Source organism: Brachyhypopomus gauderio, chromosome 1 (assembly GCF_052324685.1).
Source record: "Brachyhypopomus gauderio isolate BG-103 chromosome 1, BGAUD_0.2, whole genome shotgun sequence".
Taxonomy (NCBI): Eukaryota; Metazoa; Chordata; class Actinopteri; order Gymnotiformes; family Hypopomidae; genus Brachyhypopomus; species Brachyhypopomus gauderio.
This window is the reverse complement of record NC_135211.1, coordinates 53,267,800-53,335,094: the sequence shown is the minus strand read 5'-3', so window position 1 is coordinate 53,335,094 and position 67,295 is coordinate 53,267,800. Positions and strand designations below refer to the sequence as shown.

The following is a 67,295-nucleotide window of genomic DNA, read 5'->3' as shown; positions in this document are numbered from 1 at the left end:
AAGTTCAGCTTTTTTGTCTTTGTGTCTTCTTCGAAGAGAGTTGTATTTTGTAATGAGCTCAGCCATCTTTGTTCCTGCCTTTCCCTCAGCCATCTCTGCAAACTTGTCGGCATCAACTTCAAGGGAATCGCACACAGACATGAGTACCCGCCGCTGGTTCCGGAGGTCCTCCAGCTCTTTCTCTACTTCTTTCCTCTTCAGCTCTTGTGTGGCGCTCTCCTTCTTTTTTCGCTCATTTTCCAGGTATAGCCTGTACTGTGACCTCGCTGTAGCAGCAGAGGCCAGGAGCTCCTTGGTCAAAGGGACTTTAAGAATCCCACCACAGGCAATTACCTCATCACAGACTAACCTGAGAGCTTCAAGAGAATCATCAAGGAGGTTGCACGATTCTACCTCCTTGTTCACAGAGAAGCCTCTTTCCACTGTGGCTTGGCCATGGGACAAGAGGAGAACCCTTTGGCAGAATCTAAGCAGGTCAGGGTGGGACTTGTGCAGTTTTGAGTGGAGAGAGACATCCAGACGCTGCCTCAGGGGTTGAAAGGACACAAAATCTTCTTCTCTGGCCTCAGAGAGAAAGGATATGAATTGCTGAATGTTGACATCACCTACAATATTGAAAAGAAAATTAGGATGATATTCATGTCATTAAACATTCTTGTCAACCACTTCCATTCATTTGACCAAGTACATACATCACAGATACACATAACACTATCTACATTGAGAGCTACGAGTCGATATACATTTTTCAGATCTCAATAGTGAAATTTGGCAAAAGCCAAAGACACGCTCTAACCTCCCAGAGTAAAGAAAAGGTAGACAACTACAAAAGAGATTCCAAATCCTAGCTCAAGACCATACTAAATTTGAATAACCTATCCACTTCTACTGTCCCTATACTATATTTTCTTACCAGCTGCAATGCCACCTGCCAGCTGCTTTCCCTGGATGAATGTCTGCACTAAATTTTTCATCTGAGTGATGCACCACTCAGGGTCCCTGTTCATCCTTGTCGGGTCCAAACAGGCAGTCTGCCTAACCACAGGAAATTTTAAGGGGGATTTGTCCTGCAGTTTTCTAACAACCTTCACAAGGCACTGCAAACACTCTCTCCTGAAGTTCAGAACAGAGAGTTCCCCTATCTTGCTTCCTGTTTTGCCCTGAAGTGCCTATCAAGGAACAATAAGGAACATTCACATCAATGCTTAGAAATAAAATGTTTGCCGAATTTCTTATGATAATAGTAACACCAAACAAATTATATTATGATTGATTTGTGCAGGCACCTAAATAAACTAGAACAAAATTACCTTGACAGCAGATTCAGCGCCTAAGCCTATGTCAAGACTTTTGAGGGAGACCCAGCTCTTCTCCTCAGAGATGTCCATGTTGATGTCCATCAGCTGCAAGGGCATTCGGTCCTGTAGGAGTTCCCTTTTGATGAACCGCCGCAGTAAACTCTAATGATGACAACAGACAATTAAAACCAGAGTCATTCCTATCGATTAATACTTTATAGTGATAATTACCATCAGAAGCTCAGTTAGGTCTTTTGCCAAAAAGGCAACACTGGCTCGTCTGTCTGGTATTTCTGTAAAAATGGATCAAAACATCTTGCAATTGAAAGGAAGAATTCCAGTTTTGGGATGATGAGAGGATCCCCTCGTGCTGCCAAGATGGAATCATATGACGCCGTGTTGGGTTTTTGGACACTCTTATCTTCTGCAGCATCCACATATTTTTGAATCATGGGCCAAATCTCGATTGCTCCCTCTGCCACCGGAACATTCTCCACCCATCTATGGCCGCAGAAGGAGAGGGGAAAGCAAGAGGAGCTGGTGAGCTCCGTGAAGTCCTCTCTCCGGGGAGGAACATTGTGGAACAGAAAATGCATCGCTCGCAGAAGTTTTTCAAGTTGCCAGGCTATAAAGCCTGCCTTCATGGCATTGTGGAGGGTATGTAGTCCACAGCTCCCAACCATGATCACTTGAGCACCTCCATGAAGCTCAGCATGCTCCTTTTGAAGGAGATCTAAAAATTTTAAATTGACATTCGGGCCATCCATTCCGACTGACAGAAGCTGCCTCATGTTCAATTGTGCAACACATTCCTGTGAATCATCACACAGAAGAAAGATTTACTTATTGTTTACTTATTGTTGAAGTAAACTGCATATACAGACAAACAGTAATGTGTGCTTCAAATTGAACAAATTGATTTAGACAACATTAGCCTATACTTACAAGAATAATTATCCTTAAGTAAAACATGAGCCAGGTGTTGGGTAACATTTGACAGAGATGGAAATGTCAGAACAAGGCTTGGGCGGTATACATTTTTTCATAGCGCGGTGTATGCCGGTATTTACGTTTACCATGACTGTCTTATGTTGTAGAATGGCATACTTTGAGGTGAGAGTGCAATATCGATGTATTGCCATCTCTAACACAGCCATTTTTGTAAGAGGATACAGCTACGGTCTCCCGAACAGGAGTGCTAGATGTCCTAATATTTACTTAGTAGTAAATATTATTTAGTTAATATTATTTATTTATAATAAATAATATTAATAATACATAATATATATAATATAATATAATATAATATAATAATAAAAATAATAATTTATTTAACGATTAGTTAATAGTTACTTATTTAGTTAATATTTACTTACTTACTTACTTAGGACTTCACCTTGCATATTGTTTCAAACGAGCGTGAGATCGAACATCTCTCTGTTCTCTACGGGATGCTTGAATTTCCCTATGGGGATGAATAAAGTACTATCTTATCTGACTTCTTTCTTTCTGGGTTTCAATTAACTTAAAAGAAAGTTAAAAGCTCCAAAGTCTCCACTCAAATAAGAGTTGGAAATGCATTGGGGAGATGGTGTAAATTCCTACAAATTCCCTATTCCTGCAGTAATTCCCCGTTACATTTAGTTGCTATTCTGTGTGACTCATGTGAATCAGGCTGCATTTTCTCGGAGACACTGCGGTTTACCCAAATTACCACCAGGTAAAAAAAATATATATGTAAAAATAAATATATTTTGTCATACCGTGGTACAAGGCATTTTCTCCATATCGCCCAAGCCTACTCAGTAATGATTAATAAAAAAATATGTATGTCCATCTGTTTTTTTTTTTGAGGATTGGTTGAGGCTCTCGTCAAACATTAGAAAGAACTGCCCAGCTTCATTTATGGTCTTCACCAGTTGCTTCTTGAAACATGTCGCAATACCAAATTTGATAAAGTAAGCGGCTTTATCCTTGCCTAACGCGAAGGATTTCACTATGTCGGAGTCTGGAAACAAATTGCGAAAAAGCTCTCCAATGCCTTCGTTAGAATTGAAAGAGTGGTGTTTCGTTGCAAGGTTCAAACACCACAGCACCTCAGCTCGCAACGTAGCGGCAGTGGTGATGGGACATTGGGTTTGCTGCTGTCTGGTATCTGAGCACCTGTTGACGATGCTATCGTTTGGAAAACTGCTGGCAGTATTCCGGGTAGGGAGAGCAGCTGATGGCAAAGCAGTAGCGGTTGATGTCGGTGATGTACAGGCGAACATTGAAATTGAAAGCTGCTCCCCACGCCTGTGTATCCTCCTTTGGTGGTTAGCAGACTCCATATGTGATTTTACCGCATTCAACCCCATACAGATTATTTTGATGGTCTTCTTGCAAACGTGGCAAAAAGCCTCTCGGTTGTTTCCAACCACTGGCCTTAGCCAGTCTTTAAACCTTGGATCCTCAAGCCAGACGTCCGAAAACTTGCACTTTCCCATAGTGTTTCGGTGGCAACATTTTTGGCGGCAAACCAGCCGGTATTTAGGTGACTGGCGCATGCGCGAACAAACATTACGTCACGTCAAATCATATAAATAAATCTAATTTAATTAATTTTAGGAGAAAGGCCTGCATTTAACACACATTCAAAAATGTCTAGGCAGTTGGATGAGCGTTTGAAAATGTAATACCTCGTCAGATGAAGTTTAATACTTTTTAATACTTTTTAATGGCCTTAATTTTGGCCAACTGAATTTACTACCTTTTAATACTTTTTACAACCCCGCGGACACCCTGGATGCTTCAAAACTACTGCCGCAGTTTGTTCTCTTCTTAAAGGTGAGTGCAGGTCATTGGCATTGTAACGAGTGTTGATAACGGAGTTTATCCAGTTTTTACCTAGAAAACAACAGTTACATACATAACAGAGCTCGTAGTGTGCGTGCACGCATGCATGAGCAACCTCGCCATGCCGTGGCCCACCTCCTCCAACCGTGCCAAAGACCTGAAGCACATCACGCCTTATGTTTATATTATCGCAGCTAGTGGTTATGTTTTTTTTTAATGTACTGTTCGCTTAGTTTGAGTCCACCCTGGTATTTTCATCAAACGCGCATGTGCGTGAGATGAAAACACTGCCAAGCTTCCCAGTCAGGACAAGATAATTTTGATAAACAACCACAGCTAAACAAAAATATGAACAGAGGACATTTTTTAATAGTGTGTAACACAGTAAAAAAAAGTGGCTCTTGGTCTCTGACGGGTTGGCCACCCCTGCCTTATTGAGTCTTTTAGCTAGGCTATAATAATTTGATTTAATGCCGGAGTTGCTGCCACTCTCCAGAAATGTTTAAATTTCATCTGTCCCGCATATGATTCCATATAAGGCTCCTGAAAATCATTTCAGGTGACTACCTCTTGAAGCTCATTCAGAGAATGCCAAGAGTGTGCAAATCAGTAATCAGAATATGTTTTCAGTTATTTCACCTTTTTTTAAGTACATAACTCCACGTGTTCATTTATCGTTTTGATGCCTTCAGTGAATCTACAATGTAAATAATCATGGAAATAAAGAAAACACACTGAATGAGAATGTGTCCAAACTTTTGGCCTGTACTGTATATCCTGTTTTTATTGTTAAAAAATAAAGGCTGAGCACGAAGACCAGCACAACGTCTCTCTTAACCATAGATTTCCAGAGAAACCTGCACCCAAACAATGATGCTGAGATTTTAGGCAGTTGGCCTGTCAGGATAAAATAGATGCCAAGGTTCAGATTGGCTTGATTTAATAGATTAGATAGATGCAATGGTTCATCCTTTAACATCATTAACATTTCAATAACATCAAATGGTGATCTGGGCCCGTATTTATCAAACTTCTTAGAGTGGAATTTTGGACTAAAGTGCTGAAAAATTCTTAGATTTGCTCATACTCACAGAGTTAAGTGTAAGTGCCAGTTATCAAAACTCTCAAGTATAAGAATCACTCTTACTCTCCCGAAAAGTTAAGACTGCTCCAGAGGACTCATAAGTTGTTAAGAGTTGCCACCAGGGGGCTGAGATGGCACTGAGAAGACAGAGACGCGTGCCTTCATTTTAGGTACACATTTCAATTTTATGTATAAATATGCACAATAATTAGGCATTAAGATAAGCATGGGTTTTAATTTTTTTTGTTCTTCCTTTCATTTTTTTCGTGCAAGAGTGTAATATTCATGCTGCGATTTTAATACTTTAATTTTAAGCTTTGACGTCTGCCTTGTCAGTTATTGTATGTCATTTGGGAGTGAGTCCTCTGCCAGACGTCCATCAGACGCCCACTCTTCCTCCGGTCATTCATGACTGGAGGTGTTTGAAAGCGCTGTCAGAGAGGGAGGGGCAGATGGAGAATCTGCACTAAAGACAGCAGGGTCGGGAGCACGAGCAACTTCTTTATTACTGACAGATGCAATAATTTTGAAGTGACAATTTAGCATCACAGTGTTTGTGTGCAAATCTAAATAAATGATAAAAACCTTGTCTTTGAGATATGTTTTAGAATTTCATTAATGCAGGATCCTGACCCCCCTCCACTCCACAGATCACCACAGTGTCTCCCCCCATGATACGCTGCACCACCTCACAAACTGCGCTAAGAGGCTTGCCCGGTGGTCCTCCGCCTGAATGCGATTTGGTTAGAATGTATGCAGTATCCAAAATAAATCAGAGAAAATATATGAATAACAAAAGAAAGAAGGGAAAATTATACATACCAGTGTGTGTCACATAGGACTTAAAGGTAGATATGAAATCTCTTTTTATTAGGATTATTTATTAACTACGTAAATACGCTGTGTTATTTCACAAAATTATGACTGCAACATCATTAAGTTAAATGTTAAAGGTATTTCAACATTTTCTGGATTTTATCTTGACATTTCTCAGGAAATATTATTGAACATGAAATCCGATCCAGTGAGCTTTGCGGCACAGCCAGGTGTCTTAGACTGACACTTAAGAATTGCTCCTACACTTCGCTTAAAGTGAGACTGAGAGGCTTGATAACTCACTTTTAGTCTCAGCTTTTAACTAAGAATTATTTTAGACATAAGTCAATTCTTAGCAGCATTCTTAGGAGTAATTCTAAGAAGTTTGATAAATACGGGCCCTGGATTTCAACATTACTGGTATTTCAAAAAAATCTGGTTGAACAATCCATTTGATAAAGTCGGTTATCTTATACTGGCTTTGTCATCTACTGTTACTAAAAGTATGTCACATGTAGGGTTGCCACCTAGGTCTGACAAAAAACAAGGACACTCTGTTGTTGACTGGGGGGGGTTGAACGTAAAATGTTACCGGGGGCGGGTGTAAAATGGACACTGCGAGAAAAAAAGACGGATTTTAAGTGTGCAGAAACAGTCTAAATTGTCGTTTGAACTAACCTAGTGAAAACTGGGACATTAAATGATTTTTTTGCCGGGATCGAATATTAAAAAGAAGGAAAACCGGGACAAACCGGGACAGCCCGGGAAAACCGGGACAGCGACGTGAAAACCGGGACAGTCCCGGGACAGGTGGCAACCCTAGTCGCATGTCTGGACAATATTTCCTGATGGTTAAGATCAACAACATACCCATCCTACTGAATCACACTATCAACATTTTTTTTACTAGTAAGGATAAATGCATTTATATTTACATTTACCAGACTCTCTTATGCAGAGCGACTTACAAAGTGCTTTGCATTAGCTGATGTTTCAATCTAAACCAGGGGTGCCCAACCTTTTTTTAACCAAGATCTACTTTTGAAGTTGATGGCATGCCGAGATCTACCAAGTAAAACACAATGGCCGGGCGATAATTTAAACAAGAAACCCCAATCACAGTTCAAATGTAGTTGTTTTTTTTATTTGCACAGGTGGAGAAAGCAGTAAATCCAACAAATGAGGAAATGGTCAAAACCTATCAAAAATAGGTTGTCAAAACAGAACAAGAATCTCACAAGAACTTCACACCATCTCTATCTCTCTTAGCCACACACACACACACACACACACACACACATCCATACACATAATAACTTTAGAAAAGATAACTTCAAAGAAGGAAGGAGGAGAAAATAAGTCAGAGAAGATAATATTTAAGAATGCTAAAATTCACTGGGCAGTGGCACTAGCAGGGAAAACGGCAGATGGATTTAAATTCAACTGGAAAACAGATAAAAATCGGAACATACTTTTCTAAGTATATGGATATGAATATGTGTAATTCAAGATAGTAACGTACTCTTCTAACGTACAGTATATGGATATGAATAGGCCTATGCCTAATTCAAGATGAGAATAATAAAAAAACACTTCTCTACCTTAGTGGGACTTCTGGCACTGGGAGGAGTCAGCTAGCTTCTCATAATCCGGGCAGTAGGAGCTGAGCGCCAGCCTTAAACAGGCAGCTTTACTCCTATTAACAGGTCTCGTGATCACTGCCTGCTTTGCTGCTAGCTGTTTCCTCAGTTCATTTACCTTTTTGGTTCATAGAGCTTATTCATCAATGATGACAAACTCAGTTTAAGAAAAATTGAGGCCTGTGTAAGAGATATTAAATGCTGGATGTCTCTAAACTTCCTCCAACTTAATGAGGACAAAACAGAAGTTCTCCTTCTGGGCCCTAAGGCCTCAAAACAGAAAATTCCAGATCTAATGCTTAATCTCGCAGGCTACCCCATTACACCTGGCACAGTAGCCAAAAACCTAGGCGTCATACTCGACTCCGACCTATCATTTGATAAATACATAGATAATACTACTAGGATAGCTTTTCTACATCTCCGTAACATTGCTAAATTAAGAAATGCATTATCACAGGATGATGCGGAAAAATTGGTGCACGCCTTTGTTAGCTCTAGATTAGACTACTGCAATGCACTACTGTCAGGATGTTCAAATAGGAATCTAAATAAACTTCAAATAGTTCAAAATGCCGCAGCCAGGGTTCTGACCAGAACTAGAAAATTTCAGCATATCAGTCCAGTCCTATCAGCCCTGCATTGGCTCCCAGTTAAATTCCGTATTGACTTAAAAATTCTTTTATTAACTTATAAAGCATTGCACGGGCTTGCTCCTGAGTACCTTCAGGAACTTATTTCCTATTACGAACCCCCACGCCCACTAAGATCACAGGGTGCTGGTCTTTTATTAGTTCCAAAAATTAACAAGGTAACAGCAGGGGGAAGAGCCTTTTCTTGTAAGGCCCCCCAGCTTTGGAATAATCTTCCTAAATGCGTCCGGGACTCCGACACAGTCACAATCTTTAAGTCTAGGTTGAAAACCCACTTATTTAGTTTAGCGTTTGATAATTAATATCCCCCCTTAGATAAAGATACAGATCCAGGGGTTCATAGACGAAGGGTTTTACGGTAGACTGGGGCGCTGGTGCTGTCGTCCTGTCACTGCTCGTGGTCACTCAAGTTTGTTGACAGTGCAGTGGACGGATGCCATTGTCTCAGAATGCCCCCAAGCCTATGTTACCTTCTGGTTCTGCCTTTTTAGCTAGGCTGTAATAATTTAACTTAATGCCGGAGTTGCTGCCACACTCCGGAAATGTTTATAATTTCACCTGTCCTGTATATGTCCTCATACAGAGCTAATTTTCCCTGTTTCATTTCTCCACATGGCTGCCCGCCTGCTTGAGGAATAATGAGATGAGGAGACCAGCGATCCATCCTGGGCCAGCCACCTCCTGCCTAACCGGATGCATACATCATGATGGACATTATTACATATTTTTTCTTTTCTTTCTCTTCTTTCTGTCTAAATTGTTGTTGTTGTCATGGTGACCGGTGTCGGCCAGAGGAGGATGGGTTCCCCCCCTGAGTCTTGGTTCCTCTCAAGGTTTCTTCCTCATGCAAAAAAAAAAAACTAGGGAGTTTTTCCTTGCCACTGTCGCCTTTGGCTTGCTCACTGAGGGCTAGGACTCGGCACTTGTAAAGCTGCTTTGTGACAACAACTGTTGTAAAAAGCGCTATATAAATAAAATTTGATTGATTGACTGATTCATTAGCATTAGGGTTGCCACCTAGGTCTGACAAAAAACAAGGACACTGTCATACACAGGGTGGCAAGTGTAATCTGTTGGGGGGGGTGTGACCGCAAGTTGTTGAGCGGGGGGGGGGGTGGCGAACGTAAAACGTTACCGGAGGGGTTTAAAATGGACACAGCGAAAAGAAAACAGATTTAAAGTGTGCAGAAACAGTCTGAATCGTGGTTTGAACTAACCTAGTTTTTTTGCAGACTTTTTTACTTTAAATTTGAATAAGTAAAAAAGTAGTCCTCTTCCCACTCGGGATGAAAGTGATAATTTTTAGCTTTTTTGTCTTCCGCCATTATCTTTTCAGCTGCCACCATTCTGGCTTCTTCGTCTTCGCGCTTTAGAGTCCCTGGTTACAACCTAGCAACCGTGGCAAACCATACCCAGCATTCATCAGAAAAGCAGAAAAGGTTGTGTAAATAATTAATTTTATTTTTGTATCTTATTATTATGAAAATACATACTGGCCTCTCATGAATGATTGTTTGATTAGTTTTTTTTTCTTTCTTTCTTCAGAGCCTTAAATACATGGCTACATGGTAACATTTCTCACGATCGACTGAAACTCTGCCCGCGATCAACTGGTAGACTCTGCGATCGACTGGTTGGGCACCCCTGATCTAAACTATGTTGTTGCGAAGCTACTAATGTGGAGAGTTAAAGTTAACCCTGACCCTAACGCTGACCAGTTACACTATATTAACAATTATTAACCATAACCTTAGATATATAGTGAATGCACAGAGTCCTTAGCTTCTTTATTTTGTGTGTTTTAGGGAGGCTACATACTGCATATACCATTTACCATTATGACACAATGTTACAATGAACACACAGCAGTCAGACAAAGTGTTAATTCTCAAGGTCCATGCCCACCAGAGTTGACTTCTAGGCTTTAAAGCACACATCTCATGTTGACGGCTGAGTACACCGTGTACTGTGGTTCATGTATCTGTAAAATAAAATCATCTTTGCACACACACACACACACACACACACACACACACACACACACACACACACACACACACACACACACACACACACACACACACACACACAATATTCTGAAATACATGGTTTATTTTTATGACAAACAGTGTTGTGATGTGAAAGCAGCACATTATATACAACTCAACACAAAAAGAGAAACAGTTCAACAAGCCCAAGCACACTCAGGGTTTTTTTTTTTTACTTTGCAATGTCTTGATAACACAAAAGCAAGACCATGCTAATACTGGGTATTAGGACCCTCTGTTACTCTATGGTAGGATTGTCACTCTATGGTTTGACTCTATCAGCTGAAGAAGCTGTCAAACTTACTGTCAGGCTCATGGAACCAGAAGCTTAATGACATTTTGTTGGATGTGCCATTATAAGAGACGTGAGTGGTCAACAACATTACTCACATAGACTGTGACATTCAAACCATGCTTGACTGGTGATACTGGGTCCACTGAACAGTTCACAGGTCAGATCAGTAGATTCATGCTGTTTACAACAAATCCTGACCTACCACTTGTGTTTCTCAGCAGGAAGTGAAATTACTCAGACCAAACTGTTTTGAAATATTCATCTGTTCATTTTTGCTGATTCTGCATCCACAGTTGACTCCAATTTCTGTTCCTGGCTGACAGCAGTGGAACCTGATGTGATCTGATGTTGTAGCACAGCAGAAGACCACATCAGGGTTAGGGTTATCCCTAACTCTAACTCTAACTCTACCCTGAAGTTTGACACCAAGGTAATTTTATGCTTACCAGAAAAATTACTTATTTGAGTATACTGTATATATCCTGTTAGTTTGAACCATTTGGTCCATAACCTCAAATTCTCTATTCTACATGACACATCTGCTCTGACTCCACTGAGATTTAGTGGTTAGTTTTTCTCCCATTATGCATAAACTGTTGTGTGAATATCAAGCCGGTCATGGTCAGAGTCAGTCAGGTCACAATTTTCCACATTCTGATGCTGCTAGGGTTAGAGTTGGGGTTAGGGTTAGGGTTGGGGTTGGGTTCAGAGTTGGGGTTAGGGTTAGGAATCAGCTAACCCTGCTAGGAATCAATGGCTTCATAAGAATTATTGCTCAAATTCAACAGGGTGGAAGAACCATATGAACATGTACCAAAGTTAAATCATAAAGTATATAAAGTAACATCATCCAAGGTCAGTTGGTCGTGATATCAGAGAAAATTGTGACGCTGACTCTTTTACCTTAACCATGTTAAAGCTGCTGTCTGTGTACATATATCTTAAACCATGTTAAAACTGCTATCTGTGTACATATATATATCCTAAACCAGTGATGCACATTTACAGTTCACATATGCAATCATTCTAGCGAGCAAAGCAACTCGCTAGAATGTACTATTATGAATACAGACACACATGTATCTCACATACGACCTTTTCCAGACGTATTGGAGACATATATGTGCTATCACGGTCTTTTGAGCATCAGACTTTATATCAGCTGTGATGTGCAACTCTCTGCAGGAATTAAGACAACTGCTTAAAACATACTTACTGTGTTTTGCCTTTGTGAATTTCCAGTAGTGAACAAGAATTACAACCAGCAGTAGTAGAATTACAGGTATAATGGTGAAAACAATTAGCTGATGTCCTGTAAAGACAACATATAATTACTCTTACAGGTACAGTAAGTTTTGGGGGGGGGGGGGGGCGTACCATGAGAGGGTAAACAAGTACATTCCTGTTTGCACATACAGTGGTGTGAAAAAGTTTTTGCCCCCTGCCTGATTTTTTCCATGTTTGTCACACTTAAATGTTTCGGAACATCAAACCAATTTAAATATTAGTCAAAGACAACACAGGTAAACACAAAATGCTATTTATAAATGAAGGTGTTTATTATTAAGGGAGAAAAAATATCCAAACCTACATGGCCCTGTGTGAAAAAGTGATTGCCGCCTTGTTAAAACGTACTGTCACTGTGGTTTCTGACACCTGAGTTCACTGTCTCTAGCCACACCCAGGCCTGATTATTGCCACATCTGTTCTCAATCAAGACATCACTTAAATAGGACCTGCCTGACACAGTGAATTCCACCAAAAAATTCTTAAAAGCTATGCATCATGCCGAGATCCAAAGAAATTCAGGAACAATTGAGAAAGAAGGTAATTGAAATCTATCAGTCTGGAAAGTTATAAAGCCATTTCCAAAGCTTTGAGAATCCAGTGAACCACAGTGAGAGCCATTGTCCACAAATGGCGAAGACATGGAACAGTGGTGAACCTTCTCAGGAGTGACTGGCCGCCTAAAATTACCGCAAGAGCGCAGCGACAACTCATCCAAGAGGTCACAAAAGACCCCACAACAACATCCAAAGAACTGGAGGCCTCACTTGCCTTAGTTAAGGTCAGTGTTCATGCCTCCACCATCAGAGAGAGACTGGGCAAAAATGGCCTACATGGCAGAGTTCCTAGATGAAAACCACTGCTGAGCAAAATGAACATTAAAAGCTCATCACAATTTTCCAAAACATATCTTGATGATCCCCAAGATGATTGGGAAAACATTCTGTGGACCGATGAGACAAAAGTTGAACTCTTTGGAAGGTGTCTGTCCCAGTACATCTGGTGTAAAAGAAACACTGCATTCCAGAAAAAGAACATTATACCAACAGTAAAATATGGTGGTGGTGGTGGTGGTGGTGGTGGTGGTGTGATGGTCTGGGGCTGTTTTGCTGCGTCAGGGCCTGAAAGACTTGCTGTGATAAATGGAACTAATGAATTCTCCTGTCTACCAAGATCCTGAAGGAGAATATCTTGCCTTACCTTACCAAAATTCCTCCACAATGCTGTAAAAGACTCATTGCAAGTTATCGCAAACGCTTGGTTGCAGTTGTTTCTGCTAAGGGTGGCTTGACCAGCTATTAGGTTTAGGGGGCAATCACTTTTTCACACAGGGCCATGTAGGTTTGGATATTTTTTCTCCCTTAATAATAAACACCCTCATTTAAAAATAGCATTTTGTGTTTACCTGTGTTGTCTTTGACTAATATTTAAATTGGTTTGATGTTCCGACACTTATAAGTGTGACAAACATGAAAAAAATCAGGAAATCAGGAAGGGGGCAAAAACTTTCACACCACTGTATAATGCTGGTTCACTTCCTCTTGGCAAAGTGTTGCTGACAGTTCAGCATAATGTTATCAACTTAGACTGTTACTGTGATATTTGGTTTTTGCTTAGTTATTATCTGTTTTCAGACCTCTGTAGTGTTACAAAAACTCACCCAGTACAACATGGTTGGTGGCCAACGCTCATACCACTCACTACAATTCATCTTTCATTTCAAACTATATTCATTTATCTTTCATGGAGACTTCAGAGCATAAGTATATGTGATCTGCTAACATACCTGACACAGGCGGACAGACACTGGTTCTGTTGAATTGTGCTGTCTGGTTGCTGACAGGGTTGGCTGCTACACAGTTATAGGTGTTGTTATCATCATATCCAACTTCCAGAGACAGAAGTGGGGTGCTGCTATTAGAATCACTGAAAGTGGAGATTACTTGGTCGCCTTTGTACCAGGAGAGTGTTGTTGAAGTCGTCCTCCCCACAGAACACAATACCAGACAGGTCAGAGATTCAGAGCTTTTTGTTTCTGTATGTGATGAACGTGTGATGTAGGGGACAGGCAGCGTCGCTGGAGGAGAAAACGAAAGACGAATTTATTTTTTGGTATTTATGTATAATATGCAATGAGAATTTAATGGTTTTTACCACAAACATGATAATAATGGTAAATGTTTGCTAATATATTGGTTAGTTCTGAACATGTAAGATATTTTAAAATTCTAAACGACAAAGACTTACCATAAACAATGACACTGAATTGCTTGGTTAAGACCTCATCGCTAAGCAGGGATGCTTTATAAACTCCAGTGTGTGTGATGCTGATGTTTCTGATGGTCAGAGATCCACTCTGTTTGTTCAGCTGCAGTCTGTTTCTGAATAGCTCCTGTTTATCGAAGGAAGGTACGTAGTTAACTAGCTGTGCTATGCGAGACTCTTTAGTTCCAAATGCCCACCATATTACATCATTATTCTCCACTCCAGTGAAAGGAAACTGTAGAGTAACTGTGTCTCCCTCTGTAGCTTGTACTGTCTCCACATGTTCTGCAGAAGGTCTCACATCTGGAAAACACAGTAATTCATATGTGAAATAAGGAGTGTGTGTGTGTGTGTGTGTGTGTGTGTGTGTGTGTGTGTGTGTGTGTGTGTGTGTGCGCGCGCAGTCTCCACTGAACTTAAAGGGTATGCTAATAATCTAAGATAAAAATGTATTTAGGATTTATGATAAAAGCAAAAATAAACACAACCCTAACCCTAATATACTGTACATAATAATATCAATATATACATAAGCATTAGCACTTTTTTTGTACTTTATTCTACCTTGCCAAGTTCATAGTAGGTTTGTGTTAGGGTAAGTGTTAGGGGTGTTTAGTTTTTTGATTGGTGGTAAAGGAGGTGTTGAGCTCTTGGATTAGTGGTTTTTCAGTTGAAGATGATTAATGTGAAGCAAGATGCAAATGTGACTTGACTTTACTGAAGGTAAAATGCAAATATGTAAGGTAAAACCATAGTTTAAAAAAACAACTAAATTAATTATCTAACTATTTATACCTGTAGTCCAGCACAAGTCTGTCTGTACAAGTTCTGTCATCTCAAACTAATGTCCTCACTATGCATGTAGGTAAATCACAGAACACTTGTACTTGAACACTTACAGGCAGCTAACCTCTAACCCCTAAACCCTAACCCCTGACGCATCATTCTAGCCTGTGATGTGTTTTTTCCTTATTTGTCTTGTTTGTCATGTGCTGTAATTATAGAACCTACTGGTGACTTACTAAGTGAGATTTGCACAGTAGATGGCAATATTTTACCACATGCACACACGCATACAAATATGCAAGTCGAGGCAATAATGATCAGACATACAGGCCCAACATACAGCGTACAAGATTAAACACATCTGGCATACAAGATCAAGAACATCAACCTTTGTTATTTTTAGACACGACTACTGTACATCAGCAGGTCTCTAAACCATTCCAAACTTTTCACATAGAAAATCTGAAGTAGCCTAAATGTGCATTGCAAAGTACTCTACACTGGTTTTAAAGAATACCACAAAGTAAATATTAAATATGCAATATGAATATTAATCAATATAATTTATTAATGATTATAAAAAAATGAAATGTTAATGAACATATCTACAGGTTTCTAGAGGTAGATAAGGCTTTTTAATAGAAGTCTACTGTCACGTTGAGGACCCCGGCCCCTCCCTTTTGGGCGTGTGTAAACGTTGTCCACGTGCTTTGTCTGCGTCCGTGTGTATACGTGGTTAGGGTTTTGTTGTGTGATTAATAAGTCTCACCTGTGAATTGTCTCGTGATCACGTGGGGCTAATGTGGTTTGTCTATTTAATGTGCGCTCGCGCAGTGTCCTGTGCTCGTCGTTGTCTATGTCTGCACGTTGTGCTGATTGTGTGAGTGTTTATCGTGCGCTATTGCGCAATACACGTCTCTATTAAAGTTACGTTTGCTCTGCAACCCGAGGATTCTGTGTCTCGTCCTTGGCTGCGCCCGAACGTCACAGAACGACGAGCCGTCCTGAGACACCAAGATCATGCCTGGCTACGCCACCCGGCAGAAGAAGGCAAAGCGCCCAAGCAAGCGACATCACCATGCTTCGTCCTCCCTCTCGCGCCGCTGCTCTACGCCGACTCTGGCACAGAGAAAGCGGGAGGAGGACACCCCCCCGTGCCAAGAGGCCACACTGTCGGTCGAGGAGCTGGAGAAGGACCCAGTGTGTGCCTACCAACTGGCCACAGCCCGGGGGCTCGAGCGAAAGGACCCCGAGCTGGCGGAGATGCTCCGCGAGGGGGTGGTGCATATATGGAGGGAGCGACACCTTGCTCCTTCTTGCGCCATCTCGCCGCTGCAGGTAGGCGTATTCGCGTCCACCCCGGAGGTGGAATTCGGGGAGGAGGATTCTGAGGGGGAGGAGCAGGAAGAAGAGGAGGCGTATTCCCCTTCGGTAGGCGAGGCCTCCACCATTGACTACGGTGGCGAGGAGGAGGAAGCCTACCCCCCCTCGGATTACGACGCCTCCACCATTGACTACGGTGGCGAGGAGGAGGAGGCCTACCCCTCTTCGGATGACGACGCCTCCACCGTTGACTACGTGGGCGAGGAGGAGGAGGCCCACCACCCCTCGGTATGCGACGCGGTTCCCGAGGACTACGGCGAGGAGGAGGAGGAGGAGTCTGAGGAGGAGGACTACCTTCCTCCGCCCGTAGGTCTCTCTCCCACCGTAGAGGAAGACGGGGAGGAGGAGGAATGCTCCGATTCGGAGGGAGAGGAGGAGAGTCCGCTTCCCTCTGAGAGAGCATCCGGGACTAGGAAAGGGGGTTCGGTGAGGTGTCCATCCTCCGACCGCTCCGGCGAAAGTGCAATGGACTGCTCCCGAGGTGGCAGCCCGGAGCAGTCCATGGAGTGGAGCCGGGGCACAGAGGAGATGGACACAGAGGAGGAGCTCCCTTGCGGCCCACAGGGCGCGTACGACAGACGCGCTGCACCGGACGCGTCCGCCAGCCACGCTGCACCCAGCGGAGGGTCCGCAGCGAATGGGGCTAATGTGGTTTGTCTATTTAATGTGCGCTCGCGCAGTGTCCTGTGCTCGTCGTTGTCTATGTCTGCACGTTGTGCTGATTGTGTGAGTGTTTATCGTGCGCTATTGCGCAATACACGTCTCGCATGGGCCCCACATGGGATTTAACTGGGCAGTATGGGTATTATCTGGGCATGGGCTTAGAGTGGGCTTTTTGAAGGGTTCTATGCGGGCCCCAGTTGAGTTACATTTGTGGGCCCCATTGGGGTTATAAATCCTGGCCCCAGTTGGGTTATAGTTGGGACCCATGTGGGACTGATTTTTAAAACAGCCCAATATTTTTAAAACAGACTTTTAAAATATCATTTACAAACCAGCCATTTTTACATAGTACATGATTTTATACCATAGCTCAAGCAAATGATGGTAGAACTGGATATTTCTCTGGCACACAAACAAATTGCATGCTGATATAGTTTAACTTCAGAAGCAGTTTTAATAACTAAATTAATTTAAAAATATTAACATAAAGCTAAAACAACAAAGTTAATGTACCTGCTTCAGATTTATGGAAACCATTGCCTCGCCTCCTCTCGTGCGCCCCCGCCCCCAACAAAAGTCTAGAACCTTCTCCCGCCTGACTGAAAGCGTCCTTTAATCCGTTGGAGATTCACTGGCATTCACTGAGGTAAGAAATTAACGTTTCCTTTAGTTAACTTTTCCATTTTGCTATAAATGTGCAAAAGACCAAATATACAAAAAAGAAAAATATAATGCCTGACGTTATCTTTAATTCAAACCTAGTTAGCTAGCTAGCTTGATACTAGCTAGAACAACCGGTAGCCGTTAAGGTTGAAATGTAGAACGCAAGCCGTTCATTTGTTATGGCTAAAAAGAATAATCTGTGGGGAAAATATACACATTTTAAACACTATGTTTACACATTTTCGATGTAACCCACCTAGATTTAGTTAATTAATTTTCCTATATTAGCTAAGCCATACCTGCAAATTTTCGATGTTGCTAAGCTAGCTAACCTAAGGTAGGTTAACTCACTAGCTTATAGGGTTGCCACCTGTCCCGGTTTTCACGTCGCTGTCCCGGTTTGTCCCGGTTTTCCTTCTTTTTAATATGCGGTCCCGGCAACAACAACAAAAAAAAATACATTTAATGTCCCGGTTTTCACTGGGTTAGTTCAAACGACTATTTAGACTGTTTCTGCACACTTTAAATCCGTCTTTTTTTTACTCGCTGTGTCTAACCCCCCCCCCCCCCCCCAACAATTTGCGTTCGCGTATGACGGTGTCCTTGTTTTTTGTCAGACCTAGGTGGCAACCCTACTAGCTTAGCAAACACTAGGACTAAGTGGTCATCTTGGTTAGCTAACTAACTAGTTAGTTAGGTTTAGAGAATGTTTGCTGAACGTATTGGTAGAAAAGATTAAGTGATAAACCTTTACAGTTAATAATAAGTCGTGTCCTGAACAGACCAGGCACCTTAATTGTGACCATATACCTTGTGCTATATTTAATGGAATAACGTGCATACTGTTTCAATTAAACTTGTAATCCAGAGCAATTATGTTACCTAGGCTAGTTAACCGGTTGGTTATTCAGTTGAGAATGTGAACCATTTACATTATAGAGCCAGCCTCATATTTGTATATATGAAATACCCACTCCTATATAAAAAAATATAAATTTTTGTTAAATTTCAGATTATTTTCCTGATAAAATGAGTGAGGACTGCTCACAACGAACAAAACTACGAAGAATTAAGTCTAAAGTTGCAGAACACTTACGACTAATTGAGGAATCTGTTGCATCACATACTACGGAAGGCATTTCTCACAGCCCAGTAGAGGATTTAAATGAAATTTACTATGATTCTCTGGAAACCGTTGAGGATTTGCTGAATTCTGATGTAACCAACATTTTGCCATCAGCACCTGAGGAACAACTTATTAGTAACTCATTTAATTTCAATGGTGCCTCACATATATGTACTGAGAGTGACACTGATCATTTGGTATACTCCTGCCCAGTTCTGAATCTGGATGACAGCAGTGACCATTATTCTTATGTTTCTGACCATAGAGAGCACTTTGCTGAATGGGCAACGAGGTTTAATATTTCACATTCTGCCCTGTCAGCTTTACAGAAAATATTAAGAAGAGAGGGTCTTAACATTCCACTGGATCCCAGGACATTGCTTTCCACTGATAAGGAATGCCACGTTAAATATATTGCAGGTGGCTGCTACTACCATTTTGGAGTTGCAAATGCAATATTGGCAGAGTTGACCAATTCAAGAGATAATGTGAATGAAATGATTGATATTCTTACACTTCACATTAATATAGATGGCTTACCCTTATTTAGAAGTTCTAATGTTAGTTTATGGCCCATTCTTGGTAGGATAAAAGAGTTACCTAATTCAAATGTGTTTTTGATTGGATTGTATTCAGGTTCAACCAAACCTTGTTCGTTGCATGAATACCTAAAAGAATTTGTTGAGGATTTAAAATTAGTCACTCAAGAGGGAATACGTTTTAATGGCAAACACTACACAATCGCACCACCTGAGGCCTTTATTTGTGATGCACCTGCAAGGGCATTCCTTAAGTGTATTAAAGGTCATTCAGGCTACAATGCGTGTGAGCGCTGTACACAGACGGGTGTGTATGTAAAAGGAAGAATGACATATCCAGACATGTCAGCAGAACTTAGAACAGATTCTCACTTTGAAGAAATGGTTGATGAAGGGCACCACACTGGTGTTTCCCCTCTCAGTGAGTTGGGTGTTGGGTTAGTGACCAGCTTTGTTCTGGATTACATGCATTTAGTATGTTTGGGTGTTGTAAGAAAGCTTATTTTTCTTTGGATTAAAGGTCCATTTAAGTGTAGAATATCAGCAGGTATTCTTTCAGCAATTTCTCAGTACATGACTTCAGCCAGACAGCATTTACCTAGGACCTTCTCTAGAAAGCCCAGATCTCTGTTTGAAGTTCGTATGTGGAAAGCCACAGAGTTCAGGCTTTTTCTTTTATATGTAGGTCCTGTTGTGTTGAAAAGTAATTTACCAAGGAATGTATATAGGAACTTCATGCTGCTGTCTGTGTCAATGAGGATTTTGCTCAGTCCAGGTTTATGTTCAGAATTTTGTGAATATGCTGGTCAGTTACTGAAAACCTTTGTGGAGGATTTTGCTGTAATATACGGCCCTGAGTTTGTTGTGTATAATGTTCATTCTTTGATTCATCTAGCTCAGGATGCACAGAAATATGGGCCTCTCGACACCATTTCATGTTTTCCATATGAAAACTATTTAGTTAAAATAAAAAAGATGGTAAGAAGACCACTTCATCCCATTCAACAAATAGTAAAGCGAATTAATGAAAAACAGAAAGTGAAGTCAAATAAACAGAGTGAAACACTACAGTGCTGCCACAAAAAATCCCATCTCTCTGGACCAGTGCCTCAGGGATTTGAAACGTGCAGACAGTACAAGCAGTTCTCTGGGCAAAATGCCTTCATTTCCTGTTCATCAGGAGACAATTGCTTTGAAGTGAATGGTCAGATTGCCCTTGTGAAGAATGTCTTACATTCGTTGTCTGGGGACACCTATGTTGTTTGTGAATTTTTTGGAAACATGGAAGCATTTTATGACTATCCCATTGACTCTTCTGCTGTGGGAATTAGACTTGTATATGGAATATCTGGACAACTGCAAGTGATTCCTCTATCTAACTTTACCAAAAAAATGGTCCTTTTGCCATTTAATGAATTTTTTGTGGCCTTGCCCCTGTTGCATAACTGCTGACATTCTGACTTTTCTCAGAACAATGCTACCCTTTTCAGTAGTGGAATTTGTGGAATGTGGAACAGTTGCCATTGTTCCAAGAAACTGGTTTTCTGGGCCAGATGAGCAGCAGTGCTTTTGGCCACCTTCAAGTACTGTCAACATTGATCGGGCCGTTAAAGAGGGATCAAGCCCACAAGAAGACTGGCCAGTGTTCCAAGTTCGTGTCTTGGGAAAGGCTGGTAAGTTGAAAAAATTGTGTGGCTTATGCATTCTTATTCTTGAACCAGTTTATGTCTAACTGTTACAATTAATTGTATGCACTTTTAATGCACTTTTTTAATGCATGATATTTAACTGTTATGTGTACATGTTCTGAAGGTTTGAATGGGTAAATTTGAATGGGTAGACAGTGTGCTGGATATATTATTTAGAATTGTATCTGTGGGTGTATTTTCCTAGCGGACTATTCTGCTGCTAGAATCAAACTGCGTAAAGCAGAAGTGACGTCTGATCTTCAAACAGACCCAGAACCTGAGAGAACAAAGCGGAAAAGAAGGTAGTACATACATGTTTTGAAGTTAGTCAACATAAATCATTACTCGGGACACTGTTGTCCTACCTCACATTTCATATGCACTGATTAGGGGTGTGAATCTCTTTCAAATGATACAGTACACATCCTGGTTTATGATATACAAAAACTGTTAAACAGGTTATAAATGTGATTCCCTACGAATCCTAAATATTTTGTTTCAGCAATAGTGTGATTGCTTAGGTCTGATCCAGTGTGATTCACTTCAGCTAATTTCACACACATTTCTTAACTCCATTTTGCCTGAGAATTTTTACTCTACTAATTTTCTGGAAAAAAATACCATTTTAATATTATTACAGTACTACATTTATTTAAATAATGAAGTGGAAGTGGAGTACACGATGAAGAAATGCAGTTTGTTTTAAATACAATTTTGAAGATTAGGATGGGATTACTTATAGAATGAGTATACAAATTGTTATTAAATGTTTTGTATTTGTTGTGCAATGGTACTCAACCATATATCATTTCATGACAATACAACCTAATATTACCTACAAAGCTAAGCACATTAGTCGAGTAAGGGTTGTACTTTTATACATCCATAAAATGGTAATTTAAAAAAAGAATATTAATAAGGTTGGTTTATCTATGGTGACATTGTGTGCAGCAGACCCAGAATTATCGACTCTGACTCAGAGACTGAAGAGTCTACTGAAAGGGCTGCTCCACTCCCACCAAAAAGACTGTTGTCAAAGGCTTTACAACCACCAGCAGGAATCCTACTTGGGAATCGAGCACAGACTCGTACCACACCTGAGAGGCCCTTAAATACTGGTGATGCACCAAACACCAACACTCATGTCACAGGGAATCCACATAGACCTACTACACACAGTGGAATGGCACCATTGCTCAGAGATGAGATGTTCCTTCGTATCCTTACCATATTGGAAGAAATAAAAGCAACTCAAGCTGTGCATGGGAGCATGATCCAAGCACTCCTGATGCAGCGAGACTGCAGTAACACTGTTCCCTTGTTGCCTGAAGGAGCCACCTTCCCATTAACATCCTTCAAAGATGTGGAGGATATTGAGCTGAAGCTCTCTGACCCTGCTTTCCAAAAAAATGTGGTAAATGCTGTTTAAATGAGCAAAATTCTGTATTTTTATTAAATGTATTTTTGGTCAAGTGACCCCTGAGATTTCAAACAGGTATATATAAGTAATGGAATTGTTAAGATTTGAAAAGTGCAGCGTTTCGCCACCTTGGTTCTTGCATGTTGCTTACACATGCTCACTTTGAATGGCATGGATAACAAATAGACAAGCATTTTAAATGCATTGTGGATAACTAATATTGTCCCTACAGGCATAAGTAACGCAAGTTAATTTATTTGTCAGTATGTGTGTATTTGTTTTTCACCATGTTCTTATTGTGCATGTGAATTTTTAAAAAGGTCTCAGTTCTAGGAGACATAGGAGGTAGGAGTATTGATGAGTGTACACGCAGAATGATGGCTTTTCTGATGACCAATGGGCTGGCTCTGGGGTATAACCTGATGGGGCGACATGGGAAGCGGGAATTCCGAAGTCTGCACCTCTTCAACGTTTTACATGGTATTAAATATTAATATTTAATTTTATTTAATACAAATTCCATGTTACCCATTTTCATCTGATCAACATGCATTAAATTATATAGCTGAGTTGTTTCTGAACAGAAAGGACATATTTGAATTGCAAGTCACTTTGTATAGTGTGCTAAATGCTGTAAATGTACTGTAATGTTGCGAGGTTTGCGGGATACAGATACTAATCATTCTTGTAATGGGTCCAAGTTAGATAGCGGTTTTCTTGTTTTGGTGCTCTGATCTGGAAAGTAACATGTGGTGGTTGTCTTTGCCTCAGTTTATTCTAGCTGAATTTTTTATTTTATTTTGTAGGTGGCCTAAAGCAAAATGCTTTTCTTCGTAATATAACTAAAAAGGATGTTGAGAGAGCGGTCTCAAAGTGGTTCAGCAATGCTCGTGACCGGGATGGAAACCGTGCATTGAGAGCACAGAGAGACTTGCAAAAGAGGAACGCAGAACAGATGTAAGTAATCAATAGTGAGCTACACATTTGTGATAATGTGACTATGAAGGCATGTGAAAATCATTGTCATTTTTACTTTCCAAAACCCTGACGGCTCCTATATTGGAGTTTTAAAATGTTTTATGTACACCTAACTTGTAAACACATCACTTGGCCTTTGTAAAGTCTTCCCCAAGAGGTGATTAAAGTGTTAGACATCAGTGTCTTTGGAAATTTTGAGTAACTGCAGCAGGTTAAATTAATTGTATAGTATATTTGAGGGAGTACTGGTCAGGATGTTATTATCCTGTGCAAACTAGAAGCTGGCATGATTTCTGTACAGTGAATTATGGTCAAGACCAAGGTGGTTCAGAAAATGCCTCCCCATTAAACAGGCCTAGTGTGCTAATTCAATAGTACAAACAGGATTTTTATGCTTTACCATGGTTTTGATTCACAGAGAAGGATGTGTATCATTGCTAAAAGTGGTTTAGATCTGCAGTGTTACTGTTGTGACTGCTTTAATTAATACTGTTGTTCATCTCTCCCTCCCTTCTTCTTTCTCTCTCTCTACAATATGTGAAACTACACAACCCAGCAACACACAGTAAAGGATTTTTAAGAAGTTTTTAAAGAAGATTTTTAAGACTCAAAATACATTTTATGGACATTTTTGTGATGCAAGTATGTAGTATGTGATGCAATGATTTATGGTTAAAATTATTAATGAGTTGAATAATTGTTTTCAATAAAACATTTTATTAGGATTGATCAAGCATTTGTCATCATTTACATGTAAAAACAGCTCATCTCTGAGCTTATGATAATACAGTCTTCAGTGCTGTGCTCTTGTACAACAGTTTTGCAAAGTAAGAAAAGCAACCTCACCTGAAGCCCTCCATGACTCCATAGTGACCCACATTGGATGACACAAGTTAGCATTATAGTGATTGTGCTCCAAAAGTTTAATGCGAGCTGACATTCTAGTGAGTGATGGGCTGATATTTGGGCCCCCTTTGCATAACCCATATGGGCCCTATAAAGATTTTCTCATGGGCCCCTATTGGGGCTGAAGCGGGTGTCTGTAGTTAACCATAAGGGCCCTACTTGTTGCCCACACTGGCCCCGTCATTATCCCACACAAACAAGGGGCCCATGTAGGGCCAGTCAATCATTGCTAATACGGGGCCCACCTGAGGCCCACATTGACCCCAATATTGGCCCACATGGGCTAACACACATGGGGCCCATGTAGGGCCTGTGGATCATTGCTCATACGGGGCCCAACTGAGGCCCACATTGACCCCAATATTGGCCCACATGGGCTAACACACATGGGGCCCATGTGGAGCCGATGGACAAATCTTTGTGGGCCCCAGCTGGGTTGCCCAAAAAGGGCCCATGTGCCAGCCCATTTCAAACCCATGTGGGGCCCGCATGGACATGTTGACTGGGTCTATTAAAGTTACGTTTGCTCTGCAACTCGAGGATTCTGTGTCTCGTCCTTGGCTGCGCCCGAACGTCACATCTACACCATAATTTTGGAACAAGCAACTCTTTTAGATGTGTATAGGCTCACAAAGAAATGTTCTGTTTACATCAATGATGATAATATCGGTTTCCTTGTGCCATCGTTTTCGCTTTGAAGGCTATATATTATTTTACATGACTTTAGCATCCTAAAAAAGTGAATAGATGTTTGTGGTTAGGGTTCATTCACAACAGATAGTTATGTAGAAGTACTTCAACTACTTAACACTCCTGAGACTTCGTCGCAGAATTATTTTTTACTATTACTTTTTCTAAATGTAGAACTAACACGTGCAGGTTTCGTTCATGTACATCGTAATCAGGAGGAATCAAATGAAAATATGTCAACACTCACCGTTAACGAAGACGTGAGTAAACAAAATGGAAAAGTGAAGAGTAAATAAATAAAGATTCAGCGAAGGAATAATCCACATTAGTTCATAATAACCCGCATTAGTTCATAATAATTCTCATATATTCATTATTTTTATTCTATTCGATCGTTTGAAGATAAGATTGTGACAAAACTTGCTAAAATTCTTGCTTTGTCTTTTAGAATTTGCAATCGATAACGACGAAAAAGAGAACAACGGTATTGCACACTAAAGTAAGAAATGAGAAAGGTGCCGCAAAGGTCTGTCGTTATCAGTGACGTTGCTTGTTACCGTCATGTCATGTACCATGGCGGACTAAACCATTTTAATGTTATTTAATGTCTGTGTGTGGCCAAAATCCGAGCTGATACGAATTCTGATGCGATAATCTGCATTAGAAAGACGTGCAAAATCGCGCAGATGTGCAAAGCAATGAGAGTGTGTGCAGAATATGAATATTGGTGAATGAATCACAGTTTTCTCCAAACACGACTGTAACCCTATCGCTGCACGACTGAGGCACGGGACCACAGGATTCATGGATGAAAGAATAATATCTATAATAATCTTACAATTCACCTCTGACTGCAGAGACCCATGCCTGCACAGGATTTATGTATTGCTATAATTATCCACGGCTGGTTTTGACTATATAGGGTCATTAACACTGTCCAGTTTCAGAACATTATATGTTATTGTTTTGCTGCGAATATTTTTATTAATGGTAGCCTACAGTTCCTGTAAAAGACAAATATTAATATGATTCAGATAATATGCTAGATTCTGAGAAATAGGTCATATCTATTTCAATATGTTGTTTTTACAGTTACTACCTGCTCTTGACACAGACCACTGTACACTACAGTTGTGATCAAATTTATTCAACCCCCACTGAAATAAAGTGTTTTGGCCAGTTTGACATTGATTTTGATCATTTCAGTCATCTTATTTACAATTATATCAAAGAGGCACTTATAAATTAGACAAACATAACATAATATTTATGATGGAATAACCACAAATGTCTTTACTGTGCTCACATCATTATCAGTTTTATTCAACCCCCTAGTGACATTATTTTTTAGTACTTAGTACAACATCCTTTTCCAGTTATGACAGCTTTCAAGCGTGAAGCATAGCTTGACACAAGTGTCTTGCAGCGACCTATGGGTATCTTAGCCCATTCTTCATGGGCAAAAGCCTCCAGTTCAGTCACATTCTTAGGCTTGCGCACTGCAACTGCCTTCTTTAGGTCCCACCAGAGGTTCTCAATTGGATTTAAGTCTGGTGATTGCGATGGCCACTCTAGAATGTTCCAGCCTTTCATGTTCAACCATGCTCTAGTGGACTTGGATGTGTGCTTCAGATCATTGTCCTGTTGGAAGGTCCAACGTCTCCCAAGCCGCAGGTTTGTGACTGACTCCATCACATTTTCCTCCAAGATCTCCTGGTACTGAAGGGAATTCATGGTACCCTGCACACGTTGAAGCTTTCCTGTACCATTAGAAGCAAAACAGCCCCAAAGCATAATTGACCCCCCGCCATGCTTCACAGTAGGCAAGGTGTTCTTTTGTTCATAAGCCTGGTTCTTCCTTCTCCAAACATAGCGCTGGTCCATTGTCCCAAACAGTTCTAATTTAGTTTCATCTGACCACAGTACACTGTTTCAAAACCTTTGTGGCTTGTCCACATGACTTTTGGCATACTGCAGTCGACTTTTCTTGTTCTTTGGAGTCAGCAAGGGGGTGCGTCTGGGCGTTCTGGCATGGAGGTCTTCGTTATGCAGTGCGCGCCTTATTGTCTGAGCTGAAACTTTAGTGCCCACATCTGACAGGTCTTTTTTCAGTTCCTTAGCAGTCACGCGGGGATTTTTCTCCACATTACGCTTCAGGTAGCGCACAGCAGTCGCAGTCAGGATCTTCTTTCTGCCACGACCAGGTAACGTTTCCACTGTGCCCTTTAACTTGAACTTGCGAATGATACTTCCGATAGTGTCTCTTGGAATATTTAACAACTTCGCAATCTTTTTATATCCATTGCCATTCTTGTGAAGAGCAATAACCTCTTCTCTTGTCTTCTGGGACCATTCTCTTGCCTTCACCATGCTTGGAAACACACCAGTAGATGTCTAGAAGGAGCTGAGTATCACAGTCCTTTTAAATCTGCCTAATTGGTGCTTATCATGCTTGATTGCTGCTCGTTGACATCCACAGATGTTTTCAATACCTGATGGAAAACACTGGAATGAACCTCTGTTCTTAGGAGTGGTAGTCGTAAAGGGGTTGAATAATTGTGTCAATGAAGAAATCACAAAAAGGCCATTTAATACTTTATGACAAAAAAAATTGATGCTATCTTAGTTGCATTTAGTTCTTTAACAAGTCCTTGTAAGATTTCATTATGAACACAATTACAAATGTGCACTGAATTCCATAAAACCCTTCGCAGCATTGGGGGTTGAATAAATTTGATCACAACTGTAGGACTATAATAACTCGTCACTCCACAATAACTGGAGTGTTTCTAATGCCAAACTGGCTCTGTGTCTCATTACTGCCCAGATGCTCTTCCCAGATCCCTGCGGGTAACATGGTGGACTCATTCAGACACATTTACATTACCATTTTCATAGTGAGTGTCCCCCACATCTGTCACCCTTATTTTAATATATTTAAAGGTGTGTCATTGGGTTATTGTTCGTGTGGGATTAAGTACAAAGCCCAGCAGGTATGCTGGTTATTGGAGTTCCCATGCCTGAAGGCTCTTTGGTAGCGATGTTCCCGGTGCTAGGAACTCCTGGGCTGAATCTGAAATGCCGTAGCCTACACTTAAGCAGTAGGCGCTAGATTTCACTGCAGTACGTTCTGCTCAACCGGTTCAGTAGGAGACTGGGCAGTTTTCTTAACCTCGGACATACTGCCTGTTATCTCATAGGCCCTTTTCACAACAAAACGGAAATACGTCACCGCCGGGTAAAACAAGTTCCGGTACTCGCAGAAGATAGTTGTTGTCAATTCACCTCAGCATGGAGCGTGTGTTTACTTCATCCCTGTCGTCGCTGCCGAGACTGAATTTTAAATACGTTTCCAGTATCGTTGGAGAACATTCAACAACGAACGGTTCCAAGTTAAATAGAGGCTACAAATTGTTTGTAGAATAATTTATTCACTTATACCAGGGTAAGCTAACACCAGCTAGCACTAGCTAGGTAACTATTATTTAAGGTATAGCTGGTTCCATTAGTCATCCTACGGAGTGGTAAAACAGTCTATATTATGATATATATTATAATATTACAAATGATACTGACAGCTTTAGTTAACAATATCTAGCTAGGTTAAGCTGGGCGTACACTGTGCGATTTTTGGCCCATTTTCAGCCGATTTTTCACTCGTGCGACTATTTTTGCGATCGGGCTGAGTTTCGGCTCAATCGCGTGTCGTGCATCGTATAGTTTACACAGGTAAACGAGGAGCGATTCACACCTCACGACCAACGCCCGATCAGAAATCGCAGCGTCGCAAGAATATCAAACATGTTTGAAATTCAAATCGCTCCTCGTGAGAGTATCGCACTGTTGAAGCAGCTCCACGAGCAGACTCTCCCTGCGATTTAGTCGTAGTTTCAGCTGGAGCTGAGTACATGATTTACAATATCGTACAGTGTACGCCCAGCTTTAGCAAGCCAAGGGACGTCAGCTATTGATTGTTTGGTTTACATCAGTATCAATAAAGTTCATGACACACACCAAGTTATTACGTGTTATTGTTTATTCAGTGTCCAATATAGTCGACAGCAAAGTGATGGTCAGAGCTGGATGCTACCGAGCAGAGCTGGATGCTAGCGGATCACAACTAGTTTCAGAGCCGTTTCAGTGGAACAGTTGCTGTCCGCATTTGAAAGAGCAAACTCTCGACTAGTAGATGTCGTGGTGTACTGCCAGCCGAGAGCTTGCTCTTTTCTAGCTAGATGCTATCGGATCACGGCTAGAAGCTAGCGAACCGGGGCTAGAAGCTATCGGATCACGGCTAGAAGCTATCGGATCACGGCTAGAAGCTAGCGAACCGGGGCTAGAAGCTAGCGAACCGGGGCTAGAAGCTAGCGAACCGGGGCTAGAAGCTATCGGATCACGGCTAGAAGCTATCGGACCGGGGCTAGAAGCTAGCGAACCGGGGCTAGAAGCTAGCGAACCGGGGCTAGAAGCTATCGGATGACGGCTAGAAGCTAGCGGATGACGGCTAGAAGCTAGCGAACCGGAGCTAAAAGCTAGCGAACCGGAGCTAAAAGCTAGCGAACCGGAGCTAAAAGCTAGCGAACCGGAGCTAAAAGCTAGCGGACCGGAGCTAAAAGCTAGCGAACCGGAGCTAAAAGCTAGCGAACCGGAGCTAAAAGCTAGCGGACCGGAGCTAAAAGCTAGCGGATCGGAGCTAAAAGCTAGCGGACCGGGGCTAGATGCTATCGGACCGGGGCTAGAAGCTAGCGAACCGGAGCTAGAAGCTAGCGAACCGGAGCTAGAAGCTAGCGAACCGGAGCTAGAAGCTAGCGGGTAACAGCTAGATGCTAGCGGACGTACGTGTACTCCCAGCCGAGAGCTTGATCTTTCAAACGCGGACAGCAACTGTTCCACTGAAACCGGCTGGGAACAGTAACAGTACTGGGAACAGTAACAGGGAACAGCACCAACTTTTAGCCGCGAGCTTCCTGCTATGTAGTCTGTAGCAGTGAAATGCTGGCTACACACAAAGATGCTCCGTATCACAAAGTTTTCCCTTTCATCCCTCCTAATTGCACAAACCCATTTTCTTTTCTGCTCGTCGTCAGCCGAAAAACCATAGAAACTGAGATACGACTGTTTTTGCTTCGAGATCGAGCACCCTGGTGCACTGCAAAAGCTCTTGTTATTGGACTCTGCCATTGTTTAATGTGTAACGGAAGTAACTTTACCCTGCAACGAGAGCTTCCGGAAGAAAAAATGCGGAAGTGTGAAAAGGGCCTATACTGCTTTTGAGTACTGAATAGGAGGGAAGTACGTCATTTCGGATTCAGCTCTGCTCTCTTAGTGCCACTCTGGGGCCCCCTGTTGGTCATCAGCAATGTAGACAAGTAAGCAAGCAAACAAAAACCTTAGGAACATCTGTGTTTACACAGCTTGACAATGCCAAGCCATTGAAAGCTCATTATTGTATACCAGTTATTAAAATGTGTACCACTGTTTTGACTAAGTTATAACAATTAAGTGAATTTCATATCCCAGACAACCAAAGATGTTGTCACTGAAATTGTTTTCATTTTATTCTTAAAAATGAGTTATTATGGTTATTTTTTGTAACCGTTTTAAATCAGAATTTAAAAATGATTGAACAGTCTAAAATTGTGGGAGTCCATTACTGTTATGGGAGTCCCTTACAAAATTCACAGCAGATGTTTGAGTCGACCAATACATTTCCTGGTTCAGCTAGAATTGGTATTTTAACATTCGTCCTTATCATGCTGTTCACATTCTGACATCATGAGACCAAGACGACACCTATCAATTGATCAACAGTCCTCACCATTGTGAGGCTTCAAAGAGGATGTTCTCAGATGGAAGTGCCCACAGAGCTTAGAGTGTCACTAAGTGTCTTCAGCATGTTACAAAGGAGATACAGAGAGACTGGAAGAGCCACAAAAAGGTGTAGAAGTGGACGTCCTTTGGCCACATCCCACACTGATGACTGCTTCATTGTGAACGGTGCTCTGTGGAACCGGCTGATGAATGCCACACACTCCAGGCACATTTAGTTATTTTTGTGCAAGGAATATTCATTACATTTGAATATTCAAATCAAGTACAAAGACACCACTTGCCATTGAAGGACACTTGACACATAATTAACATTAATAAACACATACCATTTTCTCCTGCAAACACAAATAGTGAGTGTGAATGAGTGTGTTTCTCTAAGCTATCAATTATGAGTAAATACACACATTACTGTCTCTAAAAGACATTCACCCCACCCGTTCAGAAGAAACCCAAATAGATAAACAGATAATCCGTAAGTCCACAGTAAGGCCAAAATATCACATCAGCAACATCTTAACTCTGGCAATGACAAACTGCACATTTCACCCTACATGGACGTAATTTTGATTTCAAAAGTGGGGGGGACATGGATTCGTAGCTATTTAAATATTTGGTTTTAACCGTAAAAACTGGGGGGGACCAAAGCCGGCTTTTGAAAAAGTGGGGGGGACATGTCCCCCCCGTCCCCCCCCCCCCCCCCCAAATTACGTCCGTGTCACCCTATGCCGAACCCAATCCCTACGTCTAACCCTATGCCCATACACTGCAGTCACATTACTGATAATATCAGTGAAAATGTGTGCTGTGATTTGGAACACACAACTCACACCAGGGTTAGGGTTAGGGCCACTCCAGGGGTGGCGAACGCAAGTTGTTGGTTCTCCGCCAGTTGAGTATGATGAGGCTCAACTGATGAGGCTCAGGGATTCCGTGTCATACAGCGCCGTGCTCAGGGTCCTAGTGCCTGTAGAATTAATGGCCCAATTAACGCAATTTAAAAACCAGGACATTTCTTTTCCACAGTTTTAAAAAATATCCCGGGACAGGACGTGAAATACGGACGTTTGGGCACCCTAGACTAACTGCCAGTACCTTGATAAGCTAGCTTCTGAGTAGCACTGGAGCCTGGAGGTTGAGAACCCTCTTTCATGATTTACATCAGTGTCTCAAAGCATTAGTGTGTCTGATTGCAATCTGCAAGCTGATCTTAGCTTTCTGTTATTTAATGTGAACGTTGACTGTGTTAAATAGGTGATCTGGTCTGTAATGGGAATATGAACAGTGTTAAACTCTCTCATTTACCCCGGTAACCCAGTTGAAGCTCCACCCGCGTGATTGTTCTGTAGCCCGTGAAGCTTAGCTTCTCGTTTCGTTCTTCCTTCACGTCACGACCTTGAGGTTGAGACCTCCTTACTCAGCCTCTCAACCCACATCTGAAAAGGAACAGTGTCACTAAGTTTTTTACTCCTGCATTCTTCAAAGTGACTCCAACTAACACGTATAACATACTGGAAGAACCACTGAACAGCAATTCTAACAAAAAGATTGCTGCATTTCCATTTTGAAGAGTGTGTTGCTTTTATACATATCTTGCCTTATATCTTTTATACAGCTTTTCATGTCTGATAATTATCCCCTTTTATGGACCTTTTTAGCTTTTCTGATGACCAGTGTGTGTATATCCACTGCTTTGTATTAGAGTTAGTAAACTAAGGAAGTAACTAGCATACATGTATTGTGCTACAATTTACTTCCATGAATACTTTATTACACTGCAAGCAGACCTTCATACATTCTGATCTAGATCTAACCACAGGGGGTATCGTTCTGACTGTGCAGTGATGCATTGTGGCTTATGTGCACTTATTTTCAAAATGCTTGCAGTGTTTTTAAAGGCATTTGTCTCTATATTTGCTCAAAATGATCACTGTACACACTTGTGTTTTCCTACACAGCCACCATCAGTTTGAGGGTTTGAATCAGTGAAGGTGTTTGGGGTTACACTATGGTGAAGGTCTGCTTTGTTCTCACACTTTTGTCTTTTAACTACTTGGACAACTATATTAAACCACACCAGCTGAGAGAAAGCGATTATTCCCCAATATGTTCAATCCCCCATGTTTCATCCAAATGCATCTGCTTAGCACTTTGTTAGTAACATTAACACTTATTTACACAATGTAAAAAATCTTTGTCATTTGTGTTTGGTTGTGACCACTTTGCTCTTTGTTCTAAGAGACGTGGAGCTGCTACCATATGAGCAGAGAGCACATCAACCACAAACCACCAACATGCAGCAACACCAGACTGAAAACTCACTCTCACATGTACCAATCAGAAGAGGCATTGTTTTGCTTGTCCCTTCCAAAACCACATTATTATACAGTTGTGCTATATAGTAAGTATAGTCTACACATACATATTTTAAAGAAATATTTCTGTTAAAGTGATCTGATGTGCTTGAGTAGAAAGCATCTGGAACTATTTGGTTCTTGAAGATGCTTTACCTCCAATGTAAAATGAAACTGAAGAGTCCATCTACGTCGATTGTGTTTTTATATATTTTAAAAGCAACAATCATCATTATCTACCTACAAACCAGTCTTGAGATACATTCATTGGAAGTTTAACCCCCATTCATAGCCCTCATGTCCCTCATCCATCTCTCTGGTTTCAGATGTAGATGTGACTTTTGTGACTAGAGAAAGCTTATGTGAATAGTGTTTGTGGGTTCATTTTTTCTAACTGCTGACCAAATAGTAGCCTGGAGTGATAAAGGCCGTCTTCCACTTGTCCCCCTCCCAAACCCTAACTCTCAACTCTAACCTTCACCCTCATCCTCCCGGACCCTCACTCTGACCATAGCCATAACCCTCACTCTCCCTGACCCTCACTCTGACCATAGCCATAACCCTCACTCTCCCTGACCCTCACTCTGACCATAGCCATAACCCTCACTCTCCCTGACCCTCACTCTGACCCTAACCCTGACCCTGACCCTAAACCCATTTTTAGGGTTACCCTAGATCAGGCATGAATGCCCAATCATGCCTCCCAATCACAGCCTCCTGGTTAGCTGGGTCCATGATGTGGTGTCTTGCCAGAAGTGAACTCCACTTGACATGGTGTTGAGGTCAGGGTTAGGGTTAACACTTACCTTAGACTTAGATGGTACAACAGAGGAAACCTGGGTGAATCACCACAGGTTTTTATGATGTAGAACCCAAGTGCTGAGCTTAAAAATCAATTGGGAGGTTAGATAGAAATAAACTACATATCGGTGGAGACCAGGATTAGAGCCCAGTCCACCTTGTTGTTAAAACTGCCAAGTTCTGTTTCCTTGGGAAAAAGCAGCTATCAAATGCAAACGATTAACTAAGAATAAATTAATTTCCCAAACAAAAGATCATTAAGAGGGAAACAAAAGAGAAACAGACAGATTTGTCCTTTACTTTGTGTTTTAGCAAAATCATTAGAGATGAGAGAAACAACTCGAGGGAGAAGAGAAGAGAAGAAAATGAGCTCAAGGGGGAAATCCCTAGGGCTCCTACCAGCCAGTCTGTACGCAATAACTCTGAACAAACACTCAGCAATGTGAGCGTTTTTCTCAGCTCTTATAAAGCCAGACCATCAGGTGAGGCTCATTCGGCTTGATTATCTCATAGGTTCCCTCTGGTGGCAGACGGTGGTCTAACCCTTACAGCTGTCTTTGTATTTTTATTATTAGTCTGGTGAATTAATTCTTTAGCCAACTGAGTCTAAACGTTAATGACTTTAATGACTTTTGTTATTTAATTAGTCTCTGTCAGTTCTGCTCATGATGTACCTGTTTCTGGTTAGTGTGGTTTGCTTCTGTGCAGATGTTGGGCACAACCAAACATTTCATAATATACCTGTTTTTTTTTTTGTTTTTTTTTGATAGGAGTTTTTAGGGTTTAGGGTTAGGGGTTAGAACAGGATTGGAAGATCTTGACAATAATTTTTGTGGGGATTTGTTTGTTTGTTTTCATTGGTGTTTCCTTGATGGTTATGGTTAGAGGTTACAGATAGTGTTAGAGGGGGTTAGACACTCTCTATGCTGGTTGCATATAGTTTTATAAGTTTTTAAGGTTAGGGTTAGAGTTAAAACAGTCTGCATGCCTATGTGCTTAATTTTATATACCTGTGGCCATGGAAGTGTTTGGAACACCTGATTCTGATAATTTGGATGGGTGAGTGAATACTTTTGGCAATATGGAATGTGTATCTAAAGCAAGGACCTTCTTAAGGCTGGGTCACCTATCTCCAGTAAGTTCTCAATCTCCAATGCTGTGTCCTTCAAAGCTAGTTTAAAGCTCACCAGTGGTTTAACTAACAACTGGTGAGTCATTTCAATGTCATACCTACTGTATGTCACTAGATGTCACTGTTTGTCATCTCAAAGGTTTTGGTTTTTGCCTCTCATGGTGACATGATGACATCATTTCATGCTATCACAATTACTTACAGTGCTTCCCCTGTAAACTGGATCTGGATGAGGGCACGACGGATGGACTATATATTAGAATCACTATTGTGAGTGTAGAATCATGTTCTGGTCTATTCTATACAATATCTACTTTTAGAAACCAATTTAAAATCATAATACACTATATTTAAAATATATAATGATACAGCATGAGAAAATACTGACACACAATGCATTTCACCTGTAGTCTGGCAGCCAGACACTGGCAACAAGCCAATAATAATAACAATATACTTTTACCACATAATCACCTATTGTAACGCAACACCTGCGAGTTTTAGCTGCCTGAGGGTCAAGGTTGGAAAAAAACCCCCCAAATATTCCACTGCTGGTTTTTAGATTTAGGGTTAGAGTTAGAGTTATGGTTAGTGTTAGAGTTAGGGCGTTAGTGTTAGAGTTAGGATTAGTGTTAGTGTTAGGATTAGTGTTAGGGTTAGTGTTAGGCTACCAAATGATACAGGCCTTGTCTGAAGTCACATACTTCCATGCTATACCGTATGTGAAATCAGTACACAAGAATGGGTAGTGTGTCCAAATTCATAGTATTTATTAAACAGAAGGTGAACCATCCCAGGAAACAGAATGTGAACTTTGTTCTGGGAAATTAGAATCTTATAGAATGTAGGGTTTTAATATATGACACTTAAGACGTCCTGGATGAAGAGAGATGATGAGTGATGAAGAGTGATGAGGATGATGGTGAGATGGTGAGACAGGAGTGATGAGACATGAACTAGGGCTGTTTTATGGCTGCTGTTGCAAGGTGACTGGGCATTTGAAGAGGCTCGTTTCTGTCTGTGGGCTCAGGGTGAGGCAGCTCACCCTGACAAACCAGTTTTTATACTCCATCTTCACTATACAAGAGATCCTCTTGACTCTTGAATTATTCCCTGCAATCCTCTTAATTAATGCCACATGCATGCAGTGTATGCAAGACTGCAGTTGACTTCAAAGCCTAGAGAGAGCTTGGATCCAAATGCAGGAGGTTTATTGAGTCTTTGGAACAAGCCTGAAGAAAAGCATTGCTGATGGAATCTGGACTGCAGACTTCACTTGGCATTAGGCAGAATCTTGGAAATGTCTGAGGGTCAGACAGAAGGCTTGGTGTAGAAGACAGGTATTGATCAGGAACCAGAAATACAAGCAAACATGACATGACAGGGGTAATACTCACATGACGGGGATAATACTCACATGACGGGGGTAATAATCACATGACGTGGTAATACTCACATGACGAGGGTAATAATCACATGATGGGGGTAATACTCACATGATGGGGGTAATAATCACATGATGGGGGTAATACTTTTAAAAGTGAGACTGAAAGAGAGTAAAAATCCTAAGCAGGAGAGGATCGGGTGTTTCATTAGTACTCAGGTGAATTAGATCGGATTTGATGGTAGAGAGAGAATGTGGGCGTGGTAAGAGAACGTGGGCATGGCTGTGCTGGAACAGGCAGATTCAGTGGTATCCATGACAACCACACTCCTCTCATAAGGAGGGAGAAGCTCCTTTAATGTAGATTAAATAACACAAAGCAATTATTTCCAGCTTAGACAACAAATGAGCAGATGAGCATGTTGTAATTCATATTTTGCCATGGGGGGGAAATCCTAGATTCTTGAGAACACTGTCTTGACCTCACCTTCAAAATTCAGTCAACCACAGATTAATAGTTGGTTTCTTCTAAGATAACACATGCTTTTATAATTGAGCTGCAGACTTAAAGATGAACATTTCATATACACACACCAGCCACTTTATTAGATACACCTGTCCATGAGTGTGTGTGGGTGTGTGTGTGTGTGTGTGTGTGTTAGGTGGTGTCTACTGGACTGGGGGAGGGTTAGTTCATATGCTCATTTTCCTATACGTGACTCCTCTTGCTAGTTTATTTCCCTGCCAGTTGGATTGTCTCAGGTGTTGGACTGTCTCAGGTGTTGGATCGTTTCAGGTTTTGGATCACCTGTATCTTGCGTCTTGTCTGGTGAGATACAGCCCTGCATCTATTAACCTGCTATGTACCTTACTTAGTGGTTGCAGCACACTTTAACCCTAACACACTTTTATGGTGAAATGGACATTTGTCTTCCAGGTGTAGTAGTGTTGCTTATAAGACTATGCTTTTGTTGGTCTGTCTGGTCTAAAGTTCCCCAGCAGGGGGAGACTGCACTACTAGTAGAGGAACAAGGGGAGGACAACAGAACCCTGGAGTGTGATGGGAAGTGAAAGGGCAGGTGGGTCACCCAACTAGGCAGGATGGGTTACAGGAGGGGGAACTCCCCCTCACAGCCACAAGAAATGAAGGAGTTTGACAAAAAGAGGGACCCACTCAGCTAGCCAGGACCCATTTACAAGCCACCCGTTAGATAAATGAGGTAGCACAGAGGGGGATGGGGTTAGGGTTCCACTGTTTTACTCCCTCACTAAGCACAATGTTGTTTTTGTATGCCACTACTACATAACTTTACACTAATTAAATTTACACAGGCTAACTGTGCTAACCCTGTAGTATGTGCTAATATGTTGTCATGGAAATAAAGTCCCCAGACAGTTAAGGTCTGGGTGGGCTGCATAGCTTGTGTTTCCTTTGTAGTCACGGTGACTTACAGTCAATCTCAGCATTATGTGAGTAAACAGGGGAAATTCCAGCCAGATGGTTGCATTTATCTTCAGTCATTACTTTTTAGTTATTACCATCAGTGCAGATGTCACTCCACATTACCCTCTGTTGCACCGAGTACAGAAAATAACCATTCCAATCGCATTTCCACACGGACGTGATTCGACAGGCATCGCTTATACACAAACAGAGGTAAGCATCTTCATGTTGTCCTGTGGTGTTTGGTATTAGGGGTTAGGGTTAGAATTCCTGTCCAAATATCTCCAATCATCTGTCCAAATTATCACCATTATAATTACAATTAGTTCTCGGCCCCAATTTCCACCATATTTGTGGAAATGGAAGCCATGACCATCTCAAGGTCCAGAATGGTTTGGGACAGGCTGACATTGCTTCAAATATTGTGAATTGCTTGAAATATAGGGGGGGGGGGGGGGGGGGATTAGGACTCAAGTTAGGGTGAGGGTTAGGGTTAGTAGCGTTAGGGTTAGTAGAGTTAGGACTGGAGGCTGCTGGTATTCTGAGTCAGCTGGACGTTTCCTTTTGTAACTCTTCACATTTCACACAGGAATACAAGCTGACATATGCAAGGCATATTTGTCCTTGACTGATCCCCCTCCATAGACTGCATATCTAAACACTGCATGTTTGGTAAATACAGAATTGTGCTGGTGTTTACACTTCTGAGTTCTATGTCTGCAGTTCAGTGGTAATGTTAGACGATGTGTAAACAATGTTTATGCTTCGCCCCTAACAGGAGGGAAGATGGCGTTAAATAGGTCTTTGGTCTCCAGGGTTAGAAGGACACATTTAGTAGGTTACAGTTTATAACAGATCTCAGACGTTGTGGTTTCCCCTCAAACTTTGGATGTGAAAATATTCATTTTTAAAGCAATAAGGGTGTGTCAATAATTATTTCTGGTCTAATTTTCTTCCCGCAGGGAAAAAAAGCCCGACCCCCTTTCATACTGACGGAAAACAAATAGTTGGACTCCACCCACACCTCAGTTTGGTCCGCAACGCAATGGAGAATCACAAAAGATGCTACGATTGTATTACCACTATGAAGTATGAATTAAAAAAATGAACTAAACCAAAATGAAGATATGGTTACAGCGTACACGATGGACTCTGCTTTTCCTCTGTGTATCAGGTGAGTTTGTGACTGCAAGTTTGTGTCATTTTGAGTACAAGGTTTTCTTCCTGTCTTTGTGTGCTTTACGTGTTATATGAAGTGAGGTATTCATGATACATTACTATGTGATCTTATTAACACATAATTCAACCTTTCTGAGTAGGTAATGTTAGTATTTACTGATGGCAGTTATGCTGAATAGATATCAGAGTAAAGCTGAATTTAGAACAGTTTGAGAACTCTCTTTACAAATGGTAAGATAATAAATAAAGGACTAAAATTAATGAGGTAAAAATAAAGAAAGAAAAGCGAATAAATGAAAATGATAGAAGAACAGAAAACAAGGAGAATGTCTCTGTCTTTGTTCACATTTATACACGCCGGGCTCTTGTGGTCATTCCTTTTTTCCACTTCAAATGTTTGTCTTCATTATATTTGCCATTCAAATTAAACTGGCAGCTCATGTTTGAACTTTACTTTGCAGGTGTCTCCCATATCATTTTTGTTAACTGTAAGCAAGGCATAGTTGTGTGTGTGTGTGTGAATGTGGTGTGTATGTGTTCTCTAAACAGGAAATCCTGTTAAACCCCTAACAGCCAGTGTCTCCGCTGCCAGTGTCCCTGTGATCAGACACACAGACAGAGATATAGTGATTAAGAACAGTACTTTAATTTTCAGACGTGGTTGATATAGATGGACTTTACCATGAATGTAGTAATGATGCAGTGTTGCCATGACACATTGAGTATGTTCAGGTCACACCATTATCCAAAGTGACTTAAAAAGTGCTTTATAATGTAATTATAGAAAACATCCCAGCCAGGACAGTCATGGCAGTCATGGCCTGGTGGTAGGGAACTGGTCTTGTGACCGGAGGGTTGTGGGTTTGATTCCCAGACCTGAGGCCATGACTGAGGTGCCCTTGAGCAAAGCACCTAACCCCAACTGCTCCCCGGGCGCTGGGCTAGGGCTGCCCACCGCTCCGGGCATGTGTGATCTACAGCCCCCTAGTAATCACTAGTGTGTGTGTGTGTGTGTGTGTGTGTGTGTGTGTGTGTGTGTGTGTATGTGTGTGTGTTCTAACTGCATAGATGGGTAAAAAGCAGAGGACAAATTTCGATTGCGGTGAAAAAAATCACAATTGACAAAATATAGCACATTTACATTTAGTTAGCACTAGAACAGAAAATAAAGGAATATATGCTGATAACTAAGAGAGATAGAAATTGAGCATTTGTAGATAACTGATGGTCAGTAGATGAAGACCAAAAAACAGCAACTTGCAATAGTCGATAAGATACAATATCAAATACTACAAAATATAAACCTATAGTCAGTGATAGCTTAGTTACCTTGAAAAAGTAATACGATTACTGATTACTATTTTAAAAAGTAACTTGGTTACATTACATATTACTTTATTTTAAAAGTAACTACCTTAGATTACAAGTTACTTTAGTAGTTACATTCAGCAGCAAAATGAGTTTTTCCAATACTCACTCTATTGAAAGTGCATTTTTAACAGTAACAATGTATCTCCTGACATTTAAATAATGTATCTCCAGACATTGCGTTTGTGTCGCTATGCGGTATTATTTGTAAATATATTTGTAAACATAATACACACAAACTATTCAGTCAGACAGCTATTTGTTGGCGCCCGGGGAGCAGTTGGGGCAGTCATGGCCTGGTGGTAGGGAACTGGTCTTGTGACCGGAGGGTTGTGAGTTTGATTCCCAGACCAGAGGTCATGACTGAGGTGCCCTTGAGCAAGGCACCTAACCCCAACTGCTCCCCGGGCGCCGGGCTAGGGCTGCCCACCGCTCTGGGCACGTGTGATCCACAGCCCCCTAGTAATCACTAGTGTGTGTGTGTTCTAACTACACAGATGGGTTAAAAGCGGAGGACAAATTTCGATTGGGGTGTAAATTCACAATTGACAAAATATGGCACATTTCATTTCATTGTTGTGAAATGAAATATTATTACAATTTCAAGCATTTTTAAGTAGGCTACGTTAGCCAAAATTCCAGCACTTTTCAAACATGGAACACAATGCAACATTAAAATTTGTCAGGTCATTGTTCCTTCTCCTGTTTTTGAGGGGTATTTCTTTACACTATCACATATCGTTACAGACAACACTGCACAGAATGACGTGAACGTGCTTGTGCTCTCACAGGTTTGCGCGCATCGTGCGGAGTCGAGCGCTACGGTCAGACGCAAAAGTATAACTGAGCCAAGAAGAAAGCAAAAATATACATTTTTACTAAGGAAAATAAAAATAGTAACGCACAGTTACTTGGATAAGTAACTTTAATCTGATTACTGGACTGAAAATAGTAACTTGTTATTGTGACGCTCGTAGGAAGGGGGCACGACGAGCGTCGCAAGGTGCAACACAGAACGTTTAATGAATCACAGACGTAAACTCCGTGCGGAGAATGAGCACAAACATCTGACACTCACTCAGACACGAAGCTTTAGACAAAGACAAGCACAAGACAATACGCGAACGCACATTATATAGGTGGTTAACACAGACTCTCGTGATCTCGAGACAAGGCACAGGTGAGACTACAAACACGCTCACGGACAACCCACACCCACGGAAGTACATACATGGACATAACGACACGCAGACAACGTAGCGGCACGCCCACAGGGAAGGGTCCGGAGCGGTCACCGTGACAGTTATATTACTCGTTACTGAAAAAAGAGGTAAGATTAGAGTAACGCGTTACTAAGTAATGCTTATCACTGCTTATAATACAATATCATATACTACAAGATATAAATGTATACTATAAATAATATGAGATATAAACCTAATACTATAAATGCTACAATATATACCTATAATACAATATCAAATACTATAAGATATAAATGTATACTATAAATACTGAGATATAAACTTAATACTATAAATGCTACAAGATGTACTTACAATACAATATCAAATGCTATAAGATAAAACCTCATAAAAGATATGTATATATATATATATATATATATATATATATATATATATATATATATATATATATATATATATATATAAATATATATATATATATATATATATATATATATATATACAGTGTATATATAATAAAATATTTTATTTATAATAAAAAAAAAAGAATTAATTTTAATTAGTGTCCATCGCATATCAAGCCTATAAAGGCGCACACAATTAACATTTCATGCATCAGTACAGAAGCATTGCAAACCGCACCAAACGGGATTTTTCCAAGGAAAAACTCACCTAAATCCTGGAAGTGGCAGAAGCTGACAGACAAAGTATAGGAGATAAAATCAGTGATTGTTGTATTTCCCTTATTTATTTTTCAGGTGGTGAGTGAATGTAAAACTTGCATGCCAATGAATGCATGTTCATAGAAGTCTAGATTATGCTTACAACATATAACAACAAGCATACATCACTATACAAAATGTTTCATGTAAATTTTGGCAAAAACTTATCATTTGTCTTTGTGTTTCCAAGTCAGCCTGGTAAAGTAATTCTCTCCTGGTCATTCAAGGCATGTAAATGCAAACGTGTATTACATTTTGATTAATATTGAGACAGAATAACTTCCATACCATCCCAGTTGGTCCAGATTAAGGAGTCATGGGTACCCTTTATACCTCAATATCCCACTAGAAGTGCTAGAAGAGGTGACTGGGGAGAGGGGAAACTGGGCCTCTTTGCTCTTTGGATGTGAAAATACTAGTTAGCACCACTCATACAGTAGTTTTGTTTTGCTACCAATTATGTGAAAACCTATTCTGATTTCATGCAATGCATCTTTAGAATGTGGAAATGTTTTATGTATTGGTGCATGGCATAGCAGTGCTTTTCTGCATTCTTTGGGATACAGAAGCTTTGCTCATGGGCAACACAGTAGTCTGGAGAAATCAATCATTGGCATCACTTTAGTCTGGCCTTACTCAAAGTTACTTATATATGTAAATGATTAATCAGTCCATTTGATTGGTTAAGTTATGTCAAGCTTAATTGGTTATGTCAAGGCTAACTGTAGAATGTAATGTACGAGGCACAGAATTCTTGCTTTCACTCACGGTCACTTTTATTTACTCCAAATATAGCACAGTCAGCACACGTATAAACCACACACACACACACACACACACACACACACACACACACACACACACACACACACACACACACACACACACACACACACACACACACGTATAGACTAGGGATACTCAAATAGAAATGATGAGGGGCCACAATTTGAGGGGGGGAACGTATTTGCGCATCTGCTGTCTGTTTATTGTTGCCATAGAGGCAATCCCCATCCTCGTCTTGAGATTGCGGTTCGCGATTTCAAAATAAGAGTGGATAGCGCGATTGAAAAAAAATCATTAAAAAAAAAGAAAACTTTTCAAAACAGCTCGCAGACCAGAAATAGATGATAGGGCCGCTATTTGAGTATGGGGGGTATAGACTCTTAACAAAGACAAGCACGGGACACTGCGCAAACTCACATTAAATACACAAACCACATAAGCCCCGAGTGATCACGAGACGAATGAACACATTCAGACACATCCACACCCACGAAGATCCACAGACGCAGACGTCTAGACGTAGACGACATAAACACACATCCAAAGAGGAGGGGTCAGGGGCTGTAACGTGACAGAGCCCCCCACCAAGGGCACTACCCGTCCTGGGGTGCCAACAGAAACAAATGCCCCAAACCCACACCGATGGGCAGATCCGGAGCCCTCAGTCCTGCGTCTGGAAGATGACCGCCCTCGGTGGAGAATCTGCCACGAACAGCCTAGAAAACCCTCCCTGGGAAGACAGGGGAAACCACGTTAGACAAACACAACGGTACATTCACAAAAACACAAACAGGAACATTGATAGACAGTGGTACGAAAGGGAAAAGGGGATTCGGGAACAGTCCATCGCGCACACCACGGAGGGATAGGGAGAAACATCCTCCGCCGGACCTCTATTCCCCCTCACGGTCTCGCCAGAGTACTCCGAGGGCGGTGAGCTCAAGTCGTCATCCTCCATGCAGGGCTCGCTGTCCGAGTACTTGGATAAATCGGAGCACTCGGACGGAGGAGGGGTCGCTTCCTCTCCCTCTGACAGAAGGAGGAGGGCTTTCGTCTTCCTCCTTGCCCTCACCATAGTAATCGGTGGAGGCCGAGTACACGGAAGGAGGAGGGCTTTCCTCTTCTTCCTCACCCTCACCGTAGTACTTGGTGGGGGCCGAGTGCATGGACGGAGGGGAGCTCTCCTCCTCTTCGGCTTTCTTGTCAATCATTTCAAGGCTGGGGTTATCTAGGTTGCTTGTGCACCTTTCTCTACCACACCTTTCCCTACCACACCTTTCTCTACCACACTTTTTTCTACCACACCTTTCTCTACCACTCTTTTTTCTTCCACTCAACTTTCCATTAAAATGCTTGGATACAGCACTCAGTGAACAGCCAGCGTCTTTAGCAATGAACTTTTGTGTCTTACCTTCCTTGTGGAGTGTGTCAGTGCCTTCTGGACATTTGTCAGCAGTCTTCCCCATGATGGTGCAGCCTACTGAATAAAACTAAAGGACCATTTTAAACACTTAGGAATCCTTTGCAGGTGTTTTGTGTTAATTATTCAATTTTCTGAAATAATGACCTTTGGGTTTGCATTGGTTGTAAGCCATAATCATCAACATTAACAGGAAAAAAAACTTGAAATGGATCACTCTGTCATGAATCTATAAAATATGTGTTAAGTTTTAGTATTGAAGTATTATATTACACACACATACACACAATTCAATGGGTGAGGTGTTTGTGGGAATATAAACACCTCAATAGATAGGAAGATGAGAAGATTAACTCAAATGGGTCACATGTCCCTGGAGAAGTTGTAAACTTCCCTTTGGTTACAACTTCAATCCTTTTAACAGTGATACTTTCAAGACTTACTGGCTGTTTGTAAAATTGTAAAATGTGATGAGTCTCAGGTAATGTGCTGTAGGATGTAGGGGTGAAGTGATGAAGGATCATCTGAGGACAGCAGTTATAAGAACTGAAGATGGTTATCTGTCCATGCTGCACTAACGCTAACAGCTCTGAACATTTACATATAGTACTTAATTATACAAGATCATGTTACATATTGTGAAATGTGCTGAAAGTCCATGTATTTATTCTGCTTGTTTATTCTGGACCATGTATTTGTAAACATATGCACACAGGAACATTTTGAATAAGAGAATAAACCAAAGAGCCTGTTAACTACACTGCTGAGTGTCACGTTACGGCCCCTGACCCCTTCCCGTTGGGCGTGTGTTTATGTCGTCTATGTATCTCTGTGGGTGTGGTTGTGTCCGTGTGTTAATCAATCTCACCTGTGGCTCGTCTCGTCATCATGCGGGGATTATGTGGTTTGTCTATTTAGTGTGCATTCACGCAGTGTCTCGTGCTCGTCTTTGTTTGAGTCTGCCAACACTTCTTGTTAAACGTGCACTGTCTGCGCTATTTGTGTCCAAAATAAAAGTTTGTTGTGCTGTAATGCTGGACTCTGTGCCTCGTCTGTCACCCTGCACGCAACGTCACACTGAGTTTAGTCTGCTTCTTAAGTTTAAATACTATTGTATTGTCCTTCTTTTTTAATGTCAGTAGAGATATAGATACAAGAACACAGAACCTAAAATCAGCACTTTTTCTCTTCCAGTGATGTTCACCAGCACTTCAGCTGAGAGGACAGTAGTGAACAGTGTTGTGGGGACGTCTCTTACCTTCCCTACCTGGGTGCCTCTTAGTGGGAGTATACAATATGAAGGCAGAACCATTGGACAAGTGTTAAATAAAGTCATAGACACAGACACTGTTGAGAGGTTTAAGAATCGTCTCCACTGGGACATTCAGACTGGGCTCTTCACTCTCACAGACCTGAACACAGGAGACTCGGGTGCTTATACTGTAGAGAGTTTAAAAGACCCTTATGTAAAGGTGGAATATCAACTGGAGGTGTATGGTAAGATTGTTTCTCGGTTTAATACAAAATTAACATGTGAAGAAAGTCTTAGACTGATTCATATTTATTTTATCTTTCTTTCAGAAACTGTATCAGTACCTAATGTGACAGCCACCCACAGTTCTCCAGATAAGAACCTCTGCTCATTACTGTGTTCAGTGAGGAATGTGAGAGGACTCAGTCTCTTTTGGTATAAAGGCAACGTCAAAATAAACCACACAGGAAACTCCAGCTTGAATGCCATAGTGTATCTTCCTCTGGAAATTGAGAATTCAGATAATGACAGCTTCACATGTGTGGCTTCAAACCCAATCAGCAACAAGACAACCACAGTCAACATTACCACACACTGTCTCCACAGTCCTGGTATAACAATTGAACATATAATCACTCACATCCTCAATTACTGATTTTTTAGCTTTTTCTGATGATATCTACATCAGTAAACACATTAATCTGTAACAATGTACAGATTTTAGATAATTAATCTTTTTTTTCCAGCACTTGTGTATTCTGCATTTCAGGGAGACAAACCTCATAAACACTGATACATCTATGTTGTGTAGAATATTAATTAGCATACAGGACAGTTGGTTTTAATGTAATTAACTGGTTAATTTGTTTCTCTTTGTGTAGCTGGTGAAGACCGTACTCACTACATCGTCGGGGCAGTTCTCTCTACGGTTTTTGTTGTAGCTGCAGTTGTGGTTGCTGTGTTTCTCAGGAGGAGGAGATGGATAAAGGAGTCCAGTCACTACACAGAAGGCAGGTATTCACACTCATGTACTTTTATTTCGCAAGAATCCAAGTCTAACTGTTTATTAGATATGTGTAACACACATACGTACTTTATATATATATATATATATATATATATATATATATATATATATATATATATATATATATATATATATATTAGGGGTGGGACGCGATCAAAAAAATTAATCGAATTAATTACAAGCGTTGTAATTAATTAATCGAAATTAATCGCATTTTAATCGCATTTCAATATTTAACGTGAGAAATATTAATTTAAGTTTGAATGATGAATGAATCAATGAACATAAGCATAAACTTCAACATCTTGTTTATTTTTCCACCAGTCTACTACACAGACCAACAATAGATGAGTGCAGAAAACAAAGCAAACAGTTTTCAGAACACTGGAAATTCTGACCAAAAATGTTTAATTTTGGGAGCTTTGCTCATGATATTGGAAGAATAAGAAGAAGTGAAGTAAATCAGATGTTTTTAAATACCATTTTAGATGGTAGACTTTTTCTTTAATTTCCCAGGCCTCTTACACAGGCATCTCCATAGTGCCTAGTGATCTTCTGCATGCTCAAAGCAAATGACTGGATCTTTCATTCATCATCTATAATATGAGCTGTCACACCAAGATAATTCTTGTTGCTAACAGAGGTCCAGTGATCCCCAGTCAGACCCACATTTAGGGCACTCTTCACAATAACCAAATAATGTGATGCGTAAAGTATTGTAATGATCCTTAAGGGATTATTGGGTTACTGTTTCTTTAAGTTAAGTTGTGTGTGCGAGTGGAAAAGTGCGCGAGGAGCGAGAGTGAGAGAGAGAGAGGATTCGGTTATTTTTCTTGAGTGAGTTCGCTTGTATTAATGTTTAAATAAAAGAGACGAGTTGTCAACAGTAAACTGTCCTGGTATTTAACCAACGTTACAGTATAAACGCCTCCGCCGCTCGTGCGAGGTGTGCGGAGTCGCGCGTGTCACTAGCGAAAGTTTAATCCAGTCTTGATTAGGTTTAATCAGTCTTAATGGTCCAATGAAGGTAATTTAAAAACCAGGACATTTCCTCACTTAAAAAAACCCCGGGACAGGATGTGAAATACGGACGTTTGTTCACCCTATCGTACTAGGAATACATTTATCAGCTAAGTGATCATTACTGACCTGCGCATTAGTACCAACATGTTTTGCGTTGAGGCGGTAACGAAGGGTGGAAGTGCTCGTGTGATAAGCGAACTCCTTCCTACATAAAATGCAAATAACACTATATTTATTTTTACTTCCATCTGGACGTTTCTTATATTTATATTTCCCATCCACCAGCGTAGCGTCTTCACTCATCTCCATCATGCTCATCTTATTGTGCGTCCATATAATCTGTATGTCTGGAACTCGTGCACTGAGAAACATTCACGGTGCAAATGTGTCTCATGCGTTAAATGCGTTAATTTTTTTAGTGCGTTAATTTTCCTGTAATTAATTAATCGAAATTAACGCGTTAAAGTCCCACCACTAAATATATATATATATATACAAACTAAGTACCTATGCACCTGTTTAAGGGTTGGATGTGATGACAAAGTGGACATAAAGTTACTATTACTGTTCACAATTGTCACTTTCACTACAAAAACCAAGAGTGGATTCAGGACTGGCCAGTATGGGCGTACTCACACTAGGCTCTGTGATCCGGGCCCGGGCACGGTTGCCTGCCGAAGCACGGTTCGTTTGGCTAGTGTGAGCGCTCCAACCGTGCCCGGGCCCGGATCAGTTAACCGTGCTCGGGCCCGCTTTGAAGAGGTGGGCCAGGGCACGATTCATGTGGACTCGGGCACGGTTCGCTTCTAGTGTGAGCGCTATCCGTGCCCGGGCCCGCTTGGTGCCTCGTCTGATTGGTTCATTTCGCTGGAACTCAAACATGACATCAGTGATGCGACGCTCACGTTAAACAGTCATAGCGGCAAAGCGATTAGCAGACAACCGTTGTGTTAAATTATCGATAAATCTGTGCTTGCACCGTGTTTCTGCACTCCCAAAACGACTCCAAAAATACAATAAAAAGAGAATCGTGAACTCTATAGTGTTGTGCGAGCGCGCTTTTTTCCAAATAAAGCGGCGTTGTGATGACGTAAGCGTGCTCGGGCCGGGTTGCTGAAGCGAGTGTGAGTGCAGGCCAGCGGGGGAGTGGGGAGGGGGGATAACCGGGCCCCAGCACGGAACAAGCAAACCGTGCCTAGTGTGAGTACGCCCTATGTCTCTGCTACTTCATTTTAAAAACTCAAACATGTACACTGTGATATCCCTTTAGTGTTCTGCTGTTCTGGTGTCTGTCAGTCTCTGTCTGACCAATGAGAATGATCCTACTGAACCACTGTTTTTATATATTCATTTATTTATATTATTATTATTATTATTATTATTATTTATCTTTGCAGACCCATCTGCAACTGAAGGGCCACAGGGTGAGGTGCAGTATTCTGTGATAACTCACAGAACTGATTCTCAGGTCAGTGACGTCTCATGGCCTGACAGACACTGGCAAACACCTGACACACAGCACAACCACAGTGTGAACAGCTCAGTCCCACGGGCCGGCATGCTTTCACAACCACAGTGTCTGCAGCTCAGTGTCACTGAGCTTCTTCTGTCTTGTGTGGTTTCAAGTGTTTTTGATGTTGCTGAACTTTGCATGCGATGCTTGGCTTTCACACGCGGCTGTAAAGACTCTTTTTTAGTAGTTTAGTCAGAGAAACATCTGTAACAGTGTGTCAGTGCCACAGCATGAACATGTTTTCTGTGAGAGAATATTCAGATATTTAGTGCTATGAATGTGTGCCTCAGTGTTTTCAGATAAATGCACTTATATTCTCTCTCTCTCTCTCTCTCTCTCTCTCTCTCTCTCTCTCTTTCTCTTTCTCTCTCCCATCCCTCTTCTCTCATTTCCCTCTGTCTCTCTGGAACAGGCACATATACATGAATCTTTCCCTGAGGAGTCGCATAGACTAACAACAATTTATGACCAAATTCAGCCCTGTAACTAAGAGGCTTCTGTCCACAGAGGAAGCAAACAAAGAAGGAGAAAAAACAGAGAGGTGGAGTTTTACATGTTTATATGTTGTAATTAAGAGATATTTTAACTGTCTAATGAAGTTTGTATATAAGGAAAAGTCACAGCCCTGGCTGTTCATTCTCCCTGAATTTACCCCACAGTGGGACTCATTAGTCCCCCTAATTTGATTTAATTACATTTTTAATTGTTGAGAATTTAATTAAATTTTTTGGCAAACATATGTCTTGATCACAACTGAACATCACTGTGAAATGTAAAGAGAATGTTTGAATGTTAACATGTTAATGTTTAAATGGTAACCCTAACCTTAAACAGAGAACAGGGTTTTAATCTCAGAGGTGGTAGTTATTTATTGACATACTGACACTTGTGAAGAGCACTGTGGTCATGTGGTTACACCAACCCTGTGTTAAACAGACAGAGGTGTGGGGCAAAGAGCCATGTGAGGCAAAATGTACAAACCCAAAGGAGATATTAATGTGTTTGCATTTCCTACTGCTAACTGCACGTTAAAAGACCCACTCAGCTGCACCAGAACGTATTTCAGTGGAAATGATTCAGGCCACTTCATAACGATTTACAGCTTTAGTTTCCATGGTGCACGTTAACGCACCTGCATGCAAAGCACATTCAGTTGGCCAGGGAGCAGCTGTTCCTTTATTTGTCTAATGTGGTTCACATGGGAACAAGAGTGAGAAAATAATGATGCCGTTATAGTTCACTTCCTCTTGGGGGGGGGGGGGGGGGGCATGTCCGCTCTGGATCTGAGCCAAACACCATAAACCACAAGGAAAGGTTAGACAGAAGAGAAAAGAATCTCATGTAAAGCTTTGGAAGAGAGATATCATGTTGTAAACTTGCACACAGCTACACTGCAGGGAAGATAATCTCACACAGCGACACTGCAGGGAAGATAATCTCACACAGGTCAAACTTCAGCTTTCTCATTTGTTTGCTAATTCTCTTGCTGCAGGTTGACAGCAATGACTCCTTTTGCATCTGTATTTATTATGGGAGAAGTGTGTCCAAGCCTGACTTAAAGTCACTTCTTTAAGTCACTTTAAAAGTATAATTAGTTTTGTTGTGACATTCCTCAAAATAAGATTAATTTAATCATGTGTATAAAATACCTAATCAAATCCAAATACTTAACAGTGGTTACTTTTCGTTCTAAGGTTTGTTTTGTCATTAAGCTTTGTAAAATCCCCTTCCAAATATATTGTTAAAACATTTAGCTCCATCTAGTGGAAATAACTAATTTTACCTGAAAACATATCAGAAGATTTTGAATTAATGAAAAGTGTTAAATTCATGAAAATCATTTATTGACTTATATATATATTTTATTTGTATTGCACTTAACCAGAAATTACTTCAAAGTAAACATATATAGAGGTAAACTGAAGGTTGTTCACACCCCCACCAACACACAAACACACATCCACCCTCTAATCCACACACACTTGCTAAATGTCAAGTCATTGTTTGTATTCTGTGCTTCTAGAGGCCTGACCTCACTGAACTATAGTAAGGTCCACCCATCTCCTTAAAAGCCCCACTGTATTGAGATGACATCGCATCTGACCTCTGACATGTTTGTATGTACTCATTCGGCACAAAGACTCTTTTCACCAAAAAGCTGTTAGAACTGGAGCGGAAATCTAAAGTACATTTAAATTTACATTTACAGCATTTAGCAGGCGCTCTTATCCAGAGCGACTTAGCGACTGCTTTGCATCTGATCACAGAATTCATCCTTGGTAATAGTACGGATAGACCAGAATTCAAGGTACCATTGAGTCAGACTACTACTAAACTACAGGAGTCAATGTCATTACTTAGTGTTTTCCAAGTTAGACGTTTGCCAAAAAGCACAAATAACCATAGCCAGACATACAATTTAAGAATAACGGCAAGTGCTATTTGCTGAGTTGGTGCTCTGGTAAGAACTCAACAAACAGGTGAGTCTTCAGTCTACGCTTGAAGATAGCAATAGAATCTGCAGTCCGAGCAGCTAATGGAAGATCGTTCCACCATCTTGGAGCCAGGACGGAGAATAGTCTGGAGTCTTCTATGAGACTTTAAGCATGGAGTTTTGAGTCGAGCCAAGCTTGAGGTTCTGAGTGTTCCCTGTACGGATCGGCTTTTGACCATGGACATCATGTAGGGAGGGGCTAGTCCATTTTTGGCTTTGTAAGTATAGTGGTGTGGCAGAAACCAGGAAGTAACTCCGACTACGCCACCCCCGGGGGTATAAGCTCCCAAGGGAAAGTGCATTTGTGGTCAAAAACACCTCAAATTAATCCCAATTACCAGGGTTCTCACTCAGACATCAGGTTCGTGCCATCAAGACAGAGACAGGGTTAGCGTAGAAATGTTTATTTTCCATCAAAAGGTATTCAATTGTATTTTTTATCTTCTATTAAAATGGTTGCGCCCACACACACTCACACTTATTCGCTCGCTCACTCACACGGTGGGTATGGTCAGGATAAACCCACAAAACCACCAACCTTACACAAATACAAAGAAATGAACCAAAACAGGCAGGGAAGGGCTTACCAGAGGGAGGACCGTCACCACAGAGTGGTTCAACAGAACCACACGTAAGATACGCTGACTTCATACCCCAGTGACACTACACTACCAAAAGGGTGAACTCATGGACCCAAATGCCCACCACCACTGGCTGTGGCCTGCCTACTGTTCGTCCCTGCTCCTGCCAAAAGAACAAAAGGAATATAATTGTTGGCCCTGTACAATACCACCAAAGGAAGGCTGAGCACACCAGGCCAGCAGTAAGACAATTCTCCAAACTCTAGTGATCACACACACGCACGAGAAGTTGTACACTCGACTCAAATATCACATCCCAGAGGGCACAGCAGATATTGCATCCCCAAGAAGGGCACCACAAATGCCCCAGCCACCCCCCAGGAGGAATCCAAGGCCCAAAGTAAATAAACCCAAATGAAACAAAACAAAAAAATAACTACAAGGAATTAATACCCACTTACACTCACCCAACCATACAACCTCACACGGACACACACATACACACACGCTGGTTCTAGTTAACACCCACGCGCTGCCGTATGCAAGTACAGCACGCGGCCTCGCTCACTGTAGTACCACCGTTTGGCAGAGCAAGCACAACGTGAGAGTGCACTATAATAAAACACCATACAAGCGGAATAGCAGAACAGAACAGCGTTACAGCATTACAACAGAACAGAACAGCAGCCGGAGCAAAGCCCGACACGACGAAACTGATTGTAGGCCCGGTAAAGAGGATGAAGCACCCGGCAGCACCAAAGTCCAGTATTATTATACACCAGCCCGAATACCCAACTAGTCTCTGAGGCAACAGTCACGAATGTGGATCCAAACAGCAGACAGTGAACTAGGTAAACCACTGCAAGGATTAAAAGCGCAATTAAAACCCAGAGGAGCCACTGCAGAACGCTGACCACCAGGTAAAACTCCCTCAGACAAACGTAGACAAAACAAGGATGCCAAACGCGGCCTTAACCGAGATCGCCCGCAGGTGAACAGCAGCAAAACCAATGCTGATGGCCAGGCAGAACGGCGTAGGACGCCAGAACGTGGCTCTGGCAGTGTTGGCGCCCTGAATTTAAAGCCCATCGCCAACATGCGGCGACAAAACTGCGTGATGATGTAATCAACGACGCAGCGAGACTACAGCACACATAGAGGTGCCGAAGCACCACTACATAAGCAAGCATCAAGGTTTTATATCTGATGCGTGCCGCTACTGGAAGCCAGTGAAGCGAGCGTAGCAGAGGAGTCACATGTGAGAACTTGGGGAGATTGAAGACCAGTCGTGCTGCAGCATTCATTCTACATAAATGAAGGGTTTCGCTAAACCCTAACCTTTTACCCTAAACCCCTAACCCCTTTCTTCATATAGGAGTATTTCTCTCCCTCAGAAGTCTGCATGTACTCAGGATTGTTTTTGATTGTATGTTCATGTGCATATCTTAAGGGAATATTAACATAAGGCCACACCCACAGCTGAAAGTGGCTCATTTACATCCAAGTGTATGAGGGAAGACCAGCATGAGGGCAGCTCATGGGTTAGGTCTTGGGGTTAATGGCTTAAAAATTAGGTTTTAGAGGTTAGAGTTAGCTCATGGGTTAGCTTGTGGGTTAGAGTTCACTCATGTCATTTTTGTTTTTTCACAGTATTTACTGTTTTACAGCCTCATGAAACTGTCTATAGATTTGCAAGGCAAGTTTATTTTTGTAGCACACTGCAGTGGTTCAGATGTCTACAAGCAGCATCTGCATGTCTGGTGATCAGAATGAGATCTGATTTGTATAAGAAGGGTAATGGAGAGACTCACTACAGGCTGGATTAAAACTCAGCTTCCCAAATACTCAGCTTCCCAGGATGAGAATGAGCCTCCAGCAGGGGTAATAACCCCCCAAAAACATGGGGGAGCTAGGTAAACAAACACCACAACCACGGAAAAATCATTGGAAGAGGAATCCCAAAACAACCAATGTGGGTGTTCTCAGGGTGACCAAGCCAGTGTATTACCAGCACACCACTAAAACAGCTTTGCCAATAAAGAGAACTCAATAGTCAGCCCTTGAGATTCATACCTGGACCATAACTTTTGTCAGGACTCCTAATAGATAACCAGAACCCCTGTGAACTACTCTTACTTACGCAGGATAACAGGTGTAGTAATTTGCCTCTAATTACTGTGAGGAGTTCGTATGTCTCCCTCTGGTGGTAGAAAATGGTCCAGTCCCAGACTGGGATGTTGCACTACGAATTTTGCAGGTTTCAGCCCTTGTGGCTGATGTTACAGTACTGATTCTAAAACATAATTTACATATAATTATAAAAGTGCTCTAAATATATTATAATAAAAAATATATGAATAATAATATTAAAACATTTAAATAACAATACTGTTATAGTACTGTTATATGATCCTCTGAATTGTTTGGGATATATTTGTTTTGCATAGATGTTCACATTAACAAGAGCAACACCATTATTGCACTAATATGAGGTAGTAAAGTATTTTTAGTGGAAAAAAGTGGACTCGAGTCACATGACATGGACTCGAGTCCGACTCGAGTCACTAAACTGATGACTTGTGACTTGACTCGACAACATCACTGAAGACTTGCGACTTGACATAGACTTTACCTTTACTGACTTGGACTTGGAATCGGACTTGAGCTTTAAGACTTGAAAAGACTTGAAGTGCTTATTTTAACATAATACATAAGTAATATAGAATCACATAACTGGATAATTTTGTATTAAATGGTGCTGTAAAATGTGAACTGCTCAGCTCAGTTTATCCGTAAGCGATCGGGGGAGAGGGGGAGGGGGGCAGCAGCGTTGAATTTGTGCGGAGAGGACAAGCAACATGCTCCCAAAAATGGAGCATGGGGGTGGGTAGGGGGGGTTGGTAGGTGCCGACGACAATTGTAACGACATCTCACTCAAGCGAACCGAAACACTCAAACGCCTAACGTTACTTAGTCTATAGTCTGACTTAATATACTAATCAACTGCATCATTTGCGTTAAATATTGAAATTACATCTGGTGACTTGACTAGGACTTGAAGTTTAAGACTTGGGACTTGACTCGAGACTTACTTGTATTGACTTGGGACTTGACTCGAGACTTGATTGTATTGACTTGGGACGTGACTCGAGACTTGATTGTATTGACTTGGGACTTACTTGTTACTTGCAACTTAGTGACTTGTTCATATGTCTGAATATTACTAGTAGAGCAGAAACGTTATAGTGTCAGATGTAGTAAAAGTTGCCTTAACAATAGCGGGGCAGATGACAGTACCAATATGTCGATAGCATTGAAAATGAGCTTGGGTCAGATCTTTAGTCTCAGTGAGGGTCATGACTGTGTCTCTGTGGAGAAACAGGTCTGTGAGTCATGCAGTAACAAAACTGTCAGGAATGGCAATCACGCCCATGACCACCAGAGGGCGCCATCACCGGAATACTGACCTGCACACCTGACCCTGATCAGCTACTCACCACACCCTACATAAGGATTGCCATCGCCTAGTTTTTGACTCTCCCTTTTTGTGCTGCTGCCTGCCTTCCCTACGGGGTCTGCTTTTTGCATATATATATTAAAATCAACGTGTATTACACCTGCGTATGGATCCCGGGTTCACCACCGTTACAAAAACACCAAGATGTCAGTATACTCACAGAACAAATTTCTCTAATCAGGGAAAACTGAAACACAGTTTTAACTCCATGTTCAGAACTCTGGGCTCTTATTATCAGTGCTCCTCTCGTTAGGTCTGTGTTTACTCCTCCATATGCAGCCACATGAACAGTTATATGAACTGTTATTTCTGTTATTTGAATTTAATCCATTTTTGTGTTTTCTGGAGACAAAGAACATGAAGGTTTGTTGTTATGCACACACACACACACACACACACACACACACACACACACACACACACACACACACACACACACACACACACACCGGCCACACATGCATTAGTATTGAGGTTATTTCAACAGCAGACGCAGTTCTGCAGAAGTGAAATAGTGAAATAGTGTTTTCCTGTTCTGTCTCAGACGTGACAGACACTGCTGGGTTGGACCTTGTCTCCACAGTGTGGTTAAGAGTTTTATCAGCTGGAAAGATCATTTAGAACAAATGAGGTTAGCGTGACAAACTCACAGTAGTTGTGGTTTTGTGTGGAGTTATGCAGCAGATATGCACACGATCATTCCTGCACAGTATCTCAGACTGGGGCATATAAGAAGGGTCCAGCAGTGTGGACAGTCCATGCAGTGTGGAGGGATCATGCCCAGGTGAATTCCCTCTGCACTTAAGGATTACGGTTACTAATGCAGTACTCTTAAAAAAAACAGTACTCTTAAATAACAGTACTGTTAAAAAAGCAGTACTGTTTAAATAGCAGTACTCTTAAAAAAGAGAAAAAACCTCTTCCACTCTACCACAGTAAAAGCCAGTAGCTTTAGTGTCTACCCAGTTCACATGTCTTTGCTCAGCTTCCGGGACTCAGTTATTTCACAATAGAGAAACTTAGAATGACAACTAACACATGGACTCTGCTTATCACTTGCTTAAGGGGTGAGTTGAAGAACATTTTTTAAATGTTCATTTTTTTAATTTTTTAACATCCTTTTAAACTTGTAAATACAAAATGTTGTAAAACTGTAAAACATGTGTAAACTCTATGTACTGGAGTACTATAGCAAAATAAACAAAATCTCTCTCTCCCAGTCATAAGATTCTATGACAAAACATCTATAGATGATAATAGACAGACGACTTTTATATAGCCCCTTCCAAACATAAATAAGTATAGATAGATAGATAGATAGATAGATAGATAGATAGATAGATAGATAGATAGATAGATAGATAGATAGATAGATAGATAGATAGATAGAGAGATCTTTATTGATCTTTTTATATAGCCCCTTCCAAACATAAATAAGGATAGATAGATAGATAGATAGATAGATAGATAGATAGATAGATAGATAGATAGATAGATAGATAGATAGATCTTTATTGATCTTTTTATATAGCCCCTTCCAAACATAAATAAGGATAGATAGATAGATAGATAGATAGATAGATAGATAGATAGATAGATCTTTATTGTATATAAACAGTAGCAAAATTAAAACAATTAAAATAAAACGTTTTTAATAATAAATAATATATTATAATAACAAAATATAAATCAATAAAAAATACAATTAAAATTGAACAAATACCAAAATATTTTTGGACCAGATGCTGCCAGGTGTTAAGAGATGTGTGGAAGTGCCAAACCATTAAGACATGAGCAATTCTGCACCAGCTTTTCAGTGTCTTGCGGTGTGAGAAAAGGTCAAATGTGTAACATTTGTTTAATGAAAAAAGATTAAAGGTAGATTTAAAAAAATATAGATTAAAGGTAAAATATTAAAGGTAGATTTTAATTATTAAATCTTACTCCAGGATGTCTAATTTCAAGATTTATAATAACTTGTTTAAAACCTGTTTTTTAAAAAATGTTTTCTGCTTAATTTCCAAGATCAAGATTTTTCTTCATTTATTTATTTATTGCTGTTCAAGATAAGATAAGATAAGATAAGATATACTTTATTGTCCCCAAGGGGAAATTCTTCTTGGACTTCACATGCATCCTGCTGCAACATCTACAATCATTCAAACATTCTCACATCATTACATACAATAACACACTTTACATAACAAAAAAAAAAAAAAAAAAAAAAACTGGTTAATCCAGTTAATGATACTGGACAAATAAGTTTGCTTATCTAGAGCTTCTATACAATATTGTCTATGAAAACAGAACTGTGAAATATATAACTGTGCCTCATCAACATAGCTGGGACACAAATGACTCCATTTTAATAATGTAACCTTTGTGTTTGTTTAATGGTAAATAAAACTGTTACCGTCAAAATACAGTGGGCCTGTCCCCCCAGATAGTCTCAATAGTCTATAAACACACACGCTTTTAGCCAAAACCTCATGTTTACTTTGAAAACAGCAATAACCAGGATTAAGATGATCACTAAAGCACTGTTTCTCTTCCAGTGACGTTCACCAGCGTTTCAGCTGAGAGGACAGTAGTGAACAGTGTTGTGAGGACATCTCTTACCTTCCCTACCAGAGTGCCTCTTAGTGGGAATATACTATATGAAGGCAAAACCATTGGACAAGTGTTCAATAAAGTCACAGACACAGACACTGTTGAGAGGTTTAAGAATCGTCTCCACTGGGACATTCACACTGGGCTCTTCACTCTCACAGACCTAAACACAGGAGACTCGGGTGTTTATACTGTAGAGAGTATAAAAGACCCTTATGTAGAGGTGGAATATCAACTGGAGGTGTATGGTAAGATTGATTCTCAGTTTAATACAAAATGAACATGTGAAGAAAGGCTTAGACTGATTCATATTTATTTTATTTTTCTTTCAGAAACTGTATCAGTACCTAATGTGACAGCCACCCACAGTTCTCCAGATAATAACCTCTGCTCATTACTGTGTTCAGTGAGGAATGTGAGAGGACTCAGTCTCTTTTGGTATAAAGGCAACATGATAATAAACCACACAGGAAACTCCAGCTTGAATGCCACAGTGTATCTTCCTCTGGAAATTCAGAATCCAGATAATGACAGCTTCACATGTGTGGCTTCAAACCCATTCAGCAACAAGACAACCACATTCGACATTACCACACACTGTCTCCACAGTCCTGGTAAAACAATTCAACATATAATTCCTCACATCCTCAATTACAGATTTTTTGCTTTTTCTGATGATATTTACATCAGTAAACACATTAATCTGTAATGATGTACAGATTTTAGATAATTATTTATTTTTATTCCAGCACTTGTGTATTCTGCATTTCAGGGAGAAAAACCTCATAAACACTGAGACATCTATGTATGTGTAGAATATTAATTAGCATACAGGACAGCTCCCTTTAATGTAATTAACTGGTTAATTTGTTTCTCTTTGTGTAGCTGTTGAAGACCGTACTCACTACATCGTCGCGGCAGTTCTCTCTACGGTTTTTGTTGTAGCTGCAGTTGTGGTTGCTGTGTTTCTGAAGAGGAGGAGATGGGTAAAGGAGTCCAGTCACTACACAGAAGGCAGGTATTCACACTCATGTACTTTTGTTTCGCAAGAATCCAAGTCTAACTGTTAGACATGTATAACATAGGTACTTATATAGATATATATGTTTTGAATTGAATCCTATAATAATATAATATATAATAATCATCATATATTTTCTTTACACTTCACAATTGTTTACCACTTTGTGTTGATCTTTTGATCTTTCACATTAAATTCCAATGAAATTTATTTATGTGAGTGATTGTAATGTAGCAAAATATGGAAAAGTTCAAGGGGTATGAATACCTTTGCAAACCATTGTATGTGGAACTGATGATGTTAAACTGACACGCTGACCCTGTCGTTGTCACGGTGAGGCGACCCCCTACTGGTCGCCTCCGTCCACAGCGGCTGTTGTTGTTGTTTTGTGACGTCATGTGCGTCCCTCAGGTGGGCGGAGCCCGTGATCCGTCTCACCTGAGGGTCGTTTGTTTGCCTGAGGGTCGTGTTTGCCTATATATGTCTTGTCTTTGTACCAGTTGACCGCTGGTTATTATATCTGTCACGTAGGGCTATGCCCCCCTCTCCCCGCTGTCACTCCAACGTCTCTGTTCCTCGTGGTTTTGTTATTCCCTGCCTGTTTATCCCGCCCAGCTCGTTGTCTCCGTTATTCCTTGTTTGTTGCCACGCCCCAGTGTCATTGTTATCACCTGTTCCTTGTTTCGGTTCTATGTATATATGTCCCGTCATTCCCCAGTCGTGTCATCCGTGATTTTGTCTACTTTGTTCTATCAGTCGGTTTGTGCTTCCACGTTCGTTGTTTTTCAAGCCCTGTGTTTCCCGTCATCTGTTTGTTCCTGCCTGGTCCGTGAGTCTTCCCTGTTCTCGTCTCGTCATGCCTGTTTCTTGTTCTTGTTCGGACTGCTTGCACGTTATGACCCCTGCCTGTTCTATCGACTCTGGTTTTGGTATTCCCTGTATTAAATCTCGCTCATCTCTGCATTTGTGTCCGTCTCCTCGCTCCGTGGCGCGAGCCACGTTACAATATCCTTAATTTGGATCTACTGCACGGGTTTTGGTTTGCACACTTTCTATTAAACCATCCTTTTTCCCTGAGACTTGGCGTGATCGCTTCCTTTTTAGTTCGCACACCCTGCCCGTCACAGTCGTCTATGCACAAAAACTACAGTTGAGACTGCAGAGCATGCAGAGTTGTGTCCTGACCCACCAGCGCTTTCATGTTAAGAAATATTTCACTGTGGTCAAGTGTTCTGTGTGGTGTTGTCTCTAAAGCTTCTCTGTCTCTCTCTCTCTCTGTCTCTCTCTCTCTCTCTCTCTCTCTCTCTCTCTCTCTGTCTCTCTCTCTGTCTCTCACAGTCATGTACCGGTATACAAGACCTGCTTCCTAAATGAGATTCCTGAACGAGTCACGGAAAAAGAGCCCTTTCATTCAAAACAAATCTAGAGAGGAGAGTTAGGGATACTTGTTAGGTTTACTAGCTAGGGTTAGGGTTATTGGTGATATTTCCAGTGAGGGCACTGTGTGAACATGAATCTAATGGAGACCTCCACCTCTATTATTAGTGATATTACTAGTAAGGGAACTGAGTGAGCATGAAACACTTTGGGACATATTGCAGGAACAACACACTAATTTGGCTAACAATGTCTAGTAAGTTAACTATGACTGGCTTGTAACATGACCACTATCTCTAGATAGCTAGGATATGAAAATCAGGCTGTACTAACAATGAGTTTGTAGTATTGTGGAAAGCCACAGAGAAGTCAGCTTACCTGGAGACCTGGAGTGTCCCTTGTCCTGAAGGCTCATTGGGTCACTTCCTTCATCTTGAGCAATATTGGCAGCTGGCCAATATGGGGCACCGCCCCCTTAATATTGTTCAGATATTAAAATGAGTTAATTATAAACTGCAATAGATAGGAAATTATTTAGTCACACTGTGTGTCTAATAGCCATGTTTGAATTTATTAAAAGAGTAAACACACAATTGTATTTAATTGCTTACATTGTGCACACTTCATGTGTGCAGGGCGCCGGTCTAATGAGGTTACATGTAGATGCATAAACTTTTGGCATGCAGGTGATCTGAGGCTGCAGTTTAATTGGTTGTTTCACCCACTCTTGTTGGACACACCCACTCTTGTTGGACACAACCACTCTTGTTGGTAGTGTCAGTCAGCTGTGGTTCGTTAACTCGGTTCACGTTGAATATCAGCAGGCTGGAGCAGCAGCTCTTACAAAATGAGAGAAAATTCAGTTTTATCTTTACAAAAAATCCTTTCACAAAGCGTTCACTTGAAGAACGCTAGGGCAAAATTCATGTTCAAATAAATAAAGGGCACTAAGACTGCTTTATTTGTTTTTAATTTGTTTGTGCCCCCTCAATTTTTTTCGCACCAGCCGCCACTGCTGTCTATGTCCCTTCTTTAAATCTTACACACACTTGGTTAAACAAAATGGTGAATAATAAATAACAATAAACACGGTACTCATGACATGTGCCTCAATGTGTTTGTTTTGCATTCTAATTACTCTACAGTTTGTGAGTTTTTCTTTATGTCTAATCAGTATACATAATCTCATTAACGCTGTGATGGTGTGATGTTTATGTATAAATGGAGCAACTGTAGCCGCATGTGTGGTATGTTTGTTATTTCACAATAAACAAGCACCTTTGGAGCGTCAACACTGGCACCTGTGTCTGAGCTCACTCCAGGTACGTAGCGGTACATCATCTTCTCAAGACGTTGTACTTGATCAGTTGGGCCATAAATGATCCTATAGAGCTAACTAAACCATTTTAATACTTTTTAAGAGCCTTAAGTTTTCCAAAATGTGTTGATCAAATTTAAATACTTTTTAAGACCCTGCAATTGTACAGAGTGTACAACCACAAAAAAAGAAAGAAATAAAAATATACGTATGATGCTGATGATATCTGAAACTCATCAACTTTCAATACTTTCAACTTTAGTAGTGTATTTCTCTAATCAGAGAAAACTGAAACAGTTTTAACTCCATGTTCAGCACTCTGGGCTCTTATTATCGGTGCTCATCTCATTAGGTCTGTGTTTACTCCAGAGGTGGGTAGAGTATTGAACTATTTTACTCAAGTAAAAGTAAAAGTATGCATCCAAAAATTTACTTGAGTAAAAGTAAAAAAGTACTTTGATTAAAAGCTACTCAAGTAGTGAGTAAATGTATGAGTACTGTCTCGTGTCAATAAATTACATCATGGGAAACTGAATTACTGGAAACAATGACTTTTAATGATAAAAATAATTCATTATAAATAAATATAATATATAAAAATTATTTATTATAAATAGTATGTATTTTTGTTTGTTCCTAATTATTAGGCCTGTGTAACTTTAATGTGTTCCACAAAGGCACTAACTGATGAGACTGTCAGCCAATATATGTAGCTACAAATTGAAGCCAACTGAATAAATTTGTAGCAAACTTAATCATCGTATATTGCTAGTGTGTACACTCAGAGTGTGAACTGGTTTTTAGTATTGCACTGCGTTACATTTAATAATTACATCATACAAACGTTATGCCTCAGAGATATAACATTACACAAAATTATACATACGGCATCGCAAATATTAAATATTAATACTTTCATATTAAAACTACTCTTACAAGTACATTTTTGTCCAAAAAGCTACTTTAGTAAATGTAATGGAGTAAATGTAACACGTTCCTACCCACCTCTGGTTTACTCTTCCATATGCAGCCGCATGAACAGTTATATGAACTGATATTTGAATCTAATCCATTTTTAGGTTTTCTAGAGACAAAAAACATGAAGGTTTGTTGTGATGCACACACACACACACACACACACACACAAGTATTGAGGTTATTTCAACAGTATACACAGTTCTGCAGAAGTGAAATAGTGTTTTCCTGTTCTGTCTCAGACATAGTCGACACTGCTGGGTTGGACCTTGTCTCCACAGTGAGGTTAAGAGATTTTATCAGCTGGAAAGATAATTTAGAACACATGAGGTTAGCATGACAAGCTCGCACTAGTTGTGGTTTTGTGGAGTTATGCAGCAGATATGCACACGATCATTCCTGCACAGTATCTCAGACTGGGGCAAATGAGAAGGATCCAGCAGTGTGGAGAGACCATGCAGTGTGGAGTAACCATGCCCAGGTGAATTCCCTCTGCACTTACTAGTTTATCAGGTGACCATCGGCTAAAAATGCTCAGTAGTTTGGTGCTGTATGAGACATTTAACTGCACAACAAAATGATTTCACGTTGGGCTTAGAGGGCAAACGGTACGATTTTACTTGATGTGTATGTGACCTGGCTGGTGGGGCACGGGAGAAGAAGTCTATCTGTGACCGTGCGTGCTGTGCTGAAGACGCTTCCTTCCACTGGCTGAACTGAACTGCTGCGGTAGCGCATCTGGTGTGTTAAAGGAAGAGAGAGGTCGGGTGTGTGTGAGGTGGTGGCTCATTTCAGGGCATTGTTTTTAATCGCTCAGGTTTTCAAAAGATCATTTCAAACTGACCACAGTAAAATGATAATAATAATAAAAAACGAAGTTTCAAAAGGGCACTTTCGTTGATAAAGGGCAGTTTGTGGTGCTTTAGCACCACCTGAGGTCTATGTGTGCACGCCACTGAAAATGCACATCATTACACCAAAATCTTTAATGACAACATGGTATTTGTAGAATTACTGAGGTTCATTTCAATACTTTTTTAAGACTTTCTAAAGACTTCCCAAAAGTGTTTAAGACCTCATTGTCACTTTAAGTTATAATCAGCAACAAATCTTAAACTTACAAAACTATTGTAATTTGCAATTTAGTCTTTAAAACACAACCATACAACAGAACAGATTCATTATGAAGAAACAAAGGTCAAAAGAATAACTTGAACCAGGGTTAAACGGTTACATTCTCACTATCTGTAAATGGTTTTGCAATATTCTGACTCCATCCAAGTAAACAACTCAAGTGGAAAGAGAAGAATGAGTTCAGAGTTCAGAGTGGTGAACACCAGTGCTGCTTCTACACAGAACCTCCATCTGTCTCCATCGCCTCCTGATGGATGTTACACAGAGAACACACACTTTGTTTACTTAGTTCATGTCTATTGTGTAGTTAATAGCTGCACCTGTATATGATAATATGTCCTCCGTATGTCTCCTGCATGTCCCCTGCATGTCCTGTACATATTTGCAGTCCTGACAAAATACACACATTTGGATGCAGTGACTTTGAGTCACATTCTGGTAGGTTTGATTAGTTGCTAGAATCATGGAAAATAAACTGGTTGAATAATAAGTCAAAAGGGTTATTTGATATTTCTGTAATGTTATACGCACAGTTTTGTGTGATGAGAGATGCAGTCCTGAGAGTCTGAAACTTTGTGTAATGGTCTGGCCTTGGGCTGCTAGGCTGACTGTGGCCACCAGAGGTAGCCACAACCAGCATCACATGGAACTCGCCTTACTTCAATAAACCTTCTCACTTATGTGCTGCTGCTACGTGTGTGTGTGTGTTTGTATGTACGTATGAGTGTGTGCTCAGTTGGGTAAATATTTCTTGAGTTTGTCCTGTCCTGTTTCTTGGCATTTATAAGCTCTGCTTACCTATATTGCTTTAGTTAACAGTGTAAGTATTCAATTTAAGTTACCAATCAAGTAGAGTTCATGTATGGGCGCATTAATTTGTCCTGTCTCTGGGTTTGCTGGGTGCTCCACCACCTCTAACAATGGCACGTCATACCTGTGCACAACATTGTACAGGACCCCACATGCCCTCACAATACGACACACCTTCTCTGGCCGATACACGAGCTTCCCCCAGTCCTGTCCAGCCAGCGCCACCGGCTTTTCAGCTGCCCAACCGCCCTCTCCACGACTGACCGGGTGTGAGAATGGAGAGAATTGTATCTCCGCTCCCGGTCAGTCTGTGGATTACAAAGGGTCATCAGCCATGTCTTGAGCACGTAGCTGCTGTTTCCTAAGTAATTTAACAATTACCCATTTTTTAAATTAATTATTCTAAGCTGGGAATGTCAAATGCTTTATGTAAATGCTTTAAATTTGTTGCTATCACTGCAAATTGTGCTTTAATGTTTACCTGGTCAACCGCTTCATATGGGAAATGTATATACCTAGCTGGCATACAGATGATCCCATCCAAAACAGCTGGCATGGCCCGGCTCAAAGATGACTGGGATATCCCCTACCGGTCTGTCAGTTCTCTTTGAAACGAGCCAGTTGCCAGGAAGCCGAGCGTTGTCTGCACCTGTAAAGCAACTCGCAATGCACGACTCCTCGCGTTTCTCTCTCCAAAACTGGACCCAACTCAGCACAAGAGGACAGTTCTTGGAAATCTGAAACGGCTTATAAGCCAGTCATCATCATGGGCCAAAAAATCATAATGGTCATGATCACAATCTCTGTGAATTCGGCCATTATCAATATCCTCCAGTAATGCCAATGCTGCCATCTCCCAAGACCTCCAGCGCAACATTTCATGCATGTTTATATAATCTAGGCTAAGTGGAAACACATTGAATGATTATTTCAGTAAGGCAATGAAATTGTCTGATTAATTTAATGTTTAATTTTCTGATTAATTTACTTTATTTTACACAATAAGGGCTTACTACAATGTGTGCGTAAATGATATCTTAATTGTTGTCATTTCAATGCATCACCTCTAAGTGTCGCTAATTGATGAAAACACATTAGAAAAATGTGTACGCCTGAAGTGAAAGTGGCGTGGGGGTACGCACTTTATCACGTTCAAATCACATTTAGTACATCTGACCGTTTGCGTGAAACATAGCGTACGCAATGTTTTTGTACGTACACACCATTCGTACATGACACCCCTGAATGTGTTAGTCGGCGAATACACATCTCTCCTCATATAAACATAATGGTTTTCATATTAACATGTCTTGTTCTTTGCCTCTGCCTGCAGATAAACCTATTCCTGATGTCTCAGGGATCCCTCATGCCTGTGCTATGTTCTAGCTCCACCCTTCCAGCTGTGCTACTATAGCTAGATCTGCTCGAGCCCACTAAAGTCCATTAATTAGTACTTCTCTGTACTAAGACATGTCTAATAATCTTGTCTCTACCTTTGCTGAGGTAAACCTACTCCTGACGTCATGCTGCTACTGAGTCTCAACCTGTTTCAGCTGTTATGGTGTCTCCCAAACATCCACTGATGTCTCCCTCCTTCACACCAACTCCACTGCACTGGACAGACTGAACACTATGGCACCGAGCTAAAGATTGCAAATGCCTACATGGATAAATCATTAAATTGGCCTATTATCAAGCAAGAAGATGGTAAATCTCTCAATGCATATGCGCTATTCCTGACTGTCTGCAAGAACGCGATGGGTGATTTCGAGTTCATGGAGGAAATGGACAACACCACTAATATGCAGACTGTTCTTTCAAAGCTTCCTTACAACTCGAGTGAGAAATGGAGAGTGACGTCCTTTGATATTCAAGAGAAAGGGAGAAAATGAGCAAGGTTCTCCGACATGGTCGAGTTCATTGATCGCCAGGCGAAAATCCTCATAGATCCCC

The 67,295-nt window shown here is 40.9% G+C and overlaps 4 protein-coding genes and 2 long non-coding RNA genes across 16 annotated transcripts in view; 4 read left to right on the top strand and 2 right to left on the bottom strand.

Moving 5' to 3' along the window:
* Positions 1–10,849: 10,849 nt before the first annotated feature.
* LOC143510438 (uncharacterized) lies at positions 10,850–14,799 on the bottom strand. Its single transcript, XM_076999831.1, has 5 exons — positions 14,791–14,799; positions 14,204–14,657; positions 13,743–14,033; positions 11,886–11,981; positions 10,850–11,011 (listed from the first exon to the last, which is right to left on the bottom strand). The coding sequence occupies exons 1-5, from the start codon at positions 14,797–14,799 to the stop codon at positions 10,884–10,886; spliced, it is 978 nt and encodes a 325-aa protein (XP_076855946.1). The 3' UTR covers positions 10,850–10,883.
* Positions 14,800–17,625: 2,826 nt separating this feature from the next.
* Positions 17,626–24,144, top strand: LOC143525422 (uncharacterized). 4 transcript variants are annotated; one of them, XM_077019367.1, is made up of 7 exons: positions 17,626–17,699; positions 20,852–21,054; positions 21,275–21,371; positions 22,021–22,483; positions 22,810–22,969; positions 23,296–23,446; positions 24,024–24,144. In XM_077019367.1, the coding sequence occupies exons 2-7, from the start codon at positions 20,856–20,858 to the stop codon at positions 24,034–24,036; spliced, it is 1,083 nt and encodes a 360-aa protein (XP_076875482.1). In that variant the 5' UTR covers positions 17,626–17,699; positions 20,852–20,855; the 3' UTR covers positions 24,037–24,144. The 4 variants fall into 4 exon arrangements, 3 of the variants coding, with proteins under 3 accessions (XP_076875482.1, XP_076875471.1, XP_076875460.1); XM_077019356.1 differs by having other exon boundaries at positions 17,647–17,699; positions 18,729–21,054; positions 22,024–22,483; XM_077019345.1 differs by having other exon boundaries at positions 17,647–17,699; positions 18,729–21,054.
* A 13,075-nt stretch (positions 24,145–37,219) lies between these two features.
* LOC143525425 (SLAM family member 5-like) lies at positions 37,220–50,359 on the top strand. Of its 6 annotated transcripts, XM_077019388.1 has the most exons (8): positions 37,220–37,392; positions 37,555–37,642; positions 38,096–38,220; positions 38,970–39,181; positions 45,885–46,187; positions 46,272–46,553; positions 46,824–46,956; positions 48,517–49,350. In XM_077019388.1, the coding sequence occupies exons 4-8, from the start codon at positions 39,127–39,129 to the stop codon at positions 48,800–48,802; spliced, it is 1,059 nt and encodes a 352-aa protein (XP_076875503.1). In that variant the 5' UTR covers positions 37,220–37,392; positions 37,555–37,642; positions 38,096–38,220; positions 38,970–39,126; the 3' UTR covers positions 48,803–49,350. The 6 variants fall into 6 exon arrangements, 5 of the variants coding, with proteins under 5 accessions (XP_076875503.1, XP_076875513.1, XP_076875530.1 ...); XM_077019398.1 differs by adding an exon at positions 38,786–38,841 and having other exon boundaries at positions 37,220–38,220; XR_013133637.1 differs by lacking the exon at positions 48,517–49,350 and adding exons at positions 49,390–49,460; positions 49,918–50,359 and having other exon boundaries at positions 37,237–38,220.
* Positions 50,360–56,661: 6,302 nt separating this feature from the next.
* LOC143525465 (signaling lymphocytic activation molecule-like) lies at positions 56,662–61,201 on the top strand. 2 transcript variants are annotated; one of them, XM_077019477.1, is made up of 5 exons: positions 56,662–57,164; positions 58,653–58,955; positions 59,040–59,321; positions 59,593–59,725; positions 61,067–61,201. In XM_077019477.1, the coding sequence occupies exons 1-5, from the start codon at positions 57,122–57,124 to the stop codon at positions 61,152–61,154; spliced, it is 849 nt and encodes a 282-aa protein (XP_076875592.1). In that variant the 5' UTR covers positions 56,662–57,121; the 3' UTR covers positions 61,155–61,201. The 2 variants fall into 2 exon arrangements, with proteins under 2 accessions (XP_076875592.1, XP_076875593.1); XM_077019478.1 differs by having other exon boundaries at positions 56,665–57,164; positions 59,593–59,721.
* Positions 59,177–63,664, bottom strand: LOC143525515 (uncharacterized). Of its 2 annotated transcripts, XR_013133689.1 has the most exons (5): positions 63,429–63,659; positions 61,717–61,944; positions 61,484–61,579; positions 59,613–59,675; positions 59,177–59,318 (listed from the first exon to the last, which is right to left on the bottom strand). It is a non-coding gene; the product is annotated as an uncharacterized LOC143525515 (long non-coding RNA). The 2 variants fall into 2 exon arrangements; XR_013133688.1 differs by having other exon boundaries at positions 59,613–61,579; positions 63,429–63,664.
* Positions 63,563–67,295, top strand: part of LOC143525520 (uncharacterized) — a 9,555-nt gene continuing 5,822 nt past the window's right edge. The window contains exon 1 of the long non-coding RNA XR_013133692.1: positions 63,563–67,295. This exon is cut by the window's right edge and continues 389 nt beyond it. This is a non-coding gene — a long non-coding RNA (uncharacterized LOC143525520).

Excerpts from the sequence above, each read along its gene's own strand:
- LOC143525422 (XM_077019345.1), top strand. The coding sequence starts at position 20,793 with ATGAATTTTTTGTGGCCTTGCCCCTGTTGCATAACTGCTGACATTCTG. Across the intron at positions 21,372-22,020 it reads AGAACAAAGCGGAAAAGAAG|CAGACCCAGAATTATCGACT; the intron begins GTAGTACATACA and ends CATTGTGTGCAG. Across the intron at positions 22,970-23,295 it reads CCTCTTCAACGTTTTACATG|GTGGCCTAAAGCAAAATGCT; the intron begins GTATTAAATATT and ends TTTATTTTGTAG.
- LOC143510438 (XM_076999831.1), bottom strand. Across the intron at positions 14,034-14,203 it reads ATTCAGTGTCATTGTTTATG|CGACGCTGCCTGTCCCCTAC; the intron begins GTAAGTCTTTGT and ends TTTCTCCTCCAG. Across the intron at positions 11,982-13,742 it reads TGTCTGTCCGCCTGTGTCAG|GACATCAGCTAATTGTTTTC; the intron begins GTATGTTAGCAG and ends TTGTCTTTACAG.
- LOC143525425 (XM_077019388.1), top strand. The coding sequence starts at position 39,127 with ATGAAGATATGGTTACAGCGTACACGATGGACTCTGCTTTTCCTCTGT. Across the intron at positions 39,182-45,884 it reads GCTTTTCCTCTGTGTATCAG|TGATGTTCACCAGCACTTCA; the intron begins GTGAGTTTGTGA and ends TTTCTCTTCCAG. Across the intron at positions 46,554-46,823 it reads ACACTGTCTCCACAGTCCTG|CTGGTGAAGACCGTACTCAC; the intron begins GTATAACAATTG and ends CTCTTTGTGTAG.
- LOC143525465 (XM_077019477.1), top strand. The coding sequence starts at position 57,122 with ATGACAACTAACACATGGACTCTGCTTATCACTTGCTTAAGGG. Across the intron at positions 57,165-58,652 it reads GCTTATCACTTGCTTAAGGG|TGACGTTCACCAGCGTTTCA; the intron begins GTGAGTTGAAGA and ends TTTCTCTTCCAG. Across the intron at positions 58,956-59,039 it reads ATATCAACTGGAGGTGTATG|AAACTGTATCAGTACCTAAT; the intron begins GTAAGATTGATT and ends TTTTTCTTTCAG.